Source organism: Macaca nemestrina, chromosome 13 (genome assembly GCF_043159975.1).
Source record: "Macaca nemestrina isolate mMacNem1 chromosome 13, mMacNem.hap1, whole genome shotgun sequence".
Classification (NCBI taxonomy): domain Eukaryota; kingdom Metazoa; phylum Chordata; class Mammalia; order Primates; family Cercopithecidae; genus Macaca; species Macaca nemestrina.
This window is the reverse complement of record NC_092137.1, coordinates 20,521,329-20,591,359: the sequence shown is the minus strand read 5'-3', so window position 1 is coordinate 20,591,359 and position 70,031 is coordinate 20,521,329. Positions and strand designations below refer to the sequence as shown.

The following is a 70,031-nucleotide window of genomic DNA, read 5'->3' as shown; positions in this document are numbered from 1 at the left end:
GCTCGGACTGGCCCTGGGCCCTTCAGATGGCATCAGATGGCCCTGCCCCTCTGTCAAACCTGCCCTGGCCTTCAGGCCTCAGGTTCTGAGATGCAGCTTCAGCCCTGGGACCCAGGGATGCTGAAGTAGAGAGTTCTGTAAACTGAAATCCACTAGAGAACTAGAAACAGGTTCTCAGGGAACCCCAGAGGCCTCCTGCAGGGACAGAATGTGGCCTCTATTCCCCACAAGATTTTCGTTGGAACCTTGTACCTAAGATTGAGCTGGCGTCCTGGCTCCTGAGGACAGGCAGTTTGGCCATTCGGAGAAGGTCTGCTCAGGCCAGGAGGCTGCAGCTGAGAGCTCCCTGTGGAAGGAAAATAGAAGTTTAATTCGGGACAGCGACACTTGTTTATTTCAAAGCCCGTTGTGAGCCTGTGGACAGGATGTACTGTCTATGGCTGGGGTCCCACTGCTCCCTTCCTCCCAGCATTGTTCCTTAGGAAGCCGGGAACTCAGGCCAGTTCTGGAAAGGCCCTAGGGCCTGCCCTGGCCAGGCCGGTGTCATGGGCTCCCCTGGAGAGCACCTACCTGTTGAGTGCTGGTGTCCCATGACAGCGTCCATACAATGTATCTGGGACTAAGTTCACCTCCGTGTGCCCCACGGACTCCTCTGAGTCTCAAGCTCTCACACAAGATACAGACCAGATAGCAAAGTCCAGCCACTCTGCCACTCTCTGGGGCCTTGTGACCTTACTGTCCAGCAGCCACCTCGGCGTTGTGTTGACGTACTCGGTGCAGTGATTTAATACCCGGGGTCAGGCTGATGTGGAGGCTCATTCCCATTTCTTTAGCTCGCCAGCTGCCCAACTGAGCCAATCCTGGGAAAGAGAGAGGGCAACAGAGCTACCAGCATGTCCCCACATAGTGGCCCTGCCTGCTGCTATTGGCTTCATGTGGGTTCACAGCTGCCCAGAGCAAACATGGTCAATGCTCAGAGCCTCCTCAAGCAGCCGAACTCTCGGCATCAAGCTGTGCATGGTCCCACTCACTGCAGACTCTGATCGCTCCAAACCATTCCCTGCTCAGCACCCTAAGGCCTTGCAGTTGGGGACGCTGACCCAGGGGCCGGTGGAGGAGCGGTGGGGACTGGCCGTTGAGTTCTCATGCAGCCCACAGCATCCTGTGAAGCAGCAGCCGGGTTCTGTGGGCACAAACGTCCAGGGTTCCAATCCAGCTTGGCTGTGTGACATCCCCTCACCCCACAGTGCCAAGTGAAGAGACTTACCCTGGGTCCTGGGAGGAAGCCAGGTAGACTATCAAGTCCTCTATGTGCCTGAAGGAATTTCAGTGGACTGGTCATGCTAGATCCTCACAGAGGGACTTCCCTGCCCGGTACCAGCTAGCTCCTAACAGGAGGCGGCAGGCCACTTGACAGTGGTCAGCAGGCCTGTCAACAGCTCGGTCAAGCCCCCAGCCCTATCACTGACCACTGACTTCCACGCCAGGCCTGGCACTGCGACGCAGAATCCCACGCGGAACACAGATACCCACCCTCCTCTGTGGCCGGCCTCTCACTTCTCTGCTCCGTGGCTCTGGCTGCTGGGAAGAGCCAAGCAATTTCATGTCTCAGGTCATGCTTAGGTTAAAGCCACAGCTTCAGGAGTGGGACTATGGGCTCGGCATGTGGCCTCGGTAAGCCGGCTCTTTACTGATGACTTTCAGAGGCCTGATGCTTCTCTGCCAACTCAGCACATACCAGCCGCCTCTGAATGGCTTTTTAAATAAAGCTGGGCTAGCTCTCGCCAGCCCAGTTGGCCAATCACGTCGTCTATTTTCCCACATGCAGAGCTCATCCATAAACACTAAGCACGTAATGGGCACCTACTGTGTGCAGTACCTGTTCCAAGCACATTGGAAGAAGCAAAGATGAAAAAACTTGAGCCATTAAAGCCAATTCTACCAGAAGCCATGCTGAGCCTCTAGTTTCACTTCTGTTCTCTGGGCCTTCTGCCCAAACCTCAGGCACAACTAAAGGAGGTGCCTCCTCCCTGCGGCCCTCTCTGCCTCTCCCTCCCCCTCTGCCACCTGCCAGCATGGACAGTTTATTGCCTGCAGCCTGGGCTCAGCTTTTGTTCCATTTCCTGGAGCTGCCGTGGCAAAGCACCATAAACTGGGTGGCTTTAAACCACAGAAATGTATTCTCTCACAGTTCTGGGGGTCACGAGTCTAAAATCAAGGTGTCAGTAGGGCCATGGTCCCTCTGAAATCTCTAGGGAAGGATCCTACTTTGCTTTGTCCTGGCTTCTGGAGGTTCCTGGCAACCCTTGGGGTCCCTCGGTTTATAGCTGTATCACCCCAGCCTCTGCCTTTGTCTTCACATGGGCTTCTCTCGTCTGTGTCTTCACACGATGTCTTCTCTGTGTCTGTATCCAGATTTCCCTCCTATAGGAAAGAATGCCAGTCATTGGATTACAGCCCACTGTAATCTAATATGACCTCATTTTACCTTAGTTATACCTGCAAATGCCCTGTTTCCAAATAGGAGCACCTTCACAGGGTCCTTGTGTATATGAATTTGAAGAGACATAATTCGACTCACTACAGTTACCACCCAGCCTGAGCTTGTGGCATTCGGTAGCAAGAAGAGGCCCATTCCGTTCTGGAAGGCATGGCCCCTCTGCCATCCCTGTGCACTCTGTGTGTTTCAGCAGTGCCATGTCGGTTTCACTCCCGTGTCAGGAGGAAGCTGGGCAGGCAGTAGTGTGTGTAGACACCCACCACGTGCCATCATTATAAAGTTCTGTCCTTTGCAGCTGCTGCCAGATACGTCAAATTCTCTCCATCAAAAGCTGGGTCTCTTTATTAAATAGTGAAATGACTCCTTAGATAACATGTGGCACAAACTGGAGAGCTGGTGACACTCAGAGCTATCCTGGCTGGCAGGGGGGCAGCAGCGTCCCTTCCTTCCTTCTTCCGGCAGTGCAGCTCTGGAGCAGGCCTTCCCCGACTGGACCAGCGCTGTCTGTTCAGAGCCACAGGCAGCTGAATCCTGGGGCTCCCCCTTGCCACTACCCCATTATCCTCTCGCTGGCCTCTGAGGGAGCCGGAAAAGGCTCTGAGGATGCTGGCAGTGGGAACTAAAGGCTTCCGGAGCCTGGGAGCTGCAGACCAACTGCCTTTACTGCTGCCTCCTCAAGCTGGTTTTCTTCCTTCGGTGAGATCGCCCTTGACATCTCCTTAGTGTGTTTCTGTTTTTCCTTTAGGCATTATCGCCACGTTGCTGATTTTCCCCTAACAAGTGCTCCAGGTCCCAGAGGGCAGTGTTTTTCTGGATTAGAAAGTAGAACAGCTGATTTCTTGCCCACCTGTTTCTCAGACATCAGAAGCTGGAGAGAGGCTGAGCTTGACTCAGTCCCCGCACCCACTGTCCCCAGAGGGCTTCATTTTACACCTAGGCTGGTTCCAGGACCCTAAATTGGGCTCTGTCTGCTTGTATGGGTGGCCCTAGGATTTGCATCAGGACCTCACAGTCGATAAAATCCATGGCTATGGAATGGAAAATGTTGCAGCACTTTGGGAAATAGATTTAGCAGTTTTTAAAACAATTAAACATAAATGTACCACAAAACTCAGCAATTCCACTCCGAGGCATATACCTAAAGAGAAAGAGAAGTATATGTCCACTCAAAGACTTGTACACAGATATTCATAGCAGCTTTATTTATCACAGTCAAAAAGTGGAAACAATGGAAAAGCCTCTCGGCTGCTAAATGGATAAACTAAATGCAGTAAATCAATACAATGGAATATTATTAGGTCACAAAAAGGAATGCAGCGATACATGCTGCAATATGGATCTACCTCAAATACATCTCGTTAAGTGAAAGAAACTAGACTCAAAAGACCACCTATGGTATGATTCGATGTATATGAAATTTCCAGGACAAATCTATAGAGACGGAAAGATTAGTGGTTGCTTCAAGCGGGGGCTGGAACCAACAGTGACTGCAAAAGCGCACAAAGAATCTTTCCTAGGGTGATAGAAATGCTCTAAAGTCGGCTTGTTGTGGTAGTTGCACAATTTGGTAAGTTTACTAAAATTGTTAAATTGTACACTTAAAATGGATGATGTTTACGATATATAAATTATATCTCAGTAAAACTGTTAGGATAATTTAATGATTGGAAAAAGAAGGAAACCTACAAATCCATAGGCAGCAGAGTGCAGGGTCTGAAAATGTGAGCCAACTCCTGGCTCTTGGGCTTCCTGGCTGTGTGACCCTGGGCCAGTTACTTAACCCCTCTGTGCCCCAGTTTCCTCATCTATAAAATGGGGGTAACAATTTTACCTGCCTCATTAGGGTAGCATAAGGCTAAATGAGTTAATATTTGTAAAGTTATTTGAACAATACCTGATGCATAGTATTCATTATATGTGTATAATTAAAATTCTGTTGAAATTCTGTTGAGCTGTTGTCTATTGGGCTATGAGGAATCTTAGGGTTTGAGTGCTCCCTCTCTTCATCTGAGAGTGGAGGCCAGACATCTTCATGGAAAGGGGTGCTGATGGCTTGCTGTCCGTGGAGGGTGGTTGTAGATGCAGGAGGCTGTGCCACCTTCCACTGTCTCTCAGCTTCTCTGAGCCCCAGGCTGCTGAGCAGGGTGATGGCCTGATTCTGCTGCCTCACTGTGGGGTGGGGGGCATGGGAATGGGCACATACAAAACCACTGGAGACCCATAAAGGGGCCCTGGGATTGAGGGGCCCTGGGATTGAGGGACCCTATGTCTGGGGGGCCCTGGTATGTGACTGGGGGCTGGATCCAGGTGGGTCATGGAGGTCTATGAGAGGGAGGGTAGATGGAACGAATTGGAAATGAGCCATTCTGACAAGGAATAATGTCAACAGGACTGCGGCAGCGGGAGTACATCCTAGCCCACCCCACTCAGAGCAAGAACAGCTCTCCCAGCACCGTGGAGACAGGAAGTAAACACATCGGTTTCCCTCTCCTGGTCCCTGACCTTTGAGCACGATGTGGTCAAGTGGAGAGAGGTTTCTGGCAGTCCCAGCGGCCCGTGGCCAGGCTGGCTAGTATCCCTTTCTTTTTACCCCTTGGGCTTTCCCAACTTCCTCATCAACCCTCAACCACTTTGGGCGAGAGTGAGCCAGCGTTCCCCTTTCCTTCGAAAAGAAGCCACACACGTACAGACTTAGACATGAGTGTTCATAGCGGCTTTATTCATAAGGGTTCCTCCCCCAAAGGGAACGACCCAAATATCCATCAAATGGTCAATGAACGAGCAAACTGTGGCACATGGATGCAGCACAATGCTGTGCAGTGTCAAAAAGGAAAAACGCTCTAATAGACATGACACAATGGATGTCACAAACATGCTAAGTGAAAGAAGCCAGACCCCAAAACTATATATTGTATGATCCCACATATGTGAAACTCTAGAAAAGGCAAAACTGTAGTGACAGAAAGCAGAACCGTGGTTGCCAGGGGCTGGGGATGGGCAAGACAGGAGTGGTTGGCTGCAAGGGGCCATGAGGCAGCTTTGGAAGTGATGGAGGTGTGCTTCACTGTGAGCGTGACTGTAAACTTTCCCCAAAACTCGTCAAACTGTGCACTTAAAATGGGAACATCTGATTGTGCACAAATTATATCTCAATACACCTGTTGAAACCACAGTACAAAACTGAACATACTCTTACCATACTCTCCAGCATTCGTGCTCCTTGGTATTTACCCAAAGGCGTTAAAACTTATGTCTGCACAAAAATCTGCACATGATGCTTATAGCAGCTTGATTCATAATTGCCAAAACTTGGGAGCAACCAAGATGTCCTTTGGTAGGTGAATGAGTAAATAGACTGCAGTACATCCAGATGATAATTCCACTGAGCATTTAATTCAGTGCTAAAAAAGAAATGTGCTATCAAGCCTTGAAAAGACATGGAGGAAACTTAAATGCATATTACTAAGTGAAAGAAGGCAATGTGTAAAGGCTATATATGTTGTACGATTCCAGCTATCTGACCTGGAAAAGGCAAAACCATGGAGACCATAAAACGATCAGTAGTTTCTGGGGTTCAAGGGGAGAAAGGGATGAATAGGAGGCGCACGGAGGATTTTTAAGGCAAAAACTTATCTGTATGATACTCTCATGGTGGATCCATGGCATCATTCATTTGTTTAAATCTATAGAATGCACTGCACCAAGAGTGAACCCTAATGTACGCTATGGCTCTGGGTGATAAGGAGGTGTATGTAGGTTCACTGGTAAATGTCCCACTCTGGTGCAGGCTGTTGGTGGTGGGGAAGGTTGTGCATGTGTGGGGGCAGGAGGCATGTGGGGACTTTGTGCTCTGTTCAATTGTGCTGTGAACCTAAAACTGCTCTTTAAAAAAATCCACTTAAAAATAAAAAAGGAACCACAGGGAGGAAGCTCACGAACTAGAAGACGCCTGCCGCTCCAAGATACCTGGTAGCCCCAGACCATGCCCCGCCTTTGGTGATAGCCCCCACAGTCCCCAGGGTACCTGGGCTCCAAGTGAGGCTTGGCAAACGTTTCACTGATGTGGGAGGGGTTTCCAGTCCAGTAAACGGGAAAAACGGAGTCAAGGGACTGGGGGCACCCTCTGAAGGAAAAGACACCTCCAGGGTCCTCTGGAGCAATGAGGGGTCAGAATCCTCAGTTGGCCTTAAGTCCTGGCACCAACTGGCCTTTGTTCCTTAACAGCATCTCTCTCCTCTGTATGATTTCCAGCTTTTCTTTTTCTTCCTCTAGTTACCCTGTGTTGTCCTGGACAGGAGAATGGGGAGAATTTACTGCATGGTGGCTCAGGGGCCTATTGACGCAGTATGGGATGACACACAGATGAGCAAATCCATGGAGCGGCTCAGCCCAACCTTCCCTCCTCGCCCCCACTCCTGGAATGAAGCCAAGAGGAGCCTCAGTATTCGGAAAACTGTTCAGTGTGCTCCCTAGAGAAAGCTCCAAGAGCCTGATCTACAGCAGGCCTCATGAGAACACGCCTTTTCCTGGAGGAGAGCTCAGAGCTCTGGGCCCCTGGAGCGGCTTGGAGTGGCAATCTTACTGAAGGTCTCCACCAAGACCCCTTTGGCTTGGGGAGTGCATGGTCCTTTGCTGGGATGCAGAAAGGCTGCTATGGGTTCTCACGTGGCAGAGGGCGAGGACCGAGCCCTGAGAACCCGACTGCTCACAGGCACTATTAGAGCAGCAGGCCGGGATCGTGGGGCGGCCCCTGGAGGCCTCTGCCCCCCAGGATGGTGCTCATCCTGCAGCTACCCATGGGTGGAGAGGGGGAAAGTGTTTGTTTTGTTTTGCTCTGTCCCATCGTTATGTAAGGCTGGCTGCAAGCTAGGACCTTTACCTCCGTCATCTCGTGTCCCTTTCAGCTGAGCCTAAGGCAGTGTTGTTGCTTCTGAGTGAGAGGCGGGCTCCTGCTATTGCCACTGCATGTTCCTAAACTTGTGTGTTTCTTGGCACCAGTGCTTTTGGGCTCAACTTGAGGATTCCCCCTTAGAGCTGAGACTCAAGGGTCCTAAGTTTAAGGAGGGAAGGGGGTGTTCCACAGCTGAACCCAAGAACTGCGTCTCCAGGCTCATGTGAAAATCAGGACAGCTGAGTGACCTTTGCAAAAATGCAAAGCAATAAACCAGCTCCGTGGCCCAGGTCCCCAGGCCTGGCCTTCCCTCTGCTCCCCATCCTGTCCTCATCCTCACCTGCCTGTCACTCATTGGTAGACCTTCCTGGGCCTGGTCTTTAGAGAAACTTAGTTCATCAATAATCATCTCCATTTCTCCTATGGATAGTAAACTCATGTTTTTCTACTTCTTTTCAAGTTAATTTTGATCATTTACATTTTTGTAATCAAGTGCCCATTTCATCTAGAGCTCAAATATCTATCCTAGTCTCACAATGTTAAAAATTGTCTTTGTATTTGTGGTGTTAGTCCAGTTTTTATTTCTAGGGTTTTATCTCTTTTTCATTGGTTATATTTGTGAGAAATATATGCTATTGGTCTTTCTCCATTTAGTTTTTCATTTTTCTGGGTTTTCTTAGTCTTTTTTTTAAAAAATCATGTCAAATATTTATTCACTTTTATTTTTGTCGTTTAATTTTTAAAAACATGTCAGGCTATAAAATTTTCTCTAAGCACAGATTTGGCTGCTTCTCATACATTTTATCATGTTCTGTTCTGATTTCTATTAATTTTCAAAAAGTCTAAATTTGCATTGTTTCCTGTTTACAACTAAAAAGCTATTTTAAATACTAGTAATGTTTGTATGTTTGTGCTTTTGTTCTCAAGATTTTCTCACTATTATCCATTTGTAATTAAATTCTGGTTTTATTAAATTAGATCAAAGAATAGGAATCTGTACAATTCTACTTTCTACAACTCAAAAGTTTTCCTTTGCAACCTAGTATATAACAAATTTTTATAAAGGTTCAATAGATTTTTTTTTTTTTTTTTTTGAGACAGAGTTTTGCTCTTGTTGCCCAGGCTGGCATGCAATGGTATGATCTCGGCTCACCGCAACCTCCACCTGCCGGGTTCAAGCGATTCTCCTGCCTCAGCCTCCCAAGTTGCTGGGATTACAGGCATGTACCACCATGGCCAGCTAATTTTGTATTTTTAGTAGAGATGGGGTTTCACCATGTGGGTCAGGCTGGTCTCGAACTCCCGACCTCAGGTGATCTGCCCGCATCAACCTCCCAAAGTGCTGGGATTACAGGTGTGAGCCACCGCACCCAGCCTGTTTCTGCTACTTCTATGCAACATTGTACTGGAAGTTCTAGCCAGAAAAACTAGGCAAGAAAAAAACAAAGACATCTAGATAGTAAAATAAGCATTTAAAAGAACCATTTTTATTTGCAGATGACATGATCTTATATGTAGCTGATCCTAAAGAATCCAGAAAAAAGCTATTATAGCTAACATATGAATTTGACAAAGTTGAAGGATACAATATTAACACAAAAGTCAGTTATATTTCTATACACACTACAAAAGGAAAATCAAGAAAACAACTCAATTTACAATAGCACCAAACACAATAAAATAATTAGAAATTAATTTAACAAAGGAAGGGGAAGACTTGAACATTGAAAACTATATAACATTGCTGAAAGAAATTAAATAAAATTTAAGAAAATAAAAAGACATTCTATGTTCATTGATTAGAAGACTTGATATTGTTAAAATGATAGTAATCTCCAAATAGATCTACAGATTTAATGCCATGCTTATCAAAATCCCAATGTGATGTTTTTACAGAAATGGAAAAGCTAATCCTAAAATTTATATGGAATTGCAAGGGACCCTGACTAGCTAAAGCAATCTTCAAAAAGAAGAGCAAAGTTGGAGGACTTATACTTTCCAATGTCAAAAGTCACTACAAACTTACAATAATCAAAACAGTGTGGCACTGGCACAAGGATAGACATATAGACCAACTGGATGGAATTAAGAGTCCAGATATAAACTCATACACCTGTGGCACTTGATTTATGACAAGGGTGTTAAGATCATTCCATGCAGAATAGCCTCCCAACAAATGGTATTGGAGGGGACATCCATATGTAAAAGAATGAAGTCAGAGGCCAGGTGTGGTGGCTCATGCCTGTAATCCCAGCACGTTGGGAGGCTGAGGTGGGCAGATCACTTGAGGTCAGGAGTTTGAGAACAGTCTGGCCAACATGGTGAAACCCAGTCTCTTCTAAAAATACAAAAATTAGCTGGGCAGGGTCATGGGTGTCTGTAATTCCAGCTACTCGGGAGGCCAAGGCAGGAGAATTGCTTGAACCTGGGAGGCAGAGGTTGCAGTGAGCTGAGATCACACCACTGCATTCCAGCCTGGGCGATGGAGCAAGACTGTCTCAAAAAAAAAAAAAAAAAAAAAGACTGAAGTTGTGCCCTACCTCATACCATATGCAAAAATTAACGCAACATAAATTGAAGACCTAAATATAAGAGCTATTACTACAAAACTGTTAATAAAAAATACAGGGTAAGTCTTCATGACCTTAGATTTGGCCATGGATTATTAGATATGACACCACACGCACAAGCAATCAAAAAAAAAAAAAAAAGATAAAATAAATTGATGAATTTATCTAAACTAAAAACTTTTGTGCTTCAAGGGACAACATCAAGAGAGTGAAAGACAACACAAAGAATGGGAGAAAATGTTTGCAAACTTTTAAGGATCTAGTGTCTAGAATAGATAAAGAACTCCTACAACTCAACAACAAATAACCCAATTTAAAAATTGGCAGAGGACTTACATAGGTATTTCTTCAAAGAAGATATACGAAGGGCCAACAAACACATGAAAATATGTTCAATGCCTTTTGGTCTGACGTCTTAGCAAAGCTGTAGTGTTCACCGCTGCTCTCTGAGCTTCGCAATGCCACCCAAGGACAACAAGAAGGACGCCAGAAAGTCAGGCAGGAAAGACAAAGACCCAGTGAGCAAATCTGGGGACAAGGCCAAAAAGAAGAAGTGCTCCAAAGACATAGTTCAGGACAAGCTCAATAACTTAGTCTTGTTTGACAAAACTACCTAAGACAAACTCGGTAACGAAGTTCCCAACTGTAAATTTATAACCCCAGCTATGATTTCTGAGAGACTGAAGATTCGAGGCTCCCTGGCCAGGGCAGCCTTCAGGAGTTCCTTCATAAAGGACTTATCAAACTGGTTGCAAAGCACAGAGCTCAAGTAATTTACACCAGAAATACCAAGGGTAGAGATTCTCCAGCTGCTGGTGAAGAAGCATGAACAGGTCCAACCAACTGTACATTTAGAAAAATAAAAGTTTATTAAATAAAAAAAGAAATATGCTCAATGAAACCATTAGTCAGAAATATACAAATCAAAACCACAATGAGATACTCACTTAAATCTATTCGGATGGCTAGAATTTTTTTTTTTTTTTTAAGAAAAATAACAAATGTTGGTGAGGGTGTAGAGGAACTGAAAGCTTCATACCTTGCTAATAGGAATGTAGAATGGTATGGTCATTATGGAAAATAGTATTGTGGTTCCTCAAGAAGTAAAATAGAATTACTGTATGACCCAGCACTCCAGTCCTGGGTATATGCCCCAAAGAATTGAAGACAGGAGTTCAAACAAAACTCATGCAAGAATGTTCCTAGTGGCACTATTCACAATAGCTAAAAGGTAGAAACAACATAAACATCCATCAACGGAAGAACGAATCAACAAAATGTGGTCTCTCCATCCAACAGAATATTATTCAGTCATAAAGAACAGCCCTAAAGTATTAGTACAAGAAGTGCTGACACACACTAGGACATGGATGAACCTTGAAAACATTCAGCTGAGTGAAAGAAGCCAGTCACAAAAGGCCACACATTGTAGGATACCATTTATGTGAAATACCCAGAAGAGACAGATTTAAAGAGACAGAAGAAGGTAGGTAGCTGGTTTCCAGGGGCTGGGAGTCGGGGGAGAAGAGTGCCTACTGGGTGGATATAGGCTTTCCTTTGGGGGTGATGAAATGTTCCAGAAGTCAATAGCAACGAGGGTTGTACAGCTTTGTAAAAATACTAAACACCACTGAATTGTACCCTTTAAAATGGTTAAAATGGTAAATTTTATGTTATGTGTATTTTACCACCGCCACCGCCAAAAACAAAAAGTGTGCCTAGGACACGATGGGAACAAAAGGAAGGTGGCCTTGCCTGCCAGGCTGAGGCCTTGGAGTCATCAATGATGAGGGGTAGAGGGTGGCATGGAAAGCCTCAAGGGTTTCCATGGAAGGATGGAAGGCATGAACCTGTGTCTATAGATGATGCTGAAATCCTGGTGAGGAGAAGCTGGGGAGCCACGGGCCTCCCAGGTTTGGGAAGCTCGTGTGTGTTTGTGCATTTCCTGTGAATAATATGAGCTGGGACTTGTCTGTCTTGGCTGCATCTAAACTGAAGACAAATTCTCCTCTGGTTTGGCAGGAAACATTTGAAGCTATTGCCAAGACATCTGTTTCATCCTTCTTGGCAACAAAAGGCATTCTGAGAGAGAGACTCAAGGCTGGAACTGGGAACATCCATGATTCTTTTTCATTTTCTCCCGTGGGACTTTAAATGAATGCTCCCAACCTCAAGGAGCCAGGGCTGCAGAGAATCCGGTGTTTAGGGAGAGAAATGAGTTGGAGTGGGGATGGGAGGGCAGGTAGTGCAACCAGGTGAGGCCCAAGAATATCCTGAAAACCCAGACTCTGTGGCAGAGCCTCTCTCAGGGGATGGGGATGGAAGCATCTCCCCTCCTCTGCGACCTGCTTGGCTTCTGACATGAAGAAATTGGGGGAACTGGCCCAGAAGAAAGAACACTGGTTTTGGAGTCAGACAGGCTGGGTGTGAATCCTGCCTTGCTCGCTCTCTAAGCCACCTTGGGCAGTCTCTGTGCTCTCATCCGTAAAAAGGGTAATTAATGTCTACTCCACAGATTTGTTGTTGCAATTCAGAGAGGTGCTCACATGAAACGTGACCAGAGCCCAGCTTCCTGGAGTGGCTCAGGACATGCTCGTGGAATCCTCGAAAGAATTGGGCTGAGAGGCCACTGAGCCAGACCCACCTGTCCCTGGACCTCAGTCAACCTGTCTCTAACACCAGGGGGCCTGATGCTGACTTTCTATAATCTCATGACAGAAAACTCCATGCCCAAGGCTATCCCGGGGCAGTCTTTAAAAGCAGGCTCCTTATTCAGGGGCTGAGAGAAGCAGAATGCGGGGTGTAGACTAGAAAGCTACTGATTCTGCACCTGAGGGGTGAATGACCCCTGAAGTGTAGACTGCCTCTTAGACCATCCCCAACACTCCATGGGGAACAGGGGCAAAAGAGGTATCCTCAGCTACACTACAGCTCCTGCCTTCCAGAACCTCCCCTGAGTGTCTCAGACCCTTAAAGTCTGATGAATTGTTATTTAAATATTTAAACATCATCAAGACCACTTGTAGTTAATTTCCATAAAGGGAACCTGCAGGCCCCACTCATTTAGGATGTTGGGCACCTTCTGAGGGCAGGGGTCTTGGAGGGCCCTCTGGGAAGCAGTGGACTGGGCTCCTACCGAGTTCCAGAGCTCTCTAGACCCAGCGCAGGCGCACCGTGCATGAGCCGTAGCTGTCTCCATTTTAGGGAGATGAAGTGATTTGTGTGAGGAGCTTACATAGCTGGGAAGTGACTGAGCCGGAGTTAGAACCCATCTCTGAAAGGCCACGTAGGACCTGGGGTTCCCATTAACAGTCTACTGAGTAGGCCAAGTATGGTGGCTTTCATTATTTTTTTTTTCCAAGCCAAACTGTATCCAGCTTTATTAAAGATACTTTCCATAAACAATCATGGTATTTCGGGAAGGACATGGGCAGACAATCGTTAACAGTATACAACAACTTTCAAACTCCCTTCTTCAATGGACTACCAAAAATCAGAAAGCCACTATAAAACCCAGTGAAGTCTTCATCTGATGCTCTGAACAGAGAAAGTTTAGAGTGAGGGTTGACATTTCACATTTAGCATGTTGTTTAACAACTTTTCACAAGCCAACCCTGACTTTCAGGAAGTGAAATGAAAATGGCAGAATTTATCTGAAGATCCACAATCTAGAAATGGAACCACTGCTCTTTTGACAGGTGCCATCTCAGTGGCATCACTGGAAAGTCCAGGTTGCCTGCCACACTGGTAACCAATGACTAGGGGTCAGGTCCCAACAGATGTCTGGGCTTAAGGGAGTTAAGTCTATGCTGAAAGATGGAAAGGGAGAAGAGGACATAAAAAAAAAAAATTTGTTTTCCATACCACAAGGCTTTCGTGCCAAGGTGGCCATGTGTGTTAAAGTCAGGGAATCCCTCCCACTGGGAGCCAAGAGGAAGGCTCTCGAAACTAGAAAGGAAAGGTGTTTTCCCCACATCAATCCAGCTCTGGAGACATGCTATTAGTGACATATGGCCCTTCCCCCAAAAACAACAATGAAGTGTTCTGTGTGCTAACAATAGAGCTAAAAAAAAAAAAAAAAAAAAAAAGTAAAACAAAATTCAGCATTTTTATAAAACTTGTTAAAAAATAGTGTTTCAAACTGTACAGTCACCAGAAGTACACAGTTATCAAAAATGCACACACTTCTCTTGGCATCTCCAACACTTTCAGTTTTCTGTGCCCCGTCGGTTTTGGCATCTCCATGTTCTGCAGGGTTTTTCCCCTCCTTGCCAGCATCAGCTTTTCCCTTTTTCCCTTTGGGTACCTTCTCTCCCTTCTTTGCAGGGGTCTTTTCAGGCTTGGGCTCTGGCTTTGGAGGAGCAGGTTTGGCAGACAACCGTACGGATCTTCTCTGTGGTTCATCCTTCACCTTGGCCTTATCTCCTTTAGCATCCCCTTCAGCCTTTCTCTCGGGCATGGTGGCCGCGGCGACGGCGGCGGGACGTAGGTGCTGGACGCGGCATGCAGCGGTGCGCCGGCTTTAGTCGGTCTGGGGGTGGTTCTCGCCTCTTCTTCACACTGCTGCAGTGGCTTTCATTGTTTTTTTTTTTAAATAGCTTCATTGAGATATAATTCATATACCGTATAATTCACTCACTTAAGGTGTACATTCAATAGTTGTATTATATTCACAGAGTTGTACAAACACTACCACAGTTTTATATTTTCATCACCTCTAAAAGAAACTCTATGCTCCTTAACCATCAAATCCCAATCTCTCTATCCCCTCAACGTTAAGCAATAACTAGTCTACTTTGTATCTCTCTCTATTTGCCCATTCTGGACATTTTATATACATGGGATAATATATTATGTGGATTTTTTTGGTAATTCTGACTTCTTTCACCTAGCATACTGCTTTCAAGGGTCATCCATGTTGCAGCATGTATCAGTAGACCTGGGTCATTCCTTTCTAGGGCTGAATAACAATTCGTTGCACAGCTTTACCGCATTTTGTTGATCCATTCATTACTAATAAGCATTTGACTTTTTTTCACCTTTTGGCTATCGTGAATAATGTTGCTATGAACATTCATGCATAAGTTTTGGTGTGGATCTATGTTTCCATTTCTCTTGGATATATACCTAAGAGTAAAACTGCTGGATTACATGGTGATGCTATGTTTAACTTTTTGAGGAACTTCCAGACTGTTTTCCAAAATAATTGTGCCATTTCATATTCCCACCGGTACTGTATGAAGTTTCCCATTTCTCCACCTCCTCCCTAACAATTGTTAGTGTCTGTCTTTTTGATGGTAGCCATCCTCACGAACGTGAAGTGACAGCTCATGGTGGTTTTGATTTGTATCTGATGACTAAGGAGGTTGAGCACATTTTTGGTGCTTATTATTAGCCATTTGTATATCTGTTTAGGAGAAATGTCTATCTAGATCTTTTGCCCATTTTTATATTGTGTTGTCTTTTTATTATTGAGTTTTAAGAGCTTCTTATGTATTCCTGATAAACCTTATCAGATATATAATTTGCAAATATTTTCTCCCATTCTGTGGGCTATATTTTCACTTTCTTGCTAGTGTTCCTTTGAAGCACAAAACTTTTAAATTTTGATGAACTCCAGTTTATCTAGTTTTTCCTCAGGGGCTTGTGCTTTTGGTGTCATCGGCTTGTCAGTTTTTAAAAACAATATTTAACATAGACAAATTTGACCATACCAAAACAGTCTTCAGATTTCACAAACTGTATACAAAATGAGCAATCATAAGGATTTGAGAATCTGTTAAAGAGCTATTGATGTTTTGGTTTCTTCAAGCCAACGCTTTAAAAACTTCTTTATTATATTCCACTTTATCCCAAAAATAATTTGATGCCGCTTTTGAAAATTCAAATAAGTCAAAAAGATACCATAAAGAATTCTGAGCAAAATGAATGTATGCATCTTGCAATGAAACCAAAAGTAAATTCAGTGCATAGAATTACATACACAAGCTTCCCAGTGACCAAAGCAAAGAGGAAAATAGTTATTTATTAATATAAGATTTGCAGGCATATGACATAAAAATATATTTACAGTTTAGAGGAGGTGTTGCTCTTCCTGGCATGGAGGCCAGAAATAAATCCTCCCCGCGTGGCTCCTCCTAAAGGGAGAATGTGTTTGAATTTATCATCTAGAAGAGAGCAAGACCTGCTCTGGATGACCTCCCTGATAATCTGTCTCCTCACAGCGCAATTTCCTTTCCTTTGTATTCCAAACCCACATCTTTCTGTCTTCCTGCCAACAGTTTTGCCACGCACAAAATTGTCCTTGCTGTAGTAATCTTTTGAAAAACACACATATGAGCACCTCGCTTCCCTTCTTGAAATTCTTCAGTAACTCCCAACTGCCCTGATGAAATCCAAACTCTTCAACATAACTTACAGGACTTTTTTTTTTTTTTTTTTTTTTTTTTTTTTTTTTTTTTGAGACGAAGTCTCGCTCTGTTGCCCAGACTGGAGTGCAGTGGCGCGATCTCGGCTCACTGCAAGCTCCGCCTCCCAGGCTCAAGCGATTCTCCTGCCTCAGCCTCCCGAGTAGCTAGGGCTGCAGGCACGTACCACCACGCCCGACTAATTTTTTTGTATTTTTAGTAGAGACGGGGTTTCACCCAAGGATGGTATCGATCTCCTGACCTCTGATCCGCCCACCTCCGCTTCCCAAAGTGCTGGGGTTACAGGCGTGAGCCACTGCCCAAAGGAGCCGTCCGTTTTGGACACTTCCCCACTCTGGATCCCAGCTTGCCAGTACCTTCACTTTGAAACCCTGTATTAGTCTCTTCTTATGCTGCTAATTAAGACACACCTGAGGCCAGGCGCAGTGGCTCAGACCTGTAATCCCAGCACTGGCTAACACGGTGGAACCCTATCTCTACTAAAAATACAAAAAATTAGCCAGGCGTGGTGGCGGGCGCTTATAGTCCCAGCTACTCGGGAGCCTGAGGCAAGAGAATGGCGTGAACCCGGGAGGCGGAGCTTGCAGTGAGCCGAGATCGCGCCACTACACTCCAGCCTGGGCAACGCAGCGAGACTCCGTCTGGAAAAAAAAAAAAAAAAAGACACACCTGAGACTAGGTGATTTATAAAGGAAAGAGGTTTAATGGACTCCCAGTTCCAAATGGCTGGGGAGGCCTCACAATCATGGTGGAAGACAAAGGAAGAGCAAAAGGACCTCTTACATGGCGGCAGGCAAGAGCGAGCTTGTGCAGGAAAATTTCCGTTTATAAAATCATCACACCTCGTGAAACTTAAAACCAGGAGAACAGCACAGGAAAGACCCGCCCCCATGACTCAATTACCTCCCACTCGGTCCCTCCCACAACATGTGGGAATTATGGGAACTACAATTCAACATGAGATTTGGGTGGGGTCACAGCCAAACCATATCAAACCCTCCCTCAGATCTGCGTTCTCAGTTTACTCACACTTCTAACAAGTAATTGTATTTTTCCAAGATGACGGCAGATTAGAAGCACCAAATTAAAGTGGCAAGGAGTTGCTGTAGAATACTGATACTGATGGTTTATCAGTAGTGAAAGAAATTGGAAAATTATAAAAAGCAAGTCTAGATACTTAGTAAGGGAAGTAATCTGAAGCTGCTTAGTGTAGATACAAACCCTTCTGCTTAGCCAATAGCCCTAAAAATCAGCATATTATGTGTTATGGTAGAATCTGCACCCTTCACAGTGATGAAGCTAATGATAAACTATTTTTACTGTACTCAATTGCAAGAAGGCATGAGAATATACGGTACTATTTAGAATAATTTTCTTATACACTGGTTAATGTAAAACAAATTTTTAAGTATTAGTACTTGAATTAATAAAATACTAGTGTAGGCCGGGCATGGTGGCTCAAGCCTGTAATCCCAGCACTTTGGGAGGCCGAGACGGGTGGATCACGAGGTCAGGAGATCGAGACCATCCTGGCTAACACGGTGAAACCCCGTCTCTACTAAAAAAAAAAAAAAAAATACAAAAAACTAGCCAGGCGAGGTGGCGGGCGCCTGTAGTTCCAGCTACTGGGGAGGCTGAGGCAGGAGAATGGCGTAAACCCGGGAGGCGGAGCTTGCAGTGTGCTGAGATCCGGCCACTGCACTCCAGCCTGGGTGACAGAGCAAGACTCTGTCTCAAAAAAAAAATAAATAAAATAAAAAATAAATAAATAAATAAATAAATAAATAAAATACTAGTGTAAAAGAAAGTTTCACTCTCCAAAACAGTGCCCTCTTGTGGGTTTCATTAACTGAAGTTCGACTCGAGAGGCAAAGAATGACCACTCCACCCTAGAATTCTCTCCACCAATTTTTAAAAGAATAAAAAAATTTTGAAATGCAAGAGAAACAAATGTTTTTTATGAAAATACAGATAAACCAAAAGAAAAAGAATTACACAGGATCTCACTTTTCAAAGATGACTACACCCATTTTGAAATATTTTTCTTCTATATTTTCACTGTCTATACATATGTATATGAGTTTTTAAACAAAAATGTTGCTTATTTACAGTTTTTGTGAACTTGTTTCCACATATCATGAGGATTTTAATGTAGAAAATACAATCAGCATCGTTGTTTGAATGTCCACAATCCGTGCTATTTTATGGCTGGTCTGTGTGTTATGCAAACGTCTGTTGAACATTTGCGTTATTTCAGATTTTTCTGCTCCTTCTCTGATTCTGGGTCCCAGGGTGACTTTGTGGCTGATGCTGGAACCATTCTCTTTGGTTTGCTGGGTTCTCTGTGACTTGAAAGCATGATACATCTCCTGCTAGGGCCGTTGCAACTTGTAATAATGGCGCTTTGTGGTTTAACGAGAACAGGGCTCTATTAATCCCTCTTTGTCTGACCTCAGCCAACCTCGCCCTCAGTAGAAGCAGGATTCTTAGGCCCTTGGGACCCTATTGAGCTGTTGTCATAGTGATTGGTGCCAGGGGCAGGGTCACTGGGCCAGTGTTCCTAACCAGACCATCTCTGTCTTAATGACACCCGTAGATCATGGTTGTTCATTCGCAAGCGTGGCAAGTAAAGGGGCTGACAGGCTACAAGGCCAGCGTTTGGTCCGACTGCCACAGAGACTGGGCTGTTGAAGCTTTCTGAGGCCTTGCATTACTCTCCCCAGGAAGGAAGCTTAGCTGATTTGGCCAAAGAGCCCCCAAGGGCTCGCCTCTCAGGCCCCTTAGGGCTCGCATCTGGAATCAGCTCTCACTGCTGTAACTAAGGCTCCCGAGGAGCGAAGGCAGGCAGACTGCCTGTGACTTCACAGAGTGGAGCTTCTTGTCACTTGATGGCAGGGCTGGAAGAACCTTGGAGATTATCAGGCCTGTCTCCCTGGGGAACAGATGGGGAAACTGAGGCATGAGGAGCTGGACCTGATGCCGGCATATCGAGGGCACAGTGCTAATCAGGCAGTCCCTCCCCACCTCTGAAGAAGAACACGTTTGGAGTCTCTTGTAAAACAATTGTTATTTTTACTGTAAGCTTTTAAAGTCAGATCTTTAAAAAAAAAACAAAGAGAGAAAGAGAGAGTATGTGTGTGTGTATTATACAAGAAGTCCACGAATACATTTTCCTTGAAAATAAAATGGGCCGGGCGCGGTGGCTCAAGCCCAGCACTTTGGGAGGCCGAGGCGGGCGGATCACAAGGTCAGGAGATCGAGACCACAGTGAAACCCCGTCTCTACTAAAAATACAAAAAATTAGCCGGGCGCGGTGGCGGGCGCCTGTAGTCCTAGCTACTCAGGAGACTGAGGCAGGAGAATGGCGTGAACCCAGGAGGCAGAGCTTGCAGTGAGCCGAGATCGCGCCACTGCACTCTAGCCTGGGCAACAGCGTGAGACTCCGTCTCAAAAAAAAAAAAAAAAAAAAAAAAAAAAAGAAAATAAAATGGAACATGGCAGATAAGGGTCAAAGCCCCTTTGACCTCTGTCCGCAATCCCAGCCTGTCTCCAGAGATAGCATCCCGGTTTGGTGTGTATCCAAATCTGATTTTAAAATACCTAAAGCTCATTTGCCTGCCTTGGGTGGCCTGGACAATTGGGGTGACACAGGCCACATCCCTAACTGGGCATGAGCCCAGGCAGCTTGCTGGGACAGCGGGCATCCATTGGCTGCCTGTGGCTGGCAAGACTGCCAACATGGGATGTACTTCCCTGCTCCAGGCAGGGGGAGGGAGGAAGAGTGGGACTTGTGGGTACTGCTGTGTCCTCACTCACCCTGGGGCCAGGACAGCTCCTCCATCTTCTTCCCCCAGTTCCTGTTCCAGAATCCCAACAGCACCAGTTACTGGCCCCGATTGGTTGCCGGGAGTCTGAAAAGAATAGACACACATCCACCAGGGTTTAGCAGTATCTCCAGCAGGCCACAAGCCCCCAGGGGTGGTGCTGAGGTTGTGGGCTCCTGTGCTTGTCTCTGGCTTCCATCGACCTCACCCCATTCCCCCCACCCCCCACCACCCTCCCTAGCATCTGTCTCTTCCCTCCCGGGACCCCTTGCCAGGGAGAAGCTCAGCTGACCATCTCAGTACTCCCTGGAGACGAAAGGGGGACGTTTACAAGAAGAATATAAAGAGCACAATTATATATTCAAAGAAGTAAATCTCACATGATAGAAATTCTCACATTGACCCCAAGTCATGGGGAGGAAAGAGGCTTTCCTGGCATCCCAAGTGGGAGGATCCCCACCCCTGGGCCACAGACCAGTACCACTCCCTGGCCTGTTAGGAACTGGGCTGCATAGCAGAAGGTGAGCAGCAGGCCAGCAAAGCTTCATGTGTATGTACAGTCACTCCCCATTGCTGGCACTACTGCCTGAGCTTCGCGTCCTGTCAGATCAGCGGCCGCGTTAGAATCTCACAGGAGCGCGAGCCCCATTGTGCATGCGAGCCCTTGCTCATGCAGGAGATCTTGGTTGTGAGCTCCTTATGAGAATCTAATGCCTGACGATCTGTCACTGTCTCTCATCCCCTGAAGGTGGGACCATCTAGTTTCAGGCAAACAAGCTCAGGCTCCCACTGAGTCTACATTATGGTGAGTTAGATCATTATTTCATGATATATTACAACGTAATAATAATAGAAATAAAGTGCACCAGAAATGCCTGAATCATCCCGAAACCATCCCTCCGTCTCCAGTTTGTGGAAAAATTGTCTTCGGATTTTTGTCTTCCCTGGTGCCAAGAAGGTTAGGGGCCGCTGAAGTAAGGGAACTGACCCCTGACTTTTAGCTGCCTGACCTACCCAGCCAGGATTGTCCCTCCTCACCAGGGCTGAGCCTGGCTCTAGGCACTGAGGCAGAAGGCAGCTGGCTCCCCTGCCAGCCTCTCATCACAACCCAGGAAGGATCATAAGAATCATGAAAACAACAGCAAGGGTTTACGGGCTAGGAAACAGGAAGCAGGTCTTCTTTCCTTGAATCCTCCTAGTCCCATTCTATGAGAAACATCTCTGATTTCAGTGCAAACTGTCTAGATTTCCACAATAAATGCACAGATATCATAGTCAGCACTTTTCGGGGTTGTTTTTCTTTAATCAGCAAAAATCTTTTTTTTTTCCTCAAGCAAAAAAATCTTCCCCAGAGCTTTGACATGCATGGCATATAAAATCAGTGAGAGGGGAGGTTTCTCCACGTGGAGAATTCTGCTCGCAGAGGTACTCTAATGTTCTGTGGAATCGCTGAGGTTTCTACAGCACAGTTTGATCACCTCTCATGGAAATCAACTTCCTTTTCTTAGAGCTGAGAACGCCAACGCGGAAGGTGAAGGCTTGCTGAAACTCCCAGCAAGTCGGTGGTAGAACAAGCAAGGCCCAGGTCGTCTGGAGCTCCGTCCAGGGCTCTAAAACCAGTACAAGACCTTCCTTAGCCTGAAATGATAAATTTAGACAAAATCAGAGCTATGAGGACACTTTACTAGTCCGAGGTTGTCAGGGGAATGGTGTTGCCGTAGTTACCCTGGTCCAGGAAGTGACCTTTTGCCCCAAAGTCCTGGAACAGAGGCCTGCTTCCTGCTGGGCTCAGGGAGAGGGTCAATGAGGGGATGGCCAGGACTGTGTCCAAGGGCCTCACGCTGCTCGTGGCCTGTAAACTCCATGTTCTGAGGCCATGTCATAAACACGGAGGGGACCCTGGGGCCCTGGGGTGGCAGCCTGTGTCTTCCCTGGGCCTCCCTTTTAAGGGATGACTCCAACTCAGCCCTTTTATGTGGCCTCAGTGGGAGCCATGGCTGGATCCTAAACACATTAAAGTTGCCCAAATCACACCCACGGAGTCCAGGGAGCCATGGCACCTACTGGCTGCCTCGGGTCTGCAATGAGCGGTTCTGATGGGGCACCTATGAGGGTCCAGCCCAGGAAACACAGAGGAGGAACACCACCAGGCCCTGAAGGAGCTGAGACTTGTGTGTGGGACAAACAGGGAAACGGGTGCTTCAGACACAGCAGAAGGAAGGCTGTGATAGGGAGGAGGACAGAGTATGGCACAGAAAGGGGAAGAAGGGACCACTGCCCATATAGGTGGGTGGGGGGAAGAGGTCAAAGTAATTCTCTTAGTCCTTTCAGGCTGCTATAAAAACTGTCATAGAATGGGTGATTATAAACTACAGAAATGTGTAGCTGGCAGTTCTGGAGGCTGAGAAGTTCCAGGTCAAGGCATCAGTTGATTTGGTGCCTGGTGAGGGCCTGCTGTCTGGTTCACAGACGGCTATCTTCTCGCCATGTCCTCACATGGTGAAAGTGGCAAGGCAGCTCCCTGGAGCCCCTTTTATAAGGTCACTAATCCTATTCATGACAGCTTCACCCTCATGACCTAATCCCTGCTCTAAGGCCTCACCTCCTAATACCAGAGCCTTGGGGGTTTAGGTTTGAGCAGATGAATAGAATCTTGGAGGAACATAAATATTCAAATCGTAGCAATAAGCTTCCTGGAGGAGGCAATATCTTAGCGGGGGTCTTGAAGGAGTTTTGACAAAGCAGCAAGTATCAAAACACTAAAGGGCCAATGCAGGAGCAGGAGGTATCTGGTACACCCAGAGGTGGGATTGGAGCAGTGTCACGGAGAAGGAGGGGAGAGTTGTGAGAGTTTTAGAAGTTTGAGTCACATCCTGTGGGTCAGTGGTTTTCAAGCTACTGTGCCCTAAGGAGCCCTAGGTTTGGTGAAAAGGCCTCAGGGCAGGAGATAAGCCCTGGACCACTCTGCTTTATATTCCAGGACTCCACACAGGATCACCTTTGAACTAAGGTCCCAGTGATTAAGAAAGAACCTGGGAAACTGTCGTCAGCCATGCGGGAAGCTCTTGTTGGTTAGTCTAAGGCTCTGCCTCCTGGCTATGATCTTTTTTGGGCCACTTGGAGGTGTCAGTGGCCCCAAGAGGCCTCCTCCCCTGATGGGCCATGACAGATGGACATGACCGTCACCTCTGCCCACTTCCCTGCCCAGCAGGGGACTGTGGAGACAACTCCAGCCAGTGGCTTCCTTGGCTTTGAGGCTAGTTGTCTGTGGTCTCATTTGCATTTATGTCACAGAAGAGTCAGCAGGAACCAAATATAGACCTAGGGAAGAAACCAGCCATGTCGAGGAAGGGCTGCAGCACAGAGCAGGCTGCAATCCCTTTGTGGGGAGTCAGACAGGCAGGCATGGGCTGTGGCCAGAATCATCGGTTGCTACAGGATAGGCAAGGCTCAGCCCAAACCCTCCCTCCTCCAGGAAGCCCTCCTGCTGCCTCAGGGAAACGTCTCCCTCTTTCTGTGCCTATGTGCCTCTGTTAGAGCAGGAGTCACTGTGAGGATGACGATAATAGCGATAATAGCGTTCTGCTCCTGGTGAGTGCCTGGTGAGGAGTTTTCTATGCATGACTTGGATCCCCAGGGCACCTTTCTGCGGATTAGAAAAGGATCGTCCTTCCTGTGGGTAGACACAGCTCTGCCCCAGGGTAGACACAGCTCTGTCCCAGGGCCATGGCATTTCTGCAGGTTGCAGCCATCTGTCCAGCCTGAAAAGGAGACAGCTGCTGTGATCTCCGCCCACAGCTGGGAAACTGAGGCCCATGTCACATTAGGGCACCTTCTTCCAAGGCTGCCGAGGCTCTCACTCCCTGATCCAGCTGTGCTGGCTACAAGAATGTCTCCCTTGTTCAGGTAAGTGGCGTGCCAGGCTCTGTGTCTATCCTGAGAAGACGCTATGGTCTGAGTGTTTTTGTACCCCTGACAACGTGTATGTTGAAATCCTCACCAGCAAGGTGAGAGTATGGGAGTGGGGTCTTTGGAACAGACTGGGGCATGGGGCAGAGCCCTGCTGATTGGGATTCACGCCCTTATAAAGGAGGCCTGAGGAAAACCCCCGGCACCTTCCATCACATGAGGATAAAGCAAGACAGCCGCATCCAGGAAGCAGAGAGCCAGCCCTCCCAGACACTGGAGCTGCTGACACCTTGATCTGGGACTTTCAGCCTCCAGAACTGTGAGAAATACGTGTCTGCCATTTCTAAGCCACCCCATCCGTGGTATTTTGTTGTAGCAGCCTGAATGGATTGAGACAGGGGACCTCACTTCCAGCGAGTCTCAGAGGGCACTTGGCTAGGCCCAGCTAGAGGCTGGCCTTGTTGCTGCAAATCCTGAGCCAGAGGACAGCCTCCGCCACCAAGCACTATGGCCAGCTGAGAGACAAAACACAGAGCAGGGTCCTTGCCTAACTGCCCTGTGACTTCAACCCCAGCGTAGGGAAGGAGCCATCTCTCCATTGGGTCATTGATGCCTTCCCAGCAGGAAGGCCATACCAGCTGCCTCAGATGCACCAAAGTAGACTCAAAAAGGATTTGTGATGCCATCAACCACTCATTTCAGACTCATTCACCTCCTCCAGAATCTTCTCTCTATCATCAGGCGTCCACAGACTCAGGTGGACGTATTGCCCAAAGCCCACTCACAAAGCATCTAACCCAGCCTTAGCACACCTGGGCCCCCACTCTCCCCTACACCCATGGCAGATGTCGCTAATGGATCACCACCCTTGTTTCCTGTTAAGCCTGGATTGAACCTCAGAATTCTTCTCAACCCAGTGCCACAGCCAGAGCCATCTGAGTTGGAATGTGTACGATGCAACCTATTGTAGCTATCCCCGAGGGGATCAATGCCCAGATTTGAGATGACAAAACTGGGACCAGCAACAGGAGGGAAATGGTGCCAGTCACAGAGCCCACTGGCAGCAGAGACATGGCAAGAAGGCCATGTCCCTCTTCTGAAATGAAGGCTGTGGAATCAGGGAAGTTTTGGGGAACTCCTCACAGTTAGTGTTGCAGGCCCTGGGGCAACTCTTGTACATTCCCTCAATGTCTGCCCTGGGGGCCCATATCCCAGGCTTGAGTGCATCAAAAGGACCCACTCTGCCATCCCCCCGGCGGCTCCAGGGACCAGCAGGGGCAGCAGGGCAGGCCTGACCTTCATACACAGTTCCCTGCACACACTTGGCTAAATGTGACCAGGGTGAGAGTGGGCGCAGTGGGGAAGGATGTGGGAGGAAGGGTCCAGGGCCTCTGGTGACTCATGATGTGGGCTCAGGGACTGTTTGCTGAGCCAACATGTCAGGCTCGAAAAGAGGATCACCAGAGGCTGAAGTGTGGGGGCCTCGTGAGAATCGAAGTACACCAGGAGCTCAGAGGTGGGTTCAGCATGTTCTGGGGGTGTCTACAAAGGCTTCCGGCAGCTCAGAGTTCAGCCTGAGCAAACTCTTGCTCATTCATTCACTCATTCATTCAGCCAAGGCCGACTAGTGTCAAGCATTGTTCTAGCTGCTGGGACACAGCAGTGAACAAAACTGACAAAACAAGCCTGCGGCCTAGGGGAGGGGAGACAAAGAACCACATAAATGAGAAGGCTGGCGTGTGTGATGGTGACGAGTGCTAGGGAAGAGAGAAGGCAGGTGAGGAAGAGGGAGTGTTCCAGGAAGGTTGCAAGTTTAGACAACGTGGCCAGGGTGGGCCTAGTCATACAAAACAATCGCTAAACCTGACGACAGTGATGGAGGAAGCATGTGGACCTTGGAGGAAAAGCCAACACCTGCCAAGGCCCCGAAGCAGGAACATGGTGTGCTAGGGAGATGGGGGGCGGGGGGGAACAGGGCTGGAGGTCAGGGGTGGTGGGATAGACAGCGGGAGGTCGGAGGTCAGGGATGAGGCCAGATCCTGAAGGGCCTCGAAGCACAGAGTAATGACTTGGGATTTTCCTTAGGGAGGTAATATCGGGTTGAATTATTCTCCCCAAAAAAGCCATGTTCACATCCTAACCCCTGGAATGTGTGAATGTGACCTTATTTGGAAAAGGAATCTGCAGATGAAATTAAATTAAGGATCTCAAGATGAGAGAATCCTGTGTTATCCAGGTGGGCCTTAAATCCAATCACAGGTGTTTCTGGAAGAGACACACAGCGGAGAAGAGAAGGCCACGTGAAGGCTGAGGCAGGGATCGGCGTGGTGCTGCCACCAGCGGGGGAACGCCAGGAACGGGAAGAGGCAAAGAAGGACCCTCCTAGGCAGCGGGGTCCTGCTGACACCTTGACTTCAGACTTCTGTTCTCCAGGGCTGTGAGAGGAGACTTTTCAAGCCACCCAGTTTGTGGTCATTTGCTATGACTGCCCTGGGAAACTGATCCTGATGCGGAGCCCTTGGAAGCTCTTGAGCGGAGGAGGGACATGCTGTCCTGGGCTTACTCCTGGCTGTGTAGGAAAGTCTGAGCCGGGCAGGGACAGAGCGGCCAGGGAGTCACTGCGGTGATGCAGGTGAGTGACGGCTAGAAGAGCGATGGATGGAGGAGGTCAGAAGAGAGGGACAAGTCCGAAAGGGGAAGTCGGAATGGGTGGGGCGGGGCAGGGGAGGTGGATGGCCAGACGGAGAATCCCTTGAGGAAACCCAGGGGTTGTGATGGATTTTGTGATGCAGCCTCTGCCTCCCAGGTTCAAGCAATTCTAGTGCCTCAGCCTCCCAAAAAGCTGGGATTACAGACATGCGTCACCACACCCGGCTAATTTTTGTAGCCCTCTGGGGGTTGCGGATCTGGGCACGTATGCAAGAGGGGTGCTTGGGAGAACAGTGTGACCAAGGGAGGTGTCCTCCTGGAAACCTTCACCCCAGCCTAGAGGCACAGGATAGGAACCAACTTCCTCCAGGGCCAGCTTTCTGGCCTCAATGCTGGGGCTGTTCTGTCCTTGGACCATCCATGGGACATGATGTTGAACCATCCCCCTAGGACCCATTAGCTGCTGTCAGATTTTACAGCCTCCCCCATGCAGCCAACCTGGGGTGTTCGCTGCTCAGAAACTCTCAGAAGGATTACACAGGGCCAGGTGCAGTGACTCAGGCCTGTAATCCCAGCACTTCGGGAGGCGGAGGTGGGCAGATTGCTTGAGGCCAGGAATTCAAGTCCGGCCTGACCAACATGATGAAACCATGTCTCTACTAAAAATACAAAAATTAACTGGGCATGGTGGCACATGTCTGCATTTTTGGGAGGCTGAGGCATGAGAATCACTTGAACACAGGTGGCAGAGGTTGCAGTGAGCCGAGATCACGCCACTGTGCTCCAGCCTGGGTGACAGAGCAAGACCCTGTCTCAAAACAAACACACACAGTGGTCATCCAGAGCTCCAAAGGCACAGAAAGTGTCAGCAACATGTGTGGCCGGCCAGAACGCTGACAATAAACACCTGGCCCTGGTACCACGGGCAACTTCCAAGTCTCGGGGCTCCCAGAATCCGAGTGCTTGTGGCTCTCTGGGGCTGGTGGCCACACCCATATTTGAGGCTTTTTGTGGTCTGGTGGTGCACAGCTTCAAGCAAGACTCAATCCCGTTTCCATGAAGCAGGAGAGAGGCCTTGGAGTGTGCAGGGAGTGAGTGCCACGGGATGGCTGTTCTTGCCTGGGAAGATGACAAAAGGGCTCTTTCCTTGGCAGCTCCCATGGAGGAAAGGGCTGGCGGCACCCCAGGAACACAGGCACAGATGGAGGCATCCCTCTCCAGTGGCTGGGGTGGGCTCTGATTCCGCCTCCTGCATTTGGAGCAGCTGTAAGCTATCAGGGCCTGGCTGGCTGGCTCCAGGCCTCCCAACGCGACCAGCCTGCCCGGCTATCCTGGCGTGAGGCTGGCATTCCTCCCATGGGCTCTGCAGTACTCATCATCAGGGCTCCTGCAGCAGCATGGGGACCTGGGCAGCCTGATGGACAAACGCTGGGCTGGGAAGTAGGGAGATGCGGTTTCCTGGATTCCCTTCCCTTTATTGAGTAGGAATCTTTGCACCTAAACAAGTCTGTGGAGAGTCCAGATTGTGCTCTTTGTCCTTGGTCCAGGAGGTCCATCTCTTTGAGCATCAGTTTAATGCCAAGGAGAGACAATAAATTGCACTTTCCAGGGTCCCAATAAGGATTGCCAAAGTTGGCGTCCTTGGGTGTCTAGCCTAGCTCAGGCGCCCAGGTGTTTGATAAGTTCTCACCAGATCCACACCAGCTTGACTCTGGATTTGTGGAAATTCACAGGGGCCCAGCTGTCCAGCCTGGCCCAGCCACACGTCCAGTTCTGCCTGTGAGAGAACCTGTCAGATGGGCCAGGCCAGGCCATGAGGAAGAGGTAGAGTATGGGGACATGACCTGATGAAGTTGACAGAGCAACAACTGGAACAAGAGATCACCAAGGGGAGCGAGGCCAGGTGGCTGCTCCAGGATGAGGGGGTGAGGCAGGACCCACAGGCATCGGGTCCCATTGTCCTTCTACAGAGAAGGACAGCCCTGAGAAGCTATGACAGTCTGTGATAGAAGGTGGCTCCAGCCTCAGCAAAGAGCAAACAGAGGATGCCCCTCACACACCACTGGTCTCTCCTGAGACCCTGGAAGGCTGGGTAGAGGTGGAGCTCACAGCTGACTCAGAAGTGAGGAAGATATGGGGAATGAGGATTAGTCTCAAGTCTGGGGCCACAACTGCACCAAAGAACACACACAGAGCCTGGGGGTGCAAACCACTCAGACAGGAAAACCAGGGCCAAATGCCTCCAGCCTCTACCTCAGCAGCCCCATCTGCCTGCCTGGAGGGCGGGGTGACTCCAGCACGGGCAGCCTGAGAGCTGCTGAGACCTGGGTGGTCTCTGACGTGCTACCCTCCTTCATTCATTCATCTCCAGATGTTAATTGAGCATTAACTCTTCACCAGACTCCTGGACACAGCAATGAACTGAGAGCTGCTGGGACCCATTGGTCCAGGGGGAGCTACTGGGGAATCCAGGACCCCCAGGAGTCTCAGTCATCTCTCTCTTCATGTGAGGCAGGAAACCCTCAACTGCTCCCACCCCAATTCCCCCAAAATCCCGCCCTCCACCCCTTCCAGCTGTGAGGAGTCCCCCTCCCCCAGCTGTGAGGAGTCCCCCTCCCCCGGCTGTGAGGAGTCTGGGTCCCACAGCTGCAAGTCCTCCAGTTCTGGAAGCAGCCCTGTTCAGGAAGGGCATGGTCCGGTCCATGCCTCACTACCTTAGGATTTGAGCCACTTAGAATTCTCTATCCTCTGAATCTCAGGGTTGGGCGTGCTTATCACCCTAGCACTTGGTGTTTTCAGATCTGCAAGAGACCTTAGAGCTAACACAGGCCATCCTCACCCTTGGAAGTTGTCCAGCCTTAGCGACTAGCTGCCGCTTATGGGGATCTTGTTCCTCAGTCGATTTTCAGAGTCAACCGATGCCAGGTCTGATCTCTTCACCAGCAGCCTGTAGCAGTGCCTACCCAGCATGTAGGGGAGCAGAGCTCATTGACAGGGAACATGTGAGGAGCCCCACGAAAGCTTGGCTTCTAGGTCATGTTCCATAGAGGTTTAGTGTCAAGAGTGCGGGAGGTTGGAGGTCTTGCCCATGTCAGAGCCCCCTAACAGCACAGTTTCAGAGAGATATTGGCACCCTGCAGGGCGCTCAGATGAGGATGTGTTGGACGGTGAAGGCCCTGGTAGTGACCATGAGGAGTGGCTGAACTTGGGATGGGCTGTCCTGAGAAGTGAAGGCTCAGACTGGGGATGTACTCATTGCTGACAAATCTATGTACCCATCCATGCAAAGCAGGGCTAGTGGTCCATTCTGTGGCCCCCAGGGCAAGGCTAAGTCTCAAGAGGGAGCAGAAAGGAGAGAGAGTTTGATGCCCGGATGGAAGAGATGGAGAGACAGGTGCTGGTTTAGTGGTGACTTTGGGCCTAGCCCTGCCGCCTCAGTGGTCAGCATCTGGTCCCCTCTGGAGATCATGAGACAAGCACGAACACCCTGGACTTCCTCCACCTGGCAGCCCTCCCCCTGGGGAAGTCAGGCTCTCAGAATGCTGAGCCTGCCTCAGCCTGGGACCTTGGGGACAGGCCTCTGTGAGGTTAGGGGGACCTCAAGCAAGCCCTCTGAGTAGAGATGTCCTGTGCCTTCGCCTCACATGGCTTTAGAGAGCTTGCTTTTTGAGATGGTACTGACAGGCCAGAGAGGAGGGCAGAGGAGCTGCAAGCTGCCACGTGGGCTGACGTGAGCTCCAAGGAGGGAGCTGGAACCCTGGGGCCTTGTGAGCTGCCAGCAGAAAAATCAGCTTGGAAGGCCGGGTGTGGTGGCTCACCCGTGTAATCCCAAAAACATCGGCTTTGGGAGGCCGAGGCAGGACTTCAGGGCAGGAATTCGAGACCAGCCTGGCCAGTGTGGTGAAACCCCATCTCTACTAAAAATACAAAAAAAAAAAAAAAATAGCCGGACGTGGTGGCAGGCGCCTGTAATCCAGCTACTGCAGAGGCTGAGGTGGGAGAATCACTTGAACCCAGAAGGCGAAGGTTGCAGTGAGCTGACATGGTGCCACTGCAATCCAGCCTAAACGACAGAGCAAGACTCCATATTAAAAAAAAAAGTCGGCTTGGAATAATTCAGAAGACACTGTTTCTTGGTATGAGATAAAAGCATGTCTATTATTTCAAAAGTAGCCCTTATTGTTTGTTCCAATTATAGAAGTAATACCTGCTTGATATAGACAATTAAGAAAATATAGAAAAGCATAGACAATTAACATCACTTTTAATCCTGTCGCCTATTGTAAACTATATTTTGGTCCTTTTTTTTTTTTTTTTTTAACATCTTGGAGAGACAGGTCCACTTCCCTTGGTGACCAGCTTGGGGTGCCCTAGTGTTCACAGGCTGGTCCCCGAGGACTGAATGAGAGTGCCTCCTATCTCCACCCCAAGGTGTCCCATGTCCTGGGTGGAGGAGACTGTGGAACGGCCAGATGGTTGGTGGAAGAGGCCTGGACGTTCAGGCAGGGAGAAGCTTTCTTTCCCAGAACGGAGCTGCCCACGCATGACATCCCCTCTGCCAAGGCACTGGGCTCAGTGGTCAGGCTCCCAACAGCTCCTGGCCACTTGGACTGCACCCCTCACAGTTGTCTGATTCTATTTTTCCTCTTTTTTTTTTTTTTGAGACAGAGTCTTGCTCTGTTGCCCAGGCTGGAGTGCAGTGGCGCAATCTTGGCTCATTGCAAGCTCCGGCTCCTGGGTTCAAGCTCCGCCTCCCGGGTTCATGCCATTCTCCTGCCTCAGCCTCCCAAGTGCACAGTGGTCTGATTCTTAATCCATGGTCTCTGATACTTTCTGGGCTACTGACCTACCATGGGACCATGGCCACTGTCATTGGTGAACCCAAACATCCTGCTCTCCTGCGCTCTCCCCGTCAACCTTTCGCCAGGCTCCTCCCAGGTTCCCAGCCTCACCTCTACCCTCTGAAACATTAAATGGGCTCGTGGTATCCCTACCATCCTCAGGAGAGCAGGGGATGGTGTCAGGGTCTTGCTCTCCCTGCCATAGATGGGTGTGGTTGATGGCCATTATGTTTCTATGTGGCCATGTCATTCATTCATCTACACATGCTTTCTAAGACTGGGCTCGTACTCTTTGCAGCCTCCTTTTTTTTTTTTTTTTGAGACAGACTCTTGCTCTGTTGCCCAGGTTGGAGTGCAGTGGGAGATCTCCACTCACTGCAAGCTCCGCCTCCTGGATTCACACCATTCTCCTGCCTCAGCCTCTCGAGTAGCTGGGACTGCAGGCACCCGCCACCACACCCAGCTAATTTTTTGTATTTTTAGTAGAGACAGGGTTTCACCATGTTAGCCAGGATGGTCTCGATCTCCTGACCTCATGATCCACCTGCCTCGGCCTCCCAAAGTGCTGGGATTACAGGCGTGAGCCACCACGCCCAGCCGCAGACTACTTTTTTCACTTTCGTTTCTTTTCCTTTGCATAAACACTCTTCGAAAAGACCATTTTAAATGACTGTGTCCTATGATCATACAGACATATCATAATGTATTTATTCACCTATTGTGGAATATCTGGGCTTCCATGTTTTACTATTCAATACCCCCTTTATCAATCATCTTTGTACATAATTTTTTGGTCTGAATTTCTCAATGTTTCCTCAGAGAAAATTTCAAGACATTTACATTTTGTAGTAAAATATCCTTGATATGTGTTGCCAAAATGTTTCCAAAAGAGTTGCCTCTGACTTATATGCCAGCCTCAGCCCAGGTTTGAGAGGGCTGGTGTTATGGTCTACACCAGCTTATGGTAACACCAACAAAGCTAGTCTCATTATCTGAAAGAGAAATAATGGTATTTCAAAATTATAATTTATATGATTATTAATGAAATGCAAATATTCGTACTTATTAAGCCATTTAAAACTTTCTTGGTTGATTATCTGTTTTCTTTGCCTGTTTTCCTAACAAGGTTTTGATGGATTTATTTAAATATCATTTGATGAGCTCCCTGTATGTTGTCATTTTGATATCTGTTTCATATACGTGTTGCTTAATTTTTGCTTTTGGAGGCTTCGAATGTACCAAAGCTTTATATTATTATATTGGCAAAGCTATTAGCTTTTCTTTTTGTGACATTGTTTGGTAGAAAGTTCTTCCTGGGAAATGGCTGTTTAAATGGGTCAAGAGGTTGCCTTTTCCTCTTTTGGGGCTCTCTATTTTTGGTAAATTCTAAACAAACATCCTTTTCCCGAATACCATTTTCCCGGGAACATCTGGAATGCGCTTGTTTTTATTTCTTTTTTTTTTTTTGAGACGGAGTCTCACGCTGTTGCCCAGGCTGGAGTGCAGTGGCGCGATCTCGGCTCACTGCAAGCTCCGCCTCCCGGGTTCCCGCCATTCTCCTGCCTCAGTCTCCTGAGTAGCTGGGACTACAGGCGCCCGCCACCGCGCCCGGCTAATTTTTTGTATTTTTAGTAGAGACGGGGTTTCACTGTGGTCTCGATCTCCTGACCTTGTGATCCGCCCGCCTCGGCCTCCCAAAGTGCTGGGATTACAGGCTTGAGCCACCGCGCCCGGCCACTTGCTTTTATTTCTTCCTCCCCAGAGGCAGGTGTGTTGGAGTGGGAAGAGGCTGTCACACTGAGATGGTCTCTGGGCAGAGAAACTGGATGGGGAAGGCCTGAGCTTCAGAAACAGCCCCTTCCCCAGCTTCAAGGTGGCCGTGCTCTGTTCTGAAAGATGGCTGATCTTTCCCGCCAAAGAAATAAAAACATTATCCAAAAGCCTCTTAAATGTGATGTGTGTGGATTGTGAAGACATTTTGAGAACTGGCCTCAGACCCCCTCAAAGGGCAGGACGGTGCAGGCTCCTTGGAGGAGGAGGTGCCTTGAGAGCCTGTGAGTCCACACACATGGGTTTAGCCACTTACATCTCGCTAAGCTCGGAGCCTATGGCTGGGCCTTGGCAGCGTAGCCACTGTGTATGGCACTGCAGAGTGTTTGCTAGGCTCAAAGCCAGGATCTGCGAGTTCTAGCCCCAGCCTTGCCTCCTCCCAGCTGTGTGACTTCTAGGGGTCTCCTTTCCATGAAAGGAGGAGCAACGCCACCATACAGGGTTGTGTCAGGGTCAGACGACATGTGCCATGTCTGGCACACAGTAGGTGCCATGCCTGACACACAGTAGGCACGATGGTGTGTATTCATCCCATGACGGGGCTGCTGCTGCAAGCGAACGGTATTGTGTACTCTGTCACTTGGGAAAGGAACGAGGCTAAATGGCCAAGCGTGGGGCTGTGAGGAGAGCTGGGATCACTGCAGTACGTTAATGGTTATTTTACTAGTATTCGGAGATATCAGCTTCTCGGTCCTTCAAAGCATCAAGCAATGGATTTTAGAACAGGAAATCTGATGTTGTGGCAAAGCAAAGAGGCTTTGAAGTCAAATGCTGAGTTCCTATGTTTCTGGGTCTGCCATTTGCTAATCGTGTGACCTTGGGCAAGTTACTTATCTTCTCTGAACCTCTGTTTCTTCATCAGAAAATGATGCTATTAGCAGTGCTCTTCTTGTAGTGCATTGTAGGGATTAAATTACGCTTGTAGAGTTAAGGCAAATATACAGTTATCTTCCAGACCGGGAAACTCTCGAGAGTAAAAAGAGGCACTGTTGATTATCATACTGGTAACCCGGGATTGTCCCAGGCAAATGGTGGCATAGCACTGAGCTCTGAATAAACCCTCAGAGATGTGAGCCATGCCTGTGAACTCTCTCCACAGCTGCAGAGGCCCACATTGGACCTAGATGAGAACCATCAACTTGTCAACTGAGAGCCCTCGACAGAGTGGGAGGAGGAGCTGAGCTCCACAGCCACGGCTCTGAGGTGGCAGCCACAGCCTCACCAAGCTGTGCCCTTTTGGAGGTTGCCCTTGGTGGGAGGAGGTGATGAGGGAGCAAGTACCTTTCGCAAGGTCACTGCAGGGGGGGTCCTGCTTGGACTGCCCCTCTCTATTTTCTGCCCCTTGGGAGCAAGTTAAAGCCAACTCTACACAAGCCAAAGGCTTTGGTTCCAGCCTGAGTCTGGCCCTCCCTTCATTTGCTCCTTTGTGGCCCACATACTGCAGCATCTCAGCGACTCCAAAGAGGTCACCACCTCATCCCTCTTATCCTTGAGAAGAGCCCTCATCCCTTCCAAATCCCGAGTGAGCAGACACGTGGTATGTGTGTCCCTCCAGCCCCATAAGCATAAACACATTCCTGAGCCTGAGCAGGACCCAGGAATGACTCAGGCTTCAGGAATGTGCAATCGGATCCCGTCACTTGGGGGGCAAATTCCTAAGGTGAGCAGTTAGCAGGCCAAGCCAAGAAGCCCTGGATCAGCCTCTGCATCTCTCAAGGAGAGTCAGGGGTCAGGACCGGCTCCAGCAGAAACCACCTCTTGCCACTGCCACCTCTTGGTTCCGCTCCTCCTCTGCTGACCTGCAGAGCCTTATGCAGTCGGGGGGATGGTGGTGCATGGGCAGAAGGGGTGCACCATGGCCCCCATGCCATGTGCAGGTTGAGTGCTCAGAGAGCTGGAGCAGGCTGAGTCAGCAAGGGCAGGAGGCTGGAGCAGAACTGTGACAGGGACCAGCACACCCCAGTCCTTCCCCGGCCCATTCCCTGAGCAGTGGGAGGAAGAGACGCCTCTAGATCTAGGGTGAAGAGAACATCTCTCTCCTGCCAGCATGGCTGGGCTATGGTGCCCTGGCCTACTGGCCTCCCCAGCACAGCCTCTGGGACACTGGCTGCTTTCTAGAAGCAGCACCAGGAAGGGTGCAACTCCACGTTATCTACACCCCACCTGGCCCAGCCTAGGCCAAGGAGTCTCTGGGTACACAGCCCTGTGTCCTCGCTCAGTGCCACAAAGCAATTTAATAAGGAATCTCTTACAATCACAGAGGAAATCCCACATCTAATGGCTCTGAGGGTAGCCCTGTTGCTGGAGGGTTAAAACACTAATTGTGGCCGAGTCTGTGAGCCTGGCACCAAATATAGTGACATTCAGAAACCCGGAGCCATGGGACACAGATAGGAAATGCCATCTCCATATATTTGACAGTGCGCAGGTGTTGTGCTGGCCAGGTCCCAGGAGTGGCCTGCCTTCTGGGTTATCTCAGACAGTCAGGGAGACCATGACCCTGACAGCATGGTCCACTGAGCACTGGCAGGACCGAGCCCCAGGTGCCATGATGAGAGGCTCCCCTGGGGTTTGGGGGCCACACTGAGGCCCAACATCTGAATACCCTTCCTCTACTGGGGGACTCACAGAGACGGAGCAGAGCCCACGTCCTCCCACCATGAGAGATGATGTGGGCTGGTGCCTCCTCCCCACTTCTTGGCCACAGTGATAAGACATGGGCTTGACCCACTGGCGCCTTCTCTCTGGACTTTGAACCTGGAAGGAGTGGTGCCAGGCTTTAAGGAGAGGCAGTGAGAATTGGTGGGGCTGCAAGAACTCAAGAATCCAGCAGCGCCTCTCCAGGGGTGGCAGGTCCAGGTACACCGCCCCCGTGGTGAGATCCAGCTGCACCCCTCCCTGGTTCCTGCCTGGCTCTCCAGCCTTCCCGATAACCCAGTAAGCCACCCCATATCCTTTCATTACAATCCTTTTCTATGTGAGTTAGCCAAAGCTGGTTTCCGTGGATGGCATCGGAAGGTGAAGTGCAATGGGACAACCTGTGCCCAGGCTGGGGGCCTGAGAAACCCAGCTCAGGACAGCTCAGAGGGGTTGTTCAGAAGTGAGGGACCACAGCGCATGGCACATGCCTGCTGCAGCACCCCTCCTTGCTCAGGACCTGAGCAGAGGCTGGGGGTGGCTGAGGGTCTTGGTTCTGGGTGGACGGTGGGCTTGGGCTCTCAGGTTAGGCTGAGTAGCAGGTAGGCCCAGGGTGTGAGGAGGGTATGCAGGCAGGCCCAGGGCCTGGTAAGTGGCACAGGGTTGGGGCTCCTCTTGGCCTGGCTGGAGCAGGCAGGCTTGTAGGCACTGAAGGCTCTGACCCTGCCAAGAGGGTCCCTGCCTGGGTCTGAACCCCTCAGGGAAGAGTACAGTGGGTGTTTGTTCCTCTGTGACACTGTCCTTCCCTGGAGCAGGATGAGCTGAGTCTGGCGAGCTGAGGTCACGTCTGCCCCATGACAATCCTGCCACTGTCCCTCGGTTGGGACATACAGTGTCATTCCAGCTGCCCCTTAGCTGATCTCCTAGATGCCTGTGAAACCCGAGTGGAAAGAGGGTGGGTGGGTTCCCCTGATGCCAACGATGAGGGTGCAGAGAAAGGGACTATGATGTAATGAGCTGACATGAGAGGGAGGGGTCCCTGTCTCTGGGGACCTCTCAGCTGGAAATGGAGGAATTCAATGATTTTCTCCCCATACCAGACATCTGCAGGGCACTCTCAGAGCCTGCTACCCCCACGCCTCCCTCACTGATCTGTGCTGCCTGAGAGGCCTACCCTCCCCCGAGGACATCTCTTCCCTACCAATCTCTCTCAGCCACCCCCTGCACACCTCCTGTAGACCAGTCCACAGCTCCACCCATGTCAGTCCTCCTTCCAGAGGCTCTGAGCCCTGGAAGGCTGTGCTGAGCTTCCAGAGGCTCTGAACACAGAAGGCTGTGTCTCAAGGCTGTTCTACACTGCCTGGGGCTTCAGTTTCTTTTCAGCGGAACGGGAGCCTTCACTTCCAGGAAGGCAGCCACATCCTATATAAATCCTCCCCTTGGTATGGGGGCACCAGTGACTTATTTCTAACCAACAGAATCTGGCAAAGGTGAAGGGATTTTGCAAATGTAATTGAGGCCCCAAATCAGTTGACTTTCAGTTAATAAAAACAGACTATTTTGTGCAGGCCTGGCTCAATCAGGTGAAAACCCTTGTATCAGGGACTGGGCTCGTCCTGAGTAGAGTGCCTCTCCCTGCAGGCTTGATGGAGTAAGCAGCTAACTCATGAAAGCCCACCTGGTAAAGGCCAGAGGCAGCCTCTAGAACCTGAAGGTGGCCTACGACCAGCAGCAGAAAAGCTAGGGTCCCCATCACACAGCTGCAAGGAAGTGCATAGGTGGAAACAGATTCTTCCCCACTTGAGCCTCCAGATGAGATCACAGCCAAGTTGACACCTTCATTACAGTCTTGTGAGACCCTGAGCAGAGGATCCAGGTAGGCTGTGCTCAGACGACTCAACCACAGAAACTGTGAGATAATAAAGGTGTGTTGGCTGGGTGTGGTGGCTCACACCTGTAATCCCAGCACTTTGGGAGGTCCAGGTGGGCAGATCACCTGAGGTTTGCAGTTTTTTATACCAGCCTGGGCAACATGGCAAAACCCCATCTCTACCAAAAATACAAAAATTAGCCAGGCGTGGTGGTGCACGCCTGTAATCCCAGCTACTTGGGGGGCTGAGGCAGAAGAATTGCTTGAACCCAGGAGGCAGAGGTTGCAGTGAGCCGAGATCACACCACTGCACTCCAGCCTGGGTGACAGAGCAAGACTCTCAAAAAAAAAAAAAAAGAAAGAAAGAAATAAGTATGTGTTGTTTTAAACTGCTAAGTTTGTGGTAATTTTTAATGCAACAGTAGAATACTAATACAGGCAGTGAAATAAATGGAAGGCTTCGGAATATCAGGCTGGAGCTTGGAGAGGGAGTGGATGTCCTGACTTCTCCAAGATCAGAACCCTGATCCAAAGCCCCCATCAGGCCAGAGGCAGCCGCTGGACAGTGGGCAGGCTCTGAGACTGAAGACTGGAGCTGGGCTGGGTGTGAGAGCCTGCACTGGGGCCTGTTTTCCACCTTTTGCTGAAGAGAGTCTGCTCTTTGGGAAGGGTGTTGCCTGGAGTGCGTGCCTGACAAGCTGGCATCTGCATCGGACACTAACCTAGGGCTGTGCCTTCAGCAGTGGTATCCTTGGGTCTGGGCCAATATCCATGGGGTGAGCTCAGCAGGCATGGCACTCTTGTTCACATGGTCCGTGCACACTGAATTTATATATTGATTTTCAAGAATAACTTTCAGGTTGCTCATCACTTGTCTGCCTGGGTGTTTACTTCCACCAGCAGCTCCTGAGGGTTTCTTTTACCCACCCGCCTTCCTTGTTAGTGCTTGATATTATCTGACTTGGTAATTTTTGCCAATCTCATGAGTGTAAAGGAGCCTCTCACTGTTTTAATTTTCATTTCTCTTATAACTAGCGAGGCTGACAACCTCCTCATGAACTTGTTAGTCATTTAGATTTCCCTTTCTGTGAATTCTTTTTATAACCTTTGATTCCTTTTAACAAATTAACTTTTGCTTCCCCCTCTCCCTGCCGGAAGTTTCTTTTCTTTTTTCTTTTTCTTTTTGGAGACAGAGTCTCGCTCTGTCACCCAGGCTGGAGTGCAGTGGCACAATCTTGGCTCACTGCAACCTCTGTCTCCCAGGTTCAAGCAATTCTCCTGCCTCAACCTCCTGAGTAGCTGGGATTACAGGTACACGCTGCCATGCCTGGCTAATTTTTTGTATTTTAGTACAGACGGGGTTTCACTGTGTTGCCCAGGCTGGTCTCGAACTCCTGAGCTCAGGCAATCCACCCGCCTCGGCCTCCCAAAGTGCTAGAATTACAGGCATGAGCCACTGCGCCCAACCTCCCCCCTTGGAAGTTTCTAAAGGCCTCCAGCTTGTTTGAAACCCAGGGGCAGGCCCTCAGCCTTGCCTTGCTTATTCTTGCATCTCTGCCCAGCTCAGCCACCAGGCTCTGTGCCCCCTGCTCCAGTCCTTGCCCACTTGGGGCTGTGTCCCTGGGTGTGAGCCAAATTCTGGGTAGACTGTGGGTGTGAGTTCAGGGAGTTTCTGCCCTGGATGAGGATCTGTAGATTAGGATAGAAACAGATCCACAAACAAAACATTTTTACTTACGTTTTAACGCCAGGAGGAAGAGAGAAGTCAGAAGGAAAGATCACATGCAGAAGCTTTGTAGGTGCAAGGCCTGAGCCTGGAACTTTATGTGCCTTACCTTAGGTCATCCTCACAATAGCCTTGTCTTTTTTGAATGATTTTCTCCATTTGAAAAATGAAGACACAAGGATCAATGAGTCTTGGAGATTTAAACCATGGCTTAGAACCCAGGTTTTCTGCTTCCCAGCCAGGTCCTGGTCCTGGATGGAGGGTATTCCTAGGGGACTTGTGGGTGGGTGACTTGGTATTGGTTTTCCTCTTGTCACAGGGTCCCAGGCAGCTCAGTGGGCCCCCACCTCCCAGAAAGAGTATGGGTTATGGAGGACTAGGGAGAAAACACAAATTACCCCATTGAGCCTGGTATGCCGGGGGGCTTCCAAGGCAGACAATGGCTCTCTGTGTCTGGTTTCTCTGAGGGCCGGAAGTCTCCAATGCGTGGCCGACCGATGAGTCATGCAGGATATCTCCTGGGCCCAGCTTTGTTGTGCCGGAGGATCTTTCAGCCCAGCCTGAAATGGCAGATGATCTCATCAGGCTGGATCTGGGGAAGCCCTGTCTCTCGAAGCCCCGGTAGGCTCACCGCCCACTAACAGCTAGGAAGCTGGATGCTTTGGCCTTGAGACAGTTCCCGGAGGCACCCTATAGATTCTGGGCAGCTGCCCTCAAACCTAAGCCAGCTCAGATGGAGCCAGCCTGGAGGAAAGGGCTCCTGTGCTCATGGAACCTAGGGAAACCCCCGCTTTGTTCTCTCTGTACACAGCACGTGTCTGGTGGCCACCCAGCCTCAGCTGTGTCCTGTGGAGTTTCCTGGACTCAACAGAAGCCCCCAGATGAGTACATTAGGACTGTCCCAGGGAGGACTGACCTGAGACCGGAAGGAAGTCAAGGGCTTCAGTGGCCACCAAACCTGGCTCAGCCTGTGAGGCTTGGGAGGGGACACGGCCTGACTTTCCACTTGGCTGGCTTCAACAGAGGTTTCAGAAAGAGAAAGCCTTGTAGTACTGAGGCTATTTTTAATGTTTTGAAGTTGGACATTGCTGTTATTGTTGATGTTTTGTGTATACCCCACTGGTTGATACAGAGCATGGCTCTAGAATCACAGCCACACACCCAGGGACTCTGGCAAATTACTTTCCTGTTCTGAGCCCCAGTTTCCTCCCCTGTGGAGTGCAGGTGGCAATACTGCTCCCAGGGCTGTCGTGAGCACGTAGGAGATTGCCTATGCCCCGTGCCTCACTCACGGCTAGCCCTCAGTGAATGGTGGTCCTCTCTCTTCTCTTCATTCCTCTTGAGCTTTGAAGAGTTTCTTGGCTGGGCATCTATTCTTATTTACCTCCCAGAGGCTCTGGCCTGAACATACTCTTTGGGAACGCCCACCTTTCCTCGGGATACAGGTGGTGTGTGGGACTGCCTGCAAGAGCCTCCCGGCAAGAACTGCCCCAGTCGTCCAAGGGCCAAAGATGGTGTCATTACCACCCTCAGCTGGGGCTCTACTTCTCGTTGGTTGCCATGGTGAGCAACTTCTCAGAGGACAGCCCAGAGAGACATGCTAGGGTAGAGCCTCAGGGCCCAGGTAATAGGTGTAGGGCTGTGCCCTGAAAACTGTGGAGACCAAGGCCCCTCCTGTGAAGACTGCATCCCATCCCACCTCTGAGGGCAGCCCTGGAGCCACTGAGGAGCCACAGGTAGGACGCTAGGCGCTGGTCAAGAGAAGCCGTTCCCACCCCGACCCTGTGCCGCTCTCCCGAGCCCTGATTCAAGGGCACTGCCATGTGAGCCTGCTTCCTGCACCCCTTGCCAGGGATCAACAAGTTGCCTGAGGGGAAGTGATGCAGCTTGGAGTGTTCCATGCCAGAGGCCCCCAGCCGGCTGGATCATGATGAGACATCAGGCACGTTACTCAGTCTTTGCAGATCCATGGCCCCCAGCCACAACCTACTCAGCTCTGAAGGGAGTTGAAGTCACACTGGACAGGCTTGAGGAAGGAGTGCCCTGGGGCAGGCCTGGAAATGTGTTTGCAGGTGGTTCTGATACGTCAGCATATGAATCAGTGATCTGATCAGTGTAACAGAGCCCTGGAAGCCCAATCCCCATCCAGCCCCAGTGCTGGGGAGTGTAGCTTAGATAATACCCCCTCAAACTATAATCTGCTGCTCCAAGAATGCAACCTAGCCTGAGGGTCAGAGGCCTGGCAATTCCAGCTCAGGCACCAGGCCAAAGTTGGTCTGGCCTCTGCTTGCCTCCATCTCTGGACACTCTCTTCCTCCCAGGCTCAAGCCACAGAGAGGCACTCTTATGCTCCCAGATGGCAGTGCTGAGAGGTGCCTCTCACTATGGACCCGGAGGCTGTTTCTTGGTGGAGCTGGGGGGACACCTACAAGCCATGTCACAGGAAATGTAGGGAGACAGGAAGATTGCTGGTCTAGAACTTCTGTTTGGGAGATCATTGCGCCTGGTTCAAAGGAAGCCCTGGACAAGGCCCTTGGGGTAAAAGTGAGAGCCCCAAGAATCATGCTCTGCCCCAGCCAATGGTTGGGAAGCTTTTTAAGGAGTCCAGGCCTGCTAGCCTTGGGTCTTTCTGAAGGGGTTTGGGATGGGGTTGAACCTCCTGGGTCCATCAGGAGGGCCCCCCTCTCCCACCCTCTCCCCACTTAGCTCCCAGGCCCTCCCCCATACAGAAATATTGACTCAATTGTACATGAAGATCAATGTGTCATGCCCCCAGTCCTTAATCTCCTTGGAACCCCAAATCCTTCACTTGCCCTGGGCCACCTCACATCTCCATCTAGGCCCAGTGACAAGCCCTCGTTTACTCTGAAAACCCAACTCAAACAGCAGTTCCCTTGCAAATTATCTTGTAAATTTCCTTGTAAATACTCTTCCCAAGTAAATTCCCAGGGCATTCCCAGGAACCAACCATCCTAGACGTCCCAACGAGAAAAGATTTGTAAGTGGGAATTCTGTTCCCCATCATTTGTTTGCCACTGACCAAAAGGATATGACTAGGTGTCCTTCAATTCTTAGAAAGTAACTGCTTCTATACGTAACCGAAACAGAAACAGAAACTTCAGCCTGCATTGTCCCTCTGGTGATAAATTCAGCTTCCAGGAGGTGGACAAGACCCAAGAAACAGTGTAGACTCAGAATGACAGATCAGCTTCCATTTCTGTTGTGGAATAAAAAGTCCCCAGACTGTGGGCCCCATTGAGGGTACCATTCAAGGCCTCCGTCTCTCACAGAACTTCTAGGGGTAGCAGTATTTGTTGGCACCTGCCATATGCCAGGCACTTTACAGTACAGTGAGGGAGGTGATCCTATTCTCACTTTAGAGAGAAGGTCTTATAGCTAGAGTGTGGCAGATCCCACCCCTACTCTGATGTTTTCAGGCTCTAGGCTAGAGCCTCAGGGAGGTCTCAGGCCAGTGAGGAGATAAGACTGCAAAGCATGGCAAATGGGACGCCTGAGCTAAGCCCTCAGTGGCAGGAGGAGCTGTACTGGGCAGGCTTCTCAGAGGAGGTGAGATTCCGGCTGGTTCTCTGAGGACAGGAAAAGAGGAGGAACACGTAGAGTCCATATGAAGGAAACAACTTGAGCCAAGATTGAGCAGAAAGAAACCTCACATAGCTGGGTGCAATGACTCACACCTATAATCCCAGCACACTTTGGAGGCCGAGGTAGGAAGATCACTTGAGCCTAGGAGTTCAAGACCAGCCTGGACAACATGGTGAGATCCTATCTCTACAAAAACTAAAAGAAAATTAACTAGTCATGGTGATATATACCTGTAATCCCAGCTACTTGGGAGGCTAAAACAGGAGGATCGGGAGATCGAGGTTGCAGTGAGCTGCAATCGTGCCACTGCATTCCAGCCTGGGAGAGAATAAGACCCTGTCAAAAAACAAAACAAAACAAAAAAAAGATGGAAATGGGTGGTACAGGTTTTTCAGGTCCCCCTCCCCAGACTCCTCCCCCCATAGCCTGTCAGTAACTTCTCAAGCATTCATTTTTATAAATAGCTACCTTTTAAAAAGCAACTCCTCATGTGTGGGCATCAGGGCCTAATAGTCACTCACATTTTAAATTAACTTTCCAGCTGCTCCTGTTCTCCCTGGCTGGGGTAGCCTGAAGGGGTGGGGTGGAACCAAGGAGACAGAGGAGGACGGCCCCGTGTGGAACAGCCCAGGCGCATGGGCCAAGCCTGTGGATAAGGAATGCCGGGCCTTGAGGCACAAACCTGGAGAGGGGAGGAGGCAGGAGGCACACTGTAGCTTTCTCCCCAGTGCCTGGCCCCTCACCTGGCTCATGGTGGGGCCTCCAGGGATGCTGAAAGAGGGACTTACTACCCTTTGGGAGCCTAAAATATATGGGCAGAGTGTTGCTGGGCAGCCAGGGAACTGGGCTGCATGTTGAGACCAAACAGTGTCTTGGAGTGTCAGAGTTAGAGAGGAAGGGGTCGGCCCTTTTTGGTATTTTCTGATTGTCAAAGTCCGCTGATGGGTTGAAATAAGACCAGGAGATTTTGGACTAGGACTTCCAGGCTCAGGGGGTGATGCTGTGTGTCTCTGGGCTTCCTGTCCCTAGCCCTGCCTGTCCGGGCTGCGGCCCTGATTCAGGTCAATGTCCCACCAGTCTCCTCACCCTTGGAACGAGGCCTAGAGCTCAGCAAATGCTTCCCTTGAGGGTGTGAATGGCCACGGAACAGAACTCCAGAGCCTATTGTTCCAAAAGTTCCAGAGAAATCCAAACAAATGCCCAACAACAATATGGGGGTGAGTAGCGAGTGCAGAAAAGTCCCGGGCTTTGTCCTTAGGCGCCCAGATGTTTACGTTGTCCACGTTAATGAGCTAGGAAGTGGTTCTTTTTATGCCAGTAATAACAACCACTCCTGTGTTCTCATTTAATCCTGGCAAAAACCAAGCAAGACCAACATTATCATCCCAGTTATACAGAGGAGGGGATTGAGACTCCAAGAGGACCCCTGATTTCCCCCACAGTTCCACGGTTAGTAGATAACCGTGCTGGGACTTGAACCCAGGGTCCCGACTTCTCTCCTAGCTCAGTTCAGTAGACCTGCTGCCCTCATCTAGGGACGGGATTGGCTCCCAATGTGGACACAGCAGATAAGGAAGCAGACCCCTGTGAGGTGTCCAGGAGGCCAGCCTTGCCCAGCACTGCCTACCTGGGGGTTGCTCCGGGAAGCCAGGTGCCCACTGAGTGGAGCTGGCCAGGTCACTGTCATCTCATCCACCCAGGCTGACCATGCTTTCTGCTCTATAGTCACTCATTTTTCCTGGCCATGCAGCACTCATTCCTTCCCAGTGATCCCCTGGCCCTTCAGGGCTCTGAAATGAGGTATGCCCTGTGTCTTCCTCTCCCAGTCCAGCTCAACTCTGCTTGCCAAGCCTAGGGCCCTTTGCAGTGGTGGGAAAAAGGAGGCAGCCATGGAAAAGACACTTGCAGAAAGTTAGCAGTTGACTAAATCTCCTCAAACACTATAAGATTTTCATGGGCTAATATCTTTAGCAGAAAAAGAAAAATTGCTGAACTCATAAATTGTGATTTTGCATGCTCATCTATTTCCAGAGCGCCTTGCTAGATAACTAAGAGCTTGTTCTTTGATTATGGCCATTTAGTAAATGGGATCTAACAGGCTTGTTTTGAGTCTCATGAGCCTTGCAGTTTGCACCAAGATGCTGTCTGTTCCAGCGCTTCCATCTGGCAGATGGCCTCACTGTGATGCGCTCAGAAGTCAGGAGAACCGCAGCATCAACAGAAGCACAATTAATCAGTGCAATTGTTTTCCCTGCTGTGAACATGACACTTCCCTGGGTTTCTGAGGGCAACCCACACAGGAAGGACCTAGTTTTGCATTATCTGTAGCATTCAAAACCATGTTGAGTGTCCGAGATGCTTTTGTTTCTGACATTGGTCTTCCTGCTCATTCTCTATTTCCCTGAAAACACTGCTGCAGCCACCAACCAGGCCACGATGCAGGGCAGCAAAGCCCTTGGCCCTCCCTGCCCTGGTGGGGATGGTGGTGGTGTGTCTCAAAAGGAGCCTGAAGTTGCCTCGAGGTCAGCACCGATGAATGGTCCTGACCGGAGGCTGTCTGGATTCCGGGCTTTGCTAATTGTTATTTTTATGAGAAAATTACTTGTTTTTGTTCCTTGTAGACCAGAAGAAGGAAAACAACTTAAACTAGTAGCCGAACAGGAAGGGGAAGCCCATAGCTCCCTAATGAGTTATCGGCTGAGAGCTGTGGATTTGTGGAACCTCTGGAAGCAAAGGCCCCATAGGCTGCGACTCCTTCAGAGCTGTTGACCCAGCCCGAGCCAGGCCTTTTTTGGGAACCTGTGAATCTTAGGTTTTCAGTCTACAAAATGGCAACTCAAAACCTGCTGAATTATGTGAACCTCAGGATTAAAAGCGGTCAGGGGCTTGGGGGCTCTCCCTGGGAAGAACAAGTAACAAAGAGACCCAAAATACCATGGGTTGGGGTGGAGACAGAGGACCCCATGGTTAAAGAGGAGAGGGTGGTTTAAACACAGAAATGTATTCTCTCACAGTTCCGGAGGCCTGAAGTTCAAAATCAAGGTGTCAGCAGGCCCATGCTCCCTCTGAAGGCTCTCAGGGAGAATGATTTGCCCCCTCTAGCTTCTAGAGGCTCTGGGCATATAGACCTACCCTAAATCCAGGAGAGTCTCATCCCAAGACCTTCAGCTTAATTTTATTAGCAAAGACTGTATTTCCAGATAAGCTCTTATTCCCAGGTACCAGGGGTTAGAACTTGGACATATCTTTTGGGTGGACACAATTCAACCCACTCCAGTGACATTTACAGATTCCAGGGATTAGAGTCTGTTATCTTGGGGGTACTTTTGGTAGTATTCTGCCTACCACATTGTCTATGTTGTGGTGGCTACCATAGGCTGTGGCCCCGGGGACCACAGAGTGATGGGCTATGCTGGAAGACAGGAAGGCTGCCCAGGCACCTCTGCTCCCATGGGGCTTGGCAAGGAGCAGTTAGAAGTGCAAGGAGCATAGCTGCAGCCCTGGAGTAGGGGCCACCTGTGCGCCTGTCCACAGATTCCTGAGCAGGCCCAGTGACCCCCAAACAGATGGAAAGGACAGGCTGGGAGCTGATCCCGGGGCTCCAGTACCCTGAAGAGACAGGAGGAAGGAGTCTCTGAAGGTTATAATAATCACTGCCATTTATTGAAGACCTTCCATGTTCGAGGTACTTTTCTTCATTATGTAACTTAATCCTTATATTAATTCTAACCATTTTACAGACAAGGATACTGAGGCTCAAAGAGCTTTCATAACCTGATGGAGATCTCATAGTTAAGTGAAAAACAAAACAAAACAAAATAAGAACTCAGGTTGGTTGGAGGACAAGGGCCTTGGTTTTTCATGACATCACGCTGTCTCTCTGGTAACAAACTTCAAGTTCTAAATCGCCAGCATAGGGTGGAGGAGGGTATGGGGAGAAGACTCCAGAGTCCTGGGGCTACACGAAGACCTGAGTCAGAAGTCTCTGTAGCCCCATAGCCTGTGTCGTCAGGGACGGAGGAAGTGTTCTGATGGGAACAGAGGAAAAATGGCCCCAACCTAGAAATCTTGGTGTTCTGAGCTGGAAGGAGGCAGCAGAGCCTGGAAAGAGCCTGAGCAGAACCACATGAGGAGCTGGCAGCAGAGCCAGAGACCTGAGCCCTGCTTCCCAGCCTCTCCCCTGGGCCTGCCCTGCCCCTTCAAGGAAAGACTTCAGAACCGAGCCAGCTCTTGAGCCATGAGAAAGGAAAGAGTGCAGGGGGTAAAGCCAGAAGCCTCGGTCTCAGTCCCAGCCCTGGCTCTTAGCTCTGTGACTTTAGACATGACTCAGCCTCTCTGAGCCTGGAGTCCTCGGAAATAAGATGAGGCGAGAGGGGAGCAGGACCGCGGGGATCTGAGAGAAGGGGGAATCTCCAGTCCTGGCCTCAGTGCTCCGGCCTGCTGGAGAAGAGCAGGCAGGACCATGTCACCTGAGTGGCCTGCATTCTGGACCAGCCCTTTGGGAGTGACACTGAGGAGGTGGCAGGCTCCATTTCGAGCTCGTGAAGGGGCACCTGATGTGAGCAGGGGGACCCGGGGCACTCAGCAGCTCCAGGGAAGACTCCCGGGGGAAGTTCTGGTGAGCATGGGCCCAAGGCAGGGGCACAGAAGTACCCATGGGGCAGGATGAGGGTCCCAGCAGGTCCAGGAGGCTGCAGGGGGTAAGCAGTGGAAAGGTCTGTCTCTGCTGCTTTCCCTTCTCCTCAGGAGGAGCAATCCCAGGCATCCAAGGCTGTTTTTCCAACCCACGGCGCCAGTCTGTTTGGCCAGTGACCTTCGAAGGGAACCAGGGCACTAAAGTTGGAAATGCCGAGGCACAGGAAAAAGGACACAAAGGCGAACAATGTGGGGAGTGTTTGGCAGGAAGAGAGGGAACAAGCCCGGGCTGCCTCGCAGGCCTCTGGCTCCAAGAGTCTGGAGGTGCATGGGGTGGCCCCGGGGCTCAGGCTGTGCTGTGAGGAAGGGCCTCTGCTAGGGCTGGGTCCCCAGCCTAGAGCTTGCTCCCCAACCTAGGCCTGGGTGGGAAAACGCAGAGGGAGCAAGGCTGGGGAAAGGCCTGACAGAATGGAGTGCAGCCTAAGGAAGGGGATGCTGGGGTACCGTCAAGGAGTAGCCATCTTCAGACTCGGGCCTTCAGTTTTGTCTTTTCCTTTAAGGGCAAAATCTAGCAAACTAAGCCTCAAGGCCTGGGCTATGTCTCAGAGCAGAGGAAGGAGATGGGGACCCTGTCCCAGAAGCTGGACCCTCCCCAGTGTCCTCACTGCCCCATGTTAGGTCTTCCTCATCTCTCTCCCTGAGGTCTGCAATCCTTCCCAGCCCTCCCCTGGCTCTCTAGTGCCTTTAGGATAAAATTCAAGCTCCCAGTTGGCATTCGAGGCCTTCCATGACCCTGCCCAGGGCATTCTGGCCTCAGCCCTAGAGAAGCAAGCCAAACAGCGACGCTTTATGCAACAGACCCTGCTGCCCTCACAGAAGTCACAACCCCAAACTCCTCCAGCTCAGAGAGCCACTTGCTCCAAGCCTCCAGGCCTTGTTGGCTTGCTCCCCTTTCTGAGACACCGTTTCTTCTCCTCCTCCCCTAGCAGAATCTTACTAACACCTGGGAACTCACTTGGGCAGTTCTTGGGAACCACCCTTGCTCTGTCAGCCTGGGCAGCCCCACATGTCCTCCATGGCCATCCTGGAATTATCATAAGGCATTAGACATTTACCCATCCCTCTCCCACCATCCTGAGCTCTTGGGGCTGCAATGGAGGCTCCCTTTTGTCTTTATACCCATGGCCAAGTTCAGCTGCACAGAAAGCAGGTGCCCAGGGAGCATTTGTGAGATGCATGAGCCCAAGAGCTCAAGTTCAGCAACCTGGTGGCGATTTGAAGGCCACAGAATGGAAGGAAAGCATTTTCCCTGCTCTAGGGTTCTATAAAGTTGGAAAAATGTTTAACCCAGGAGTCATGAGATAGTGCTTTAAAACGGAAGCAGGACTCCATATTCTGCTGTCCCAGCCTAAAAGAAGGGGGAAAAAAACTCCCTTTTCAAACATTTCCATGAGAAGAGGGTGCTGGGGATGAGAGGAGTAGGCTCTGGGGTGTCAAAAGCCCCAGAATTGCTTGTGACCAGGGTTAAGGGAGTGGACTGATTCAGGTGGGGGCCAAGTGGAGCCCGTTGCATAAAAGATCAGTGTTTGGCTTGCTTCTCTTAGACTGAGGCCAGAAAGCCCTGGGCAGGGCTGGGGGCAGCCCAGAGGGACTCCTGTGAAAGACCAGGCGGAGGGTCCTGATCCCAGGGAGGGAGACTGTAGGGGGCCGGGGAGCAGCACCTGCCTGCCTTTTCCAGAAAGTAGAGAGAGGCGGGGGGCAACTGGAAAGCAGGGCAAGGTTCAGGGAATGTGTGAGGCTCGGGCTTCCTGCAAACTCTAGAGCTTAGCCCACAGCCTGGCCTGTGACTTGAGGTCCCCTGTGCCCGACTCCAAGGGCACAGGCCAATGGTTGGGAGACTCACTGGGGTCAATGGAGTTGGAGGATCAGGAGGACACTGGGAACCAATAGGGCTGGTGACCAAGAGAGGCATGGCCAGTGGGCTTGTTGGTGGACTTAGGGGAAGGGTTGCCAAGTAAAATACTGGTTACGTTTGAATTTCAGATCAATGGATTTTTTTTAGCCTGAGTATGTTTCAAATATTGCCTGGGAAATACTTAGACTAAAATAAGAATTTGTTGTTCATCTGAAACTCAAATTTAGTTGGGTGTCTGATATTTTTATTTGTCAAATTTGGCCACCCTATGTAGGAGTCAGCCTGTTCTGAGAGGCAGCCACAGTCTGTCCACAGGCCCAATTACAGTAGACGTTTCTAAAACAACAAAAGCCCCAGCAGCCTGCACAGAAAAACAAAATACGTAACTTCCGGAGGACACGTTATTGTCTGAAGGTGGGAGTCTGCGATTTTGAAGGAAAAAACAAACAGTTTTCTTCTAAGGAAGAGTGAGTCACAGACAGGCTGAACATGTTTCTCTGGCTTTTGGGGGTGGTGGGACATGGGCCTCCCTTTCTCTGTCTCTCTCCTGCCTCCATTCTTTCGGCTACCCTGGGGCAAGGCCCAGGCTGGCTGGGCTGGGCTGCAGCTGAGCCGTAGGTCCACTGTCAGCCCTGCTGATCATGTCATTCCTAGCTACCAGGCTCACTGGTGCCCGACGTTGCCCAGTCTCTGCTTACCCCAGAGAGTCTCTAGTCCACTGGGGCCTCAAGCCACAGACCAGGCTGTGGGCTAAACTTTAGAGTGACCAAGACGGCCTCGAGGGCAATCTCCTTGCCAGCAGTAGAGAGGGTGCTGGCGCGTCCCTTGGGAGGTTCCAACTGAGCTCTGGGACTCAGAGCTGGGAAAGGCTGCCTGCCCCTCATCAGGTGAGAAGTCTTCCAGATAAGAACTATGTCTTATGGTTCTCCATAAGCAGCTGCCCAGCCCCGGGCCCTGAGCTCCTTCCAGGAGCTGCTGCCACAGGCGGGCAGATGTGTCAGCATGGCTGGGCCTCGGCAGGCCTGGGAGCCTCCTGATTTGGTTCCTGTCACCTCCTTCCTCACCTCCTATCTAGTCCCCAGACAAAGGGCCCAGTTACAAGCCACAAGTCTGATCCTGTTGTTCCTCTGCTTAAAACCCAGCAGGGCTTCCATCTCACCTAGAGTGAATGCTGAAGCCTGGCGATGGCCCAGGCTTGGCCCCTTCCTCCATTCCTTGCCCGGCTCCAGCTCCTAGGAACCCCCACCACAGGCTGGCCCTGCTCTTCCTGCTGTTCTGTGAACTGACTGGGGTTTCTGCGCTTGCTGCTCCTTTTTCCTAGAATGTTCTTTCCCAGGTAGCCAGGGGACTCCTTTCCACCCTCCTCCTAGTCATTCCTGACCACGCGTGAGACTGCAGCCCCCGACCCCCCACCCCGGCACCACCTTTCTCCTTGTCTGAGGCTCTTCCTCCTGCTAGGACTGACTTGGGTTTGTGCCTTGTCCGTCTCCGGCTAGAATGGCCCTGAGTATAGGGATTCATTTCTCTTTTGTTCTAGGCTCTTAGCTTCTAGGACAGTCTGGGCAGTCAGCAGGTTGGGGGGGTGGGGGGGTGGTCCTGAGGCACTGAACGAGCCCAGCCCTGGAGGAGCAGATGAGGAGGGGGCTGGAGCTGCCCTCCTAGGAGACTGACTGTTTCAGTGACCTCCAGAGAGCCCCGGTGAGGCTGAGTTCCCCCTCAGTGCGGGCGGCCAGCTGTGGGAGCTGCATCTGCATCCATTGGAACGCCTCTCCTCTCTCCTGAAGCTGCTGCAAACATGGGGCCAGGTTCCAGTGGCATGGAAGGCACAAGGGACACTGCAGGTCCTAAGGAGGGAAGCCCAGCCACTCCCAGGGATTGGGGTGAAAGGGCAAGGTCACAGGTCAGGGAGTGACCTTTCTAGCCTACCGTCAGTCCTCTGGGCACAAAGGCAGCCTCTCCTCTGTCTGCAGGAGCCTGGAGACTGTCTGGCCCCACGACATTCCAGGCATTCTTTGGGGTCCTGGTGGCCGGGGACTGTGTCTGGGGGGGAAGTAGGTCTTTATGCCAGTGAGGAAGTGTCTGACTGACTGCAGACCCCTTTGTTTGGCTGCCAGCACCACGTGCCTTCCTCAGGCCTCTCTGTCTGAATTAACTGACCAGCAGGGGTGAGGGTGGGGGTGGGGACGGGATACCTGTGGCCGGGCCCTCCTGTGGCCCTGCAAGCAGAGCCCCTGGACTCCCTAGCGTCTGGCTGGCCTGGCCTCAGGCAGTCCAGTAGGGATCAGTGTGTGAGGGCAAGGCCGAGATGCCCCCAGCCTCTGCCCCCTTGTTCTAGAAGCAGCATCTTACAGGGAATGTGGCTTGGCCAGTGGAAGGAACTTGAGTCCAGGGGTCACCCATATTGATGTGAGACCCGTGCTGCTGCCACTTACTAAGGATGTGACCTTTTCTCAGTAACGTCAAGTCAACTCCCAAGTCTCAGTGTTGTCGTCTGTAAAAGGAACTAGTAATATTCATCAGATCGTGTTACTGACAGATCAGATGAATCTGTGTGATGGCGAGCAGGATGGCTTCCAGCACGTGCAGGCACCCAGTACCCATGACTTCCATGGTGTCTTGGCCACTCTAGCCAAGAGCAAAACTCCATCTCAAAAAAAAAAACCTGCGACAAACTCCATCCCTGGCCTCCCAGCTGCCTGTGGCTGCAGCCAAGAGAGAGGTGCCTAGAGCTAGAGCCAGAGTGCAGGTGGCCCGAGTGAGCAAGTGAAGCCTGCTCCTCCTTGTCTTCCTTGACCAGAGAGCCAGGGAGCAGGAGACCCAGTGTGACTCTAAGGGCTTCAGACACACAAGTGCTCAGGTCACTGGGGCAGAAATGCTGAGAGCTGGGAGTCACCCGACCCGGACCCACATTCTAGAGATCCCTGGGCAGTTCAGAGGCTCCATTGGGAAGGAGGTCAGCCCAAGCAGAGTCTGCGACTCCCTTAGAGCTGTACCCCAGCACAGACGGGGGTGACTAGGGCAGTTATAGGAGAAACATCTTGAACTCGACTGTAGGAGAATAAGTCTGGCTGCCACAGGAAGGGCTCCCCGAGGAGTGAGCTCCCCGTCAGTGCCGGGATGGGGCGGAGCTGGTGAGTGTGGCAGGAGCTGTAGAACCTCCTGTCCTAGGAAACGAGCTGGGAGTTCCTAGAGGGACAGGGTGGGCCGTTTGCTAACTGCGACCTTGGTGGAGTTCGTTAAGCCCTTTCCTCACTGGTAAAATAGGATTGTCGTACCACCGTACCAGGAGGCAATGCATATGTGGTAGCTAGCTTGGAGCGCTCAGCCATGAATGATGGCTGTTCTTTTTCCACAGAAGCCTTGGCCTGTGAGGCAGGACATTCCAGTTCCAGCCCTGACTCTACATCCACCTGCCTGTGCAGTTTCCAGCAGGGCTCCTGCTCTCTGGGCTGCTGCTGTCCCACTGTATCCCGAGAGGAATGACAAAACTCTGCTCTGACCTGCCTGGTGGCTTTGGCTTGGCCCTGGAGAGCCCCGCTCCCTGCTGGTGGAGCAGGGCCAGAGGCTCCACATTCATCTTCCAGCGGGATGAGTGCAGCTGTTATTAGATGTACCCCAGCTGCAGGGTGTGCTGACTGTCCCACGGGACAGGGTTGGCCTGCCCGGGAGAGGCTGTGCCCACCTCTGCCCTTTCCTAGTTTGTAGGAGGCTACAGATGCCTGCCAGGGTCAAGCTCCAGAGGAGATCTCCTGGGTACCCCTGGGTCAGGGTGTAGCAGGTGGCAGGGAGACCCACTCTGTCAAGATCATTAATTGTGGAGAGGGTCTGGCAGGGGTGGGGGATGGCATTCAGAGTGGTCCCTAGGCTACATGGGAAATAGACAGCAGGGTCAGGAAGCAGGGGCCATGGAAGTGCCTGGTCCATCTGGTGGAGGAGCCACGGTCTTGGGTGAGAGCAGGCTGTGGGGACAGGGGGCTGCTGCCCTGTGTGAGTGTGCAGCAATTGCACCCTGGGTATGGCCTCACCCCATTTTAACCCTTGTACACAGCCTGGCACTGAGCTGGGGGCTAGCTCTGCTCTGGGCCTCCCAGTCTTGGGTCTTTGCTGGCTAACTGAGCCGAGTAGGACAGGCCTGTCTTCCCCGTGGTGTGAAGGCTCAGAGGAGAGGGCCTGGCTGCCACCATTCTGTGTCTTCCCACAGAGACTGTTGGACCTGCTGCTGGGAAGAAGTGGGTAACCTGCTCTCGAGCTCCAGCGTTTGGTAGGTTAAGGCCAAAATCCCAGTCTGGGCTGTTGCTAATGTCCCTCTCCACTTCCTGAGCCCCCAAAGACCAGGGTGGAGCCTGCAGCGCAATGCCTACTTGTCTGTGATGCAGGAAGAAGTGGTCAAGGGAGGCCAATGCCACCCTCTGAGTCCTGGTGGTAGAAGTTCTGCTTCTGTAGGTGCCTCTTCCACACCGTGTGGCAGTACCTCCATTCTCAGTGAGGGGGGACCCATAAAATGACTCTCCAAATGCAAACAGAAAGACTATTTCTGGGCCAGGCATAGTGGCTCACACCTGTAATGCCAGCACTTTGGGAGGCTGAGGCGGGCAGATCACCAGAGATCAGGAGTTGGAGACCAGCCTGGCCAACACGGTGAAACTCCACCTCTACTAAAAATATGAAACTAAGCCAGGCGTGGAGGTACATGCCTTTAGTCCCAGCTATTCAGGTGGCTAAGGCATGAGAATCACTTGAATCTGGGAGGTGGAGGTTGCAGTCAGCCAAGATTGTGCCACTGCACTCCAACCTGGGTGACAAGAGTGAAACTCCATCTCAAAACAAAACAAAACAAAACAAAATACCAGAAAGACTATTTCTGGAACCAGAAAAAGAATAAAGTGACAAGGAGTAAAGAAAAGAGAAGGCGTGACAAGGAGTGAAAGGAGACAAGGAACTGGCTGGTCACCCACAGCCCTGAGGGAGCTCAGAGTTGGAGGGCGGCCCCGCTGGGGCCACTGAGGCAGCTTCTGCTCCACGTGATGGAGGCTCTGTCGGAGCCACAGCTGCCCACCCTGCAGTGGACCGCCTGAGAGGTGATAAGCTCCCCATCATGATGGGAGCCCAAGCTGGGACTGGAAAGCACCTGTTAGAGAGACTGGAGAAGTTTCTAGCCTGAGGAAGAGGAAGAAGTGGACTAATTCTCACAGGCTCTGTTTGCCCCAAATTCACTCCTTCTAGGAGTCTCCAGAGGGGCTGAGCAGCAGTTCCCACGTTCACTCTGGACTTGCCGTCCTAGGATCCTAGGAGCCCTCCTTTTCCTATGCCAGTCCTCCTGGCTCTCCTCCCAGCTGATTAATAATATTATACATGCACAACTCATCGCGTGCATCACTGCTGGGTGAGACCATGCTAAGTGGTTCCATTGGCCCTTGCTTCTCAAACTCTAACAGCAGAAAACCCCTTGGGGTCTGATTCAGCAGGTCTGGGGTGGAGCCTGAGATTCTGCATTTCCAACCAGCTCTCAGGGGACGTCGATGCCACTGGTCCATGAACCACACTTTGAAAAACAAAGCTGTAGCTGCCAGTGAGAGCCTTCTGGATTCTACTGCCGGGGTGGAGGGGTGGGCAAGTGTGAAGAAGCCCCCTGTGCAGAAACGGCAGGAATGGACTCAGTACTGGTGAGCTTTGTGAAGCAGAATGAAGTCCAAATCTGCCACTCTCCATCTCAGGGACCATTCCTCGTCCTCCCTGCTTGAGAAGCATAAGCCTGCGATAGGAGGGCAGTGGACCTCCCCCTGCCCCTCCACACCTGGCCCCAGGAAACTGCGTTTGCCTGTAGAAGCTCCTTATTGAGTCCGTGGACCGGTATGGCCCCATCAGACCACAGCTCGTTGCAGGGGCCAGGCTGGGCCCTCATAGCTGGGGCTCTAACCTGAGGAATCCCTCCTCCCCACCCCTGTTTGGTTGCTGACCACAGAGGCAACACTGTGCAGTGCCCTGCACTGGGAACCAAGGGCCTGTGGCTCTTCCGTCTCCGGGTATCAGCTTCCCCATCTATAATGTGTGGGTGCACTGGAGGCTCTCTTAGAGAGATCTGGCTCTGCACCCACTGGTTCAGCCTTCTGGGGTTCAGAGCAGGTGAGGACACAAGGACATGGGGGAGAGGTGGGCATGAGGAGTCGCCCCGATGGCCCGAGCAGGGCAGGCTGTCTCCATTAGGATGCACACGCCTTCACAGTCTCTCTCTGCACTGAGGGTTCTCAGGTATTTTTAGGAAGGTTGGAGCCTCCTGGGCTGTGATTCATTAACACAGCTGACAAAGATCAGCATCTTTGGAAATCGCAGCGGGAAGTTGAGAAGGTTCCCGGGTGCTGGTGTACTGGGGAAGGGGGAGGTTGGTGGAGAGGGAAAGTGAGGATAGGTGTACGGGAGTGGGTAGGTATTAGGGACAGAGAAAACCAAAGTGTTTTTCTTCCTGTCACACACAGCTCAACATAACGCTTCCGACACCAGACATGTGTGAGTTGTTTTCCCACCACCAAGGAACTCTCTAGCAGACACCAGCTGCCTGTCCTCACTTTGAATTCAATTCTGACACTATCCACCTGGAAACAGCTTCTAATCCCACTGGTTAAGGACTCAGTCCCACAACACTGCCCTCTGCTTCAGAGGCCAATCGTGCAAGCCTGCATTGTGGCTTTCGCTTCTGATTGACTGGCTGTAAATCATGGGTTCCTGTGACCGCCTCCGCAGGTTCCATTAATTTGCTAGAGCAGCTCAAAGGATTCAGAAACACTTTACTTATGTTTACCCATTAATTATATTTTACTTTTATGTTATTTTTATTTTTTAGACACAGGGTCTCACTCTGTCACCCAAGCTAAAGTGCAGTGGTGTGATCATAGCTCACTACAGCCTCGAACTCCTGGGTTCAAGTGATCACCCTGCCTCAGCCTCCCAAGTAGCTGGGACTATAGGCACACGTCACCACACCTGGCTAATTTTTTTTTTTTTTTTTTTAGAGATGGGGTCTTGCTATGTTGCCCAGGCTGGTGTCAAACTCCTAGCTTCAAGCATTCTTCCCACCTCAGCCTCCCAAAGTACTGGGGTTACAGGTGTGGGCCACAGTGCCTGACCTACCCATTTATTATAAAGGATATCACAGAGGAGTCCAATGAACAGTCAGAGATGGAAGAGATGCCTAGGGCAAGGCACAGGGAAAGGGGCGTGGAGCCTCCATGCCCTGTCGGGGCGCATTCCCTCCCAGAACCTCCACGTGGTTAGCAATCTGGAAGTTCCCCAAACCTAGTCCTTGGGGTTTTTATGGAGGCTTTATTACTTCAGTATGATTAATTAAACCATTGGCCATTGTTGATCAGCTCAACCTTCAGCCTCTCTTCCACCCCGGGAGGTAGGGGGCTAGGGTTAAAAGTCCCAACCTTCTAATCACGTCTTGTTCTTTCTGGTGATCATTCCTCATCCTGAAGCTATGCAGGGGCCCCCAAGTCATGAGTCATGTCATCTCATTAGCATAAAAAAGGTGCTCATCGCTCTGGCAATTCCAAGAGTTTTAAGGAGCAGTGTGCCAGAAACCAAGAAGACAAAATATGTATTTCTTATTACACCACAGTATCACAGCAGGGTTCCTGGGAGTGTGCATTTTGAGAGGGAGGGGCTTGGTGCTCAGGCAGGACCATTTGGCCACAACAAAATGTTCCCAGTGTTCTGGAAGGATGCTTGTGCGTGCATATGCATACATGTGAGGGCGTGTGGGTATGTGTGTGCATGTGTGGGGGGGGGGAGGGGTTGTGTGTGTGTGATGGAAGGAAGCCAACAGAGACATTGTGGCATCATGGACCAGCCTCTGGGCCTCTTTTGCTCTAGCCCAATAAATATCTGTTGAGGCCATACTGTTGTCAGGCATTGTGAGGCCCATTTATTTACTGCTCTTTTGTCTATTAACCCATTTATTCTGCAAATGTGTATTGTGCAGCTGTTCTCTACAGGCCCTGAGTCAGCTGCTGGGAACGGAGAGGATCCAGACACAGTGCCTGCCCTCAGGGCTCTGCATGCAGTGGGAGAAAGGGATCCCATGTGCCAGCTCTGAGCTTCAGGATAGTGAGGGCACCACAGGAGAGGACTGGGGAGCATCCCTGAGGAGTGGGCACTGGGCAGGACGTGCAGGTGTCACAGACAATACGCAAAACAACGGGCAAAGGCACAAGAGTCATGACGAGGCAGGGCATGTTTGGAGAGATGGCACGGAGGAGTCAGTGCAAGTCCAGACCTGGAGAGACCTGGGATGCCAGCTGGGGGTGGGGTGTTCTGACTGCTCTCTCTGAAATCACTGCCACCCTCTGCCCCTTGTGGGGACTGAGGAGGCTCCTGTTGCCCCAGTGTCATTCCCAGACCCTGCTTTCCCTTCCTCTTCTTTCTCATCACCATCACACCCGCTCCCTTCATTGCTGCTCCCACCCACAGTCCCCAGGGAGGCGTCAGTTTCAGGGGAGAGAACAGTGTTCTCAGCCACTCTAGGAGCACCACCACTTTGGGACCTGCCTGCAGTCATAGGCTGTAGGGATGAAGGCAGGAGCTGGGCCTGGGAGTTGGAAGGCCTAGCTCTGCATCTGACTCCAGTATTTTCTGCCATGTGACCTTGGGTGAATCCCTTCTCTCTGGGCCTGAGTTTCCTCCTCTGTCAAATGAGAAAACTGTCTACACAGGTGTGTGTAGACAATCATTTCTTTCCTGCCTGCCTCAATGCTAACAGAGTAGAGGTCAAGTCATTTGATAAACACCAAAACGCATATCTGTTCTTGTTATTCCTGCAGGACACTGGCTCATAAGGGATTTCAGCATGCACAGAGCAACTGCCACCTTGCCTCCCCACAGATTTCATTACAGCCATCTAGGAGGACCACAGCAGCTTTGTCTGGCCTTCCCCTTCCCCCAGGGCTCTGGGCTGGGGTGGAGAAGGAGGCACCACTGCAGTTCCAGTATGGGGAGAGGTGAGAAAGCTGTTGCCCAGGCCTGGGTGCTGCCCGAGGTTCTGCCACCTGCCCACCCACAAATGAGATAGTGGGACTGGTCATGCCCTGGTCCTCAGCCCTGGGACATGCACCCTCTACCAGCCCTGGAAGCACCTTCCCCATTGCCTTTTGCTGGCCTGTGCTTAGAGTTTGCAAAGTTATCCGTGAGAGTCAGCCTGGCTGTGCCAAGGTACGATAGCAGCCAAACGTCCATGGGGTCTGTGCCTCCCCAGCCCTGCTTGTATGTGCTGAGCTGCCAGATGAGAGCAGGCATTGTGTCATGGGTGGCTTCCCCGGGGTGCAAGCTGACTTAGAAACAGGTCACCTGGTATTCCTGCTGCCAAGGATGAGACTCTGGGTGCGACATTTCTCTTTCCCCAGAACAAACTCCAAGCTGCCTTGTGACCTTTCAGAAGCTTATTCACACATAAAAATCACAAGTGGTGCACAGCGCAGGTATGAGGGAAGCCCAGAGCAGGTCCCCCTAGGCAGGGTGAGAAAGGCTGATGAGGGCCAGTGCAGTGTCTGGATGCAGGGGGGCTGGAGACAATGTCTGCCATCCATCTATCCATCCACCCATCCATCCATCCATCCATCCATCCATCCATCCATCCATCCATCCATCCCTCCATTCACCCATCCATCCACCCACCCACCCATCCATCTACCCATCTATTCATCCATCCATCCATCCATCCCTCCACCCATCCATCCATCCATCCACTCATCCATTCATCCACCCATCCATTCATCCACCCATCCATTCATCCACCCATCCATTCATCCACCTATCCATCCATCCACTCATCCATTCATCCACCTATCCATTCATCCACCCATCCATTCATCCACCTATCCATCCATGCATCCATCCATCCACCCATCCATCCATTCATCCAATCATCCATCCATTCATCCATTCATCTATCCACCCACCCATCTATCCACCTATCCATCCACACACCCAACAAACACTGAGTTTTTCTACCAGCACTAGGAGACCCTGTAGAAAAGACCCAACCCTACCCTTGAGGTGCTTGGGAACAGACAGATGCAGTGACAGCAGGAGTCAGATCAGGCCTCATGGGAGCTGATGAGGGGAGCATTGTCAAGGGGTTGCAACTCCAACCAGCCTCGAGGATTAGTTTGGGTCCCAAAGGAGAAGGCTTTTGAGCTGGCCCTGAGGGGAAGTGGGGCTTTGCGGGGTGAGCTGTGCAAGAAGGATGGCAGCCCTCTCCCTTTGTGGCCCCAGTTCCTACATTGACAAAGAAGTTGGACTAGAGGCACTCCAGGGCCCACCTAGATCCGCACAGATACAGCAGAGTTTCCTTCCTGTGTGCACACTGTTCATGACGTGAGTCCTGGGTGCCAGCGAGCCCTGCTCTGTGGCCAGTCTGGCTTGCGATGCAGCACATCCGGGTCACACAGCAGCCTCAGGCACTTCTGCAGACCCTGTGTATCTCAATGCAGCCTCATGCTCCCACATTGCCTCAGACCTGCCCCTGAGATGTGAGCCCAGCAGCGCCCACCCAGCCAAGCCCTGCCTCCTCTGTGGTCGTGGGCCCCCCAGCAGAGTGGTCCTCTCCTCCCTCAAGCCTGGAGGGCCGAGTCTGTCTCTGGGGCCCTGTAACCACCTTGCTCCAGTGTCTCTACCACTGCAGGGGCATTTGCTTCCCATGCTGGAAGTCAGCCAAGTCTCCCCTGTGCCGCTGGGCCCTGTTCCTGTGTCTTCTCTGTCCCTGTGGGTTTGCCTCACCCTTGAAGGTAGAATTCAGAGTTCTCCATCCCACCCTCTTTGTGTCAGCCCAGTGCCTGACACATCCCCTCGGTCAGTTTCTGAAGAGGGAAACTGGGCGGCAGAGGCGTCTCCGGGCCCCTTGCCCAAGGCTGTCAGCTACCTTGCAGCCCAGAACTGAGACGGGCATGATACCCCACTTACCTCAAAGATGCCCAATAAGGGAGTGTGCAGATGGATGAGAAATGAGGAAATGGAGGCACACAGGTACCAGGTGTCTAAATAGGAGGCAGAGAGGGGCCACAAGCAGTTCAGCCTCCCTGGAATCCAAGTAGGTGGTCCAAGTTCTTCCCCTCACATCTGGCGACCTGTTCCATTACTTTCCCCACCCACCCTCAACGTTGCTGCCCGGAGCCCTTCACTGCTATTCCCTCTCCCACCTGTTCTCCTTCAGAACTGTCCTACACTTCCAAATTATCTCATCTCCCTTCTGCACCCCCATCTCCGGCGGCTGGTGTCAAGAGGAAAGCAACCAGCTCAACTAAATCACATGGATACAGAGAGAGTGAGGAATGTCCAAGTGGGTCCTTGAAAAGCAGCCTCCGTCCGTGGATGCTAAGTCTGGAGGGAGAGGGAGGTGCTCTTCTGAGGGGCAGCCGGCAGCCTGGCGCCCTCTGCTTTGCAGAGCTTGGGATAAGGCAGAAACCCTGCTGGGTCAACCCAGGGCTCCTCAAGAGGCCTGGGGCTCACTTGCCCTCCTCAAGGCTTTGAGGACCCCTTGGGCAGCTGCCTCTCCTCTTGTTGCCCTAAACCCACACCATCTTGGCACCTGGCCCCTGCAGGGTTCTGCATTCCTGAACCAGGAGAGAGCCATGTTCAGGAATGCAGGCTAACTTCTCAGCAGCTCTGCATCCATCACAAATAGCTGATGCTCTCCGAAGGCCTCTAGAAACATGCACAGCAACCTCCTTGCCTTTCTCTGTGTCTTTCCAGCTTTCTCAGAAGGACCCAAAGACTTCCAGAGGGGGGCTTTCCATTCCAGATAGTAGATAAAGGATGGCTTCTCTATCCCACCCAAATGCTATAGAAATGTACACGTGTGGAAATCCCTGTCAACATGATAAAGAGCTCATCAGGGTCAGAGATTTGTGTTGGAAAATGGGAAGAGGATTATACTGAACTAATGACTAAACCAAATCAAAGAAGTCACAACCTAAAAGTGATTCAGCAGAGATCAACAGCAGAATCTCCACAGAGGGTCAAGCCAGGAAGCCCAGCCCTCATCATTCAGAGTTCTAGAAAGAGAAAATCGAGAACATGGAGAAAATAACCACTGTTGGAAAATACAGGTCTTTGTCTGGAAGGCGGGACATCCTAAAATATCCCATGAAATTTCGGAAGGCCAATGATAAGAAGATCTTGGCTTCCAGAAAATAAAATAGGTCACTTGCAAGAAAAGGGAATCGCATTAGCATGAGAATTTGCATTTGCATCAGAATTTACAACAGCATAGATGCTAGAGGTCAATGGGATCAGAGAGAAAATGATTTTGAACCTTCAATTCTACAGCTAGGCAAACTATCAATTAAATCCCCTTTCAGACAAAGATTGTTTGAGGACATATCACATGCAAAATTAGAAAGGAATCTGAAAGACAGGAAGGCATGGGGTAGAACAAACAGTGGAATTAGCGCAGTGTGATGCCCTGAAAGGAAATCCCAGCTGGGGGCTGCACAGGAACCAGAAAGCCAATTCAGAACCTTCCCCACTGATTACAAATCTGGGTGATTTTAAGGACATGGAAAAGAAGAGTGTGTTTCTTCTTTGGATGAGGAATGAAAGGCAGAACAAGAGCGAGCCAGGAAAAAGAACAAACTGAACGCGGCAGTCATGGCCCAAATATGTACAAGTTAAACTAAAATGCCGCAACGGGTGGACTTGAGAAGCTGATGGCGTGTGCAGTAAGAGAATCCCTCTGACCCCAAGACTTGTGTCTTCTTCAAGCAGCCTACGTTTAGTGACTTGAGAATACAATTCCTTCTCTGAGGGACCAACCTGGCACTGTTTTTGTAATCATAGTAATATAAGAGCGATGTTGAAATCGACCTATAGACAAAGCCCAGAAGTCATAGCTTAGAAATGCGGTAGCCTTGATCATACAAAAGAAGTTAATAAAGTAAAAGAACTTGATAATATATTTGATAAAGTTAAAGGGTCTGATGATGTAAAATAAGTCAGAGCATAAACTCGGATTGATGAGAAGTGGAGGCAGAAACCGTTTTCCTCTTACAGAGTAGACAGTCAGAACACATTTTGCAAAGCTGATGGAACAAAACCACACCGAGGTTTAAGCAAATTACCTAATGTTATAAGGATGACTAAAAGAACTAAAAACAGTATAACAAAACCAGGAGATGAGTGAAAGCAAAGCGGGGAAGAAGTACACTAAATGTATCAGTTCTCATAGCAGGAAGTCAATAGAAACTGTCCAAAGTTAACAAACCGTGAAAAAAAGATCTAAGCATATTCAGAAGTATGGTACTAGTCAACAGAGTTGCAAATAGAAACAGTCAAATGGCTTCTTCTGGGTAGTGAGATGGGCATAATCCGACTTACTTTTGATTTATTACCATTCTCTTCTCTTTGCATTTTTATTTTGCACCTGTCTATAGTACTTCTACCTTCACACATAGGCTCAATATATTGTGAAGTCTTACAGAGGAAGAACTGAGGGAAGGGGAAGGGTCTGGGTGGGTGGTCAGGTATGTATGCAGAGGTGGGGTGGGGAAGGGGAGTGAGAATTGGGATTCCATTTCTCTCCTGTGGGTGTGTCTGGGAGTTTCTGAGATCAAGAAGCCCATTGCATTATACCAAGGTCCGTGTTCACAGCAGGTGCCCAAAGAATTTTCATAAGTGGATACAAGGAAAAGAGCTAAGCTCCTCCCACACACAGAAAGAAGAAAGGAAGAGGGAAAGAGGAAGGGAAAAAGGAGAAAGGGAGGAAGGAAGAGGCAGGGAGGTGGGGAGCAAGGACGGAAGGCAGCTCACCATGTGGGAACCCAAAGGCTCTGTTGGGCCGCTTGCTCCTCCCTCTGGGCCTCTCATCTTCATGGGGTGCTCAGGGTATGTGAAGGTACCTGATGTTACCACCTCCCCATGTGGCTACCCCTACAGTAAGGGCTGGCTTGACCTGTGCTGTCACCCAGGGCCTTACTCTGAGAAAGGCCACATATTGGCTTAATGCTCTGCTGTCACCAACTTGTCATTCTTAATCATTTCTGAACAAAGGACCCCACATTTTCATTCTTCCCTGGGCCCCATAAGCTAGGCAGCCAGAACTGCCTACAGTCCTATAGCTGGTCTGATAATAGCCACCTGGCATCTTAAGCTGTGGACCCTGCCCACCTTGGGCTCTCTCAACAGAGATGAAAAAACAAGTCAAATAAAGACCTTGTTTTGGAACAGTTCCTAGCCTCGCATGGGGAGAAAGTCAAGAAACATTAAGTGGGGATGATACCACAGTGAGCTTAGTGAGACAATGGTGTAAACATGGATTTTGAGGGAAGCACAGAGAGCGCTGCAGGCCCACGACTAATGCCTGTTCCATTTCAGGCTGAGACGGGGAAAGGGTGTGTGAATACACCAGAAAGCCAAGCTCCCGCATGGCAGAAGGGCAGGGTGCTGGGCCAGGAGGAGCTGGAAAGGAGGCCACAGTGGGGCTAGGACCAGGCTAGAACATTGGAGCTCTGTCCTGAAGGCAGTCGGTTTTAAGTAGGGGGTGGATGCAGGGATCATATTTCTGTATGCAAAGAATCACTCTAAGGTAAACGTAGCAAATAGATGGAGGTGGAGACTCAAGCTAAGCCTTCTCAGTTCATCAGTTCATACAGGGAAGACAAGGCACTGTCCCAGACCCTGTCTGAGTGCTTCTTTTTTTTGAGGTGGAGTTTCACTCTTGTTGCTCAGACTTGAGTGCAATTGCAAACTCCGCCTCCTGGGTTCAAGCGATTCCCGTGCCTCAGCCTCCCAAGTAGCTGGGATTACAGGCACCCACCACCACGCCCAGCCAATTTTTATAGTTTTAGTAGAACCGGGGTTTCACCATGTTGGCCAGGCTGGCCTCGAACTCCTGACCTGAGGTGATCTGCCTGCCTCAGCCTCCCAAAGTGCTGGGATTACAGGCATGAGCCACCACGTCTGGCTCCTGAGTGCTTCTTAAGCTTTGTGTGTGTTTGTTAGACAGTGAGGCATGTATGTCTGTGCTCACTGAGGACTGTTCATATGCTGCATGAGTGTGTGTTAGGAGCATGTGTCAGGCTACTGGGATGCATGACCAGTGACCTCAATGTTAGCAGATCATTCTCCATGGATCTCTTGTGTTTCTGCTTATCTTACAAGTGAGGCACTGACTGCCTTTTGTTCTGGACTATCTTTTCAAAGGTGCTGTATAATGAACAGCCTTGGTAAATAGAATTAGTGTCTTCCTCCTGAGAGAAGGCAGGCGTATTTCCTGCTTATTATAAGACTTGGGAGTCCTAAGCTCAGAGTTCTTCCTCCCCTGTAGTGTAACATAGATGTCATCTAATTCTCTTGACATCCCTCTGTGGGAATTAGGGATCAGGGGCCAGGCACCAAAATGCTGATACTCTGATTCCTGGTATTTCTGTGAATACTAAACTGTCCTTCCTCCCAGACCCAGGAATCTCATGTCTTCTACCGGAATCCTCAAAACCACAGCACGTCAATTTGCTATCTTGCACAAAAGGTAAGATCAGACCATTCAGCATTCTTGACACTAAGTTTGTAAATACGTGTGTTTCAGTGAATCTGGTTTTGACCACATTTGTATGTACATGGCAGGATGATAGGGCTGTGGTTGCTGTGGGGAAGGTTGTTTCAGAGTTTGTACATATTGGGAAACCAGCTCCAGGATGTTCGACTCTATATGAGAAAACAATGACTGTGTATTTGATATGGGAGTATACCAGCTACACGCATTGAAAGATGGGAAAGAGATGGGAGATGGGGTCTGCTTTGGCTTAAATGTGCTTCCCAAAGTTCATGTGTTGGAAGAATTCCCAGTGCAACTGTGTTGGGAGATGGGACGTTTAAGAGGTGATCAGGTTATAAGAGCTCTGCCGTCGTAGATGGATTCATGCTGTCATTGTGCAGCAGGTTAGTTATCAAGGGAATAGGTTAGCGATGGTGGCAGTGGGCTCCTGATAAAAGGGTAAGTTTAGGGCCTGGCATGGTGGCTCATACCTCTAATCCCAGCACTTTGGGAGGCTGAGGTGGGAGGATCGCTTTAGCCTAGGAGTTTGAGAGCAGCCTGGGCAACATGGTGAAACCCCGTATCTACAAAAAACACAAAAATTAACTGGGCATGGTGGCGCGTGCCGTAGTCCCAGCTACTCGGGAGACTGAGAGGTGGAAGGATCACTGGAGCCCAGGAGGTTGAAGCTGCAGTGAGCCATGATGGTGCCACAAACTGCAGCCTGGGTGACAGGGCAAGACTGTCTTAAAAAAAAAAAAAAAGGGTAAGTTTGGCTCTCTTCTTGTCTCTGTCTCACACACCCACTCACTTGCCCTTCTGCTTTCTGCCATGGGACGATGCAACAAGACAGCCTTCACCAGATGCTGAGCAGGTGCTGGGCCCATGCCCTTGGACTTCCCACCCTCCAGACCATGAGTCAAATAAATTCCTTTCCTTTATAAATTATCTAGTCTGTGGCACTCTGTTATGGCAACATAAAACATACTAAGATAAGGACTAAAAAACATGGAGAGACAGATTTCCCCCACCACACATGCACCTGCCACCTGGGCTCATAGGGAACACTGGGTGCTCTGCCAAGTTCAGGAGCACTGGATTGAACTAGGTTGATGGTAGTGAGCACAGGAAGAGACCTATGGGGACCATCAGAGGTATAATACGAGGCTGGATTCTTGCAAAGGGGCCTTGCTTTATGGGATAAGACCTTCTTTTCCACCCATCTGAAACCTTTGTCAACACCTGGCCTACTGGTATCAGACTCTGGGACATAAGTCTCAGCTCTGGTTTTTGTTTTGTTTTTTTTTAATTATTCTTGATATCTTTTCTCTAGGAGCTAAGCTTGAAAATCACCCTTCTGAAGTACCTATTACCCTTTCCAGCCAAGATAATGGCATAGGACACTCATAAATTAACTATCTTATTGAGAGGTTAGAACAGGAGCCTGAGCCCATGCCCCAGGGATAGCATTTCAGCCTCCTCCAATTTCCAGTTACGTATTTTGCTCACATCTCTTGATCCAGTCGACTTGGTGGAAGGAGGGGCTGGGTCGAAAAGAAACAACACCCAAGTACTAACTGTCCTGAGCACAGCGCTGTGCGCTTTACCTGCATTCTCTTTTTTGACTCTTCAAAATTGTGCTCTGTGATCGATGCTACTGTCCCCATTTGAGAGGAGAAAGCTGAGGACTAGAGTTTGGCCATTGGTCCAAGTACATACAGAGGCAGAGCCCAGCAAGAGTGGGGGAAGAGGGTGGCAAGAAGAGCCAAGACAGGAAGTGAGAAGAGAAGTCTTGCTGTCAGAAGGTGCTGACAAAGCCACAGAGAAATTGCAAGGGCACCAGAAGGCTTTTCAGAGGAGGTCGAGGCACAGGCAAGGGGGAGTCGGCAGGAGGAGAGGGAGTGAGTGTTTTGAGAGGTCAGCAGCTGGAGTCCCAAACCTTGCAATGGATTGAGCTGGAAGCCCCTTAAGGCTGCAGTTACAGCTACACGGAAACATCCCTCTGCATCAGGCCCATAGGCTAGACGCCACACTGCCCCCATTCCCATATCCACACCACCCCCGAAATCCATAGATGGGTCCACTGTGGCAGGTCAGCCGTGGAAGCCTCCCAGGCAGACAATGGCCTTGTTACCTCCTCGCCGGCTTCTCTCAGCCTCTGTTATTAACATTCAGGCAGCTCTTCACGCCATTCATCGAAGGCCACAGAGCAGCTGAGATCTGATCTAGCCTGGCTGAGCTGCATTAAAATCAATTAAAAATGAGAGATAAGCCTCTTCTTTCCAATGGAAAAATCCACAGGAGCAAGAGAAAGACACACACAGCCCCATCAATCATTCCAGGCTCTGCTTTCCTTGGGCTTTTCTTCCCCACTAAACAGCTGCAAGATGAGCCGGCTGAGCAGAAAGGTCTTCTTGCCATGGGGCTGTGGCTGGCAGCTTCCAGACTGGGCCTCAGCTGCCAACAGGATGTGCCTGCTATCCCGTTGCCAGCCTGACTGCCTGGCAGTCTGACCGCAGCTGGGATGAGCAGAGAGCAACCAGGGAGAAGTCCAGAAGCCTATCCCTTGAGCCATCTCATGAGGCCTGATGCCACCTCCCCTTTCTCTTCCGGGCCCAGAATTTAGGCCTCCGGGAAACCTTGTATTCCAGGCTTATCTTAGCTGTCTCTGAAGATCTGAGCAGAATTACACTTCTCTTATTCCTCTTTGGAGAATTTTTACTGCTGTGATGATTCCTGTGAAACTGCGTTTCCTGATTTTTTTTCTAAGGAAGAATGGGGGTGTGTGTGTGTGTGTTTTATGCACTGGGACCTGCACCCACACAGGGCCTAGCACTAAGTAAACATTCGTCAAATGAATAAGAAAAAACAAGACCAACATGCACCTGCCATCCAACAGCTGTAACCAATCAAACAGACAGCATTCGATGCCGGTTTAGGTATTTTCTTTCTTTTCTTTTTCTTTCTTTTTTTTTTTTTTTGAGGCAGAGTCTCGTTCTGTTGCCCAGGCTGGAGTGCAGTGGCGTGATCTCAGCTCACTGCAAGCTGTGCCTCCCGGGTTCATGCCATTCTCCTGCCTCAGCCTCCTGAGTAGCTGGGACTACAGGTGTCCGCCACCACGCCCAGCTAATTCTTTGTGTTTTTAGTAGAGACGGGGTTTCACCGTGTTAGCCAGGATGGTCTCGATCTCCTGACCTCATGATCTGTCCACCTCGGCCTCCCAGTTTAGGTATTTTCAATTGCAACCTGAAGTAATCCATTTAACAGTTTATTTATTTAACTGGTGGCCACATCTTTGATTGTCCTCTTGACACACTGAGAAATTAAAAAAAAAAAAATAGAGATAAGGGTCTCCCTCTGCTGACCGGGCTGGTCTCGAACTTCTGGCCTAAGGCAATCCTCTTGCCTCAGCCTCCCAAAATACTGAGATTACAGACCTGAGCCACCATGCTTGGCCAAAAGTGTTCATTCATATAGATGCACCCAGCCCCAGCACAGTGTCAGGCCCAGGATGGCAGGCTTCCTGGAAGAGGTGGGCTTGACCTCAGCCTGTAAAGCTGAGTGGATTTGGCTGGGCAAGACTACAGGGGAGAGCTTAAAATATTAAAATTGTCAGGGAAAGGAGTCTAGACTTGCTCTGTGTGAGCCACTCCTGTTTATACTACAGATGGCCTACCCTCACCCAAATGACTATTTTATACCCTCCCCTGAGTCAAGATGACCCTAGAGAGTAGGCTTAATGGACAATGAGAAAGAGTATCTTGATCCAGAGCCACTGGGATTTTCTTGGGTGTTCCAACATGCAGGCACTGATTGGATCGGATTTGAAATACAATTCTTCCTGGTAATTTATGGAAGGATATTGACTCAAATGCATAATTGTTTCAAGTAATCAGAGCACTTTGCAATTCATTCAGTTAAGAGCTTAACCTGTCATGTGAGTTGTTAAATCACGATTGCAAAGACTGAGGCTTCAGTAATGCTCCCGCTGGACCAAGGATATCATGGACATAACCAAATACCACTGGGGTAAGGGTGTTCTCTGCTTCTCATGGTGCGGGTGTGTGCAGAGGCAGCCAGTTGGAAAGAGATTGTCAGTTGAAAGAGTTCAAGCCTTGATTATTTACTATTGTGTAATTCAGAGAAAACTATTAATTAGCTGAGGTGCTTAGACCTCTAGTCAGTGCCGGCTGTTTCCAATGCATGGCTGGTGATAAATAAGGGCCTTACTCACCGGCTCTGAAATCAGGGGTTCGTAAAGCAACTCACTTTGTGCCTGTGTTCATTGATTCATTCACAGCGCTTGTTCATTGATTCATTCAACAATATTTATGGAGTGCTTTCTTTCAGGGCCTTTGGAAGGGGTGGATTTCTAAAATATTTAACAACTAGAATGGCCTGGGGAAGAAGCAATTAGAATAAGAAGGTGACGGATCAGAACAGACACTACCTGTAAACGACCAACACACTCTGATTTGCACAGGTGTGATCTCAACCCTGGGGCTGATGATGCAGTAGTGAGCATGAACGACAGCTTACCTTCTGGTGGCCTTGTTGGGAGAGGTCAGTGGGGGCTTCCCAGAAGGGATGCTTCTATGATGAATCCTGCAGGAGCAGAGGGACAAGAAAGGAAGCAGGCACCACTGGGATTCGGGGTGGGCATCATACATACAAAGTATCATA

At 50.2% G+C, this 70,031-nt stretch overlaps 2 long non-coding RNA genes and 2 pseudogenes across 6 annotated transcripts; 2 read left to right on the top strand and 2 right to left on the bottom strand.

The window, feature by feature from the left end:
• Nucleotides 1–10,419: 10,419 nt before the first annotated feature.
• LOC139358025 (small ribosomal subunit protein eS25 pseudogene) lies at nucleotides 10,420–10,790 on the top strand (annotated as a pseudogene).
• A 3,110-nt stretch (nucleotides 10,791–13,900) lies between these two features.
• On the bottom strand, nucleotides 13,901–14,420 carry LOC105479866 (non-histone chromosomal protein HMG-17 pseudogene; annotated as a pseudogene).
• Nucleotides 14,421–20,258: 5,838 nt separating this feature from the next.
• On the bottom strand, nucleotides 20,259–61,086 carry LOC112426341 (uncharacterized). 5 transcript variants are annotated; one of them, XR_011611542.1, is made up of 6 exons: nucleotides 44,365–44,444; nucleotides 43,800–43,960; nucleotides 43,509–43,614; nucleotides 40,074–40,235; nucleotides 21,692–21,851; nucleotides 20,259–20,300 (listed from the first exon to the last, which is right to left on the bottom strand). It is a non-coding gene; the product is annotated as an uncharacterized lncRNA (long non-coding RNA). The 5 variants fall into 5 exon arrangements; XR_011611543.1 differs by lacking the exons at nucleotides 20,259–20,300; nucleotides 21,692–21,851 and adding an exon at nucleotides 32,078–32,604 and having other exon boundaries at nucleotides 44,365–44,434; XR_003017621.2 differs by lacking the exons at nucleotides 20,259–20,300; nucleotides 21,692–21,851; nucleotides 43,800–43,960; nucleotides 44,365–44,444 and adding exons at nucleotides 60,782–60,855; nucleotides 61,018–61,086 and having other exon boundaries at nucleotides 39,264–40,235.
• Nucleotides 23,599–30,697, top strand: LOC105479869 (uncharacterized). Its single transcript, XR_986138.2, has 3 exons — nucleotides 23,599–25,638; nucleotides 26,382–26,754; nucleotides 27,926–30,697. It is a non-coding gene; the product is annotated as an uncharacterized lncRNA (long non-coding RNA).
• Nucleotides 61,087–70,031: the final 8,945 nt, after the last annotated feature.